General features: G+C 44.7%; 1 protein-coding gene across 1 annotated transcript; it reads right to left on the reverse strand.

Annotated features, from left to right (window-relative positions):
* Positions 1-11,658: 11,658 nt before the first annotated feature.
* Positions 11,659-52,925, reverse strand: TRIM36 (tripartite motif containing 36; the record flags this gene model as incomplete). Its single annotated transcript, XM_084252001.1, has 12 exons — positions 11,659-11,838; positions 16,155-16,500; positions 17,781-18,078; positions 22,033-22,323; positions 23,236-23,360; positions 24,038-24,291; positions 25,596-25,691; positions 26,613-26,759; positions 29,029-29,354; positions 30,126-30,146; positions 37,719-37,953; positions 52,863-52,925. 12 exons carry the CDS (start codon positions 52,923-52,925, stop codon positions 11,659-11,661), a joined length of 2,382 nt encoding a protein of 793 aa, XP_084108127.1.
* Between the last annotated feature and the right edge of the window lie 8,023 nt (positions 52,926-60,948).

The raw sequence follows: 60,948 nt of genomic DNA on the forward strand, positions 1-60,948 counted from the left end.
GAGAGGGGTGGATCTCCACCTAAGTCTTACACTGACAAGGCAAGGAGAAGCATCATGTTGGGCCAAACACACATATTCAAACTCTAGAACAATGCATAACCCTGCTGTCCAGGGCTCCCTGCAGGCCAACGGAGGCCTAGCACACCACGGAGAGAACCAGTAACAGGGGAGCCTTTCAATAAAAGCTCTGCCTTTCATCAGCAAATGTTCCACCAATCCTATGGGTGTGTGTGTCTCTTATTTGACAAGGTTGGAAAGAATCACAAAATAAAATATTGGCAAGGTTGTAAATAATCGCAAAATAAAAGATCAGATCATTATTCTGATAAACATAAAAAAACACAAGATAAAGAACAGAACTCAATTCAATATTGCAGATTCCCAAGGGACTGGTAACCCCAGGGAGTAGCACCAGGACTAAAATTCCAGGGGGCTTTGGGGGAAGTTCCAGGTCCCAACTTTCCTCCACCGATATTCAATTTTAAAATTTATTTCACTGAGATTGCAAAAGCTTTGTTTCTTTCTTGCTTGTTTTCTTCATGGTAACCAAAGGGGCAGGTTTATCACGAGAAAGAAAGGACTGTACAATGCAAGCAGGCAGAAAGCACTGCCTCTGAAAGGGACAGGTTTGTTAAAGGAGACGCCTGCACAGACGCAGGCGGCAGTCTTGGGAGGAGAGCTGCCTCTGCTGCTTTGCAAAGAGAAAAGTTTGGTGCAAAGAATCACCTGCATAGTTACAGGAGGGCAGGAGAGCTGCCTCATGCCAGTGCAGAAATCATACTGATGCAGCTTCTCCTCTTTGGGAGGGGTTCATTCCTTTGTGGAATTGTTATCTATTGCCTAGACTCTAAAAGCTTTCAGTTTCTTATGCAAATAGCTACGAGAATGTGAATCTAAAGCCATGTGCAACTATGGCCTTTAGGGGAGGCTCTCTTGCAACTTAGAGCCAGGCCCCAAGGGAAGAGAATGGAGAATGTACACATGTCAGGTGAGCACGCTGGGCGGGGCAAGTGCACATTAGCCACTCAGGGCACTCCTGGCTACACCTGCCCACCCCGCAGGGGCACATCAGCAAGCAGACACACTAAGTCCTCACTTCACAAGTCTACAGGTTCTTGAAAACTGCAATGTTAAAGAAAACTCTGTATAACAAGAGCAGTTATCAAATAACAAAGAATGGCATCCAACCTCACCCTGCAACTTTTGCTTGTCAACGTCATGATGAAATGACACTGGACGTGTTGACTGAAACAAGTCTCCAAGATAGTTTGACCAAAAGTTTATGACATAATCCAAGCAAGGACTCAAGCCTGGGAAGCAGTGCTGCTTATTTTACTCTGAGAGCTGTTCCAACAATCTCAAATGTGAGATCGGTTTATACAGGGAGGCACAGCGAGTCACTGATATGAAATATGCAGTTATCCTTGACAGGGATTTCTGGCTTTTGTCTATAGTTTTTGATTTCCTAAGTCATCTTGACCTAAAGAAATGTTAACCTATCTGTGTGCAGAGGACAGGTGCTGGGGTTTAATCCCTTTTCTGATTTCTAAAGAAAACACTGTGGAGACACAAAACCTAGTCCATCACTTAAATCTTCTTTATCTGGTTCCTTTGGCATTAGTGGAGGGGGGGTGATGAAAGAGTGATTTGTCACAGAATCTCTGTGAACAGAGGAGGAGCAGTGCAGCACGGTGCATGGGCACAATTTTCCCTGCCTCCACTTACAGGCAGCCACCTTGGATTACAATGCCAGTGGGCTATAAACTGGACTTCCCAAATGGGGGGTGGCAAGGAGGAGCGGCTGGGAAGGAAGAGGAAGGAGCAAAGGGAATATATAAATTGAGGTGGAACGAAGAAGGGGAGACAAAACTTGCAGAGGACACACCTGCGAGAGAGATGTGGGGAGGCTCCTTCTGGCTCTTGGCAGAGACAATGGCCGCCGTCATCCTGGTGGCTTATATGGGATGTCTTACATTTCAGATTCCTTTTTTGGTTCCAGCTCTCTGGACCTGCCGAACCCATTTCCTGTGGTTCCCCACCAGAAGGTGCCTTGACTTGTGGCAAGTTTTCAGGCCTCAGTTGCTCCACTGGGCCAAAACTGTTTAACTGACCATTTGCCCAAGAAGTGGGATTGGGAATCTTTTACTTGAAAATTTCTAGACAGATAGAGATCTATGTGGATATCTATGTGTATATATATATATGTGTGTGTGCATCTCTATATATATGCACACCAATTAAAACTCTTTCACACTAAGAGTCTGCTTTCTTTGCCTATGTGCAGATGGCTTAACCCTCAGAACATGAAAAATGGGTTTTTCCCCTAAGTTTGGGGTCCCTGGGTACCACCGACAGCAGATCCCCACATGGCTGTATGACAGAACAGGACAGTCTGTTCTGACTCAGCCTATGCAGATGGTTTTGCTCTCTTGTCTGCTAGACTAGGGGGAGAGGGACGGTTCCAGAACATTCACAATAATCACAATATGTTCACAGATGCTAAGTGAGGACCTGCTGTCGCTGGGGAGAAAACTCATCTAGATTCTAGAGGAAGTTGATTACTAGAGCATGACGTGCTGGCCTGGATGTAGGCCCCCTGGGGAGTCCTAGCTAAGACAGACCCGAGACAGACACAGACTGTCCAGACAGAACTCCTCCCGCTCAGCCTCTGGGGGCGCTCCAGGATTTCATGAGTTGTTCTTTTATTACCTTTTTAAGGTTTTATTTATTTATTTTTGCGTAGAAGAACTGGGGTATAGGCCACAGGTGGCGATGCCGTGACAAATGACTGGTCTCTCAGATATGCATTAACAAGTTTGTCTTTCCCATATTTCTTGCAATTTCCCACATGTTTGACAGGTTTGTCTTCTGGTGCCCACCTGTCTCTGCGCTCACCCTGTCCCCACCCTTTGCAGACCATCTCCCCTTCTTTTGCCTTTGTATAAACACCCCTGTACTCCTCCAAAGGGCACGACGGTGGTCTTTCAGACCTGAGTCTGCCGCCCTCCTCATCTGTCGACAAATTAAACCACTTCCTTTTCCTCAAACTCTGTTTCCTTTCATTGGCTGAGGGAAACTGAGGCCGGCGCTCGGTATCAAATGCGCAGAGCGTCTCCCTCTGAGAAGTGGGCCGGGGACGGGTATCCATGAAGCAGGAGATTGTGGCATCTTATTAGGAATCTCCCTCGGGCCTTTGCATTTTTAAATTCAGGGAATTTATGGCTTTGGTATAATTAAGAGGAGAAAAACGAAACGGGTGAGTGTCGAAGCAGGTTTGTATGCACCATTATCGCTAATCAGCAAGGCCCGCACACTGACGAAGGAACGCGTGTTAGAGGGGAAACGCGAGCTGGTTCTAATATTGGGAAATGTAGGAAATGTGCCTGGTAATGATGCACGGACTCTCAGACCCGTGTGCGCCCTTCTGTGCCCACTCCAGAAAAACAAGAGCAAGAACCTGCATTTGTCCTTCGCAGCTGGCGCAGTGTTAAGGTTTGTCAGGAGGGGCACCACAGGAGGAGGGGGCTCCCCTCAGCAACCTCCAGGCTGACTCCTGGTGCACGCAGCAGGCGTGGTGGGCCGTTGACAGCTCCTGGGCCTCCCGTCTCCTTCTTCACCCCATGCCCAGAGGCTCCAGGCAAGGCACCTCCTCTGAACAGCTTTCCTTTACCACCCAGAAGACCTGTTTCTAGCAGGCACCTCGGTGATTTCTCCACAACGGAGCGGGTCACAGTTCCACACTCTACAGAGAACCCTGAATCTCTGCCCAGATCCAGGTGGCTGCTGGTCCTGTGTGCTTCAATGTCCTCTTTACTCCTTACTGGCCAATTCCCTGCTACTGCAAGGCCCAGGAATACTTATTCATTATGCTTAATTTGTCTTCCTCAAATTACTGTGTGGTTTTTGTCTCCTGGTGGGATCATTTTAACAGACTTGCAATCTGATGACAAAAGCCCTAGAACCTGTTGCCTGGCTTGCCTGCCAGATGACAAACCTGAATCCAGGGTCCTGCCACTGTACACCGAATTTAACGCCAGTGAAATGTAAGACAGGGCACATAAAAGGGGTAAGATTATCTCCCTTCAAGGACAACAGGGACCGTAGCGCAGTGGTAAGGTTCCTACAGCAAAGCAGCCATTACCACGCACGTGAAAGAATAACTCTAATAAAGAAAAAAATCAAAATCAACAAGCAACTATAAACCAGAGACACACTATGGGGGAGAGGGGTGTGGAGAGGAGGGATTGGGGTCAAAATAACGGGGATGTAATTGTATGGGGAATATAAAAATAAATAAATCTTAAAAAAAGGAAAAAAGAAAAAGAAAAACCTTGTTGAGTCCAAACTCGCCACTGGAATGAGCTGCCTCTTCGGAAGGTGCCACCCGCCCTGCCCTGAAAATGTCGTTTCTTTTCCAACCAGAACCCAAAGGGGCACAGGTTACTGCAAAGTGCAGATTTCCCTTCCATTGTGTCCTTACCATCAATGCTTTGGAGCACCCCCAAGTAAATGAGAACCTGGCCAGTAGTGTTGAGGGTTCCCAGCACGATGGAGAGCAAGCTCGGCGCCCACCTGCCAGGGTGCTGGCAGAGGGCGAGGAGGCCTCGTGGAGGAGCTGCAGTTGGGCACTAGGGGGAGCTCTCTCCACTTAGAATCCACTTGCCTCTTGCACAGACCTCACACGTTTTTATTGCTGCTTTATTCCTCCCAACTAGGGGGTTCATCCCCTGAACCCCGTTCAAGAATCCAACGAGGTCAGAAGAGAAATTAAAGGCCACCCAGAATTTACTGTGGAGCGCTGACAGGCTTTCCCACCATCACGAAAACCCCCAAAAGTACCTCCTTGATTCTGATTTTTAGGTAAGCAGCTAGGATTTGCCGCTGCCAGTGAGAACAGCTCTGTAAGCAAAACCCAGAACCTGCTGTCATTTGTCCGTCAACCAGTCATCAAACCAGAAATCTCTTTTTCAAAACACTGAATTTGAAAGGGCAGATAAAGTTGAAGTTTCTCCGTGATACATGTGACTTGGTTAAACAAAATGGTGCTGCTGCAGGGAAGCAGGGAGGAAAGGAACTTGATAAATTAAGCTGCGTTAGAGGAACCAAGCAGTCTCTCCCCACTTCCCTAAATGCTTGGGGAACATATTCCCCTTTTTCCAGGGGAGCAGCCCCCCCTCCATGTCAGAAAACACAAGTCACCCACATTGACACAAGGGCCTCAGCAGCGCTGTGAGAAGAGGGTGCCCTTTCAAATCCACACAAAGCACCCCAGAGCCAGATGGTCTGTCTTGTTTATCCTCATTTAATCACTACAACCTGCGAGGTGGCTCCTGTTACCCACATTTCACAGCTTTCCCAGGTCACAACGGTAAAGGAGGACATGAAGCCAGGTGTCTAGCACCTGAGCCACTGCCGAGATGCCCCAGTGAGAAATGAAGAAAAAGAAAGTCCACAGTTGCCAACGTCATCCTGAGCCCCGCACATTAAGACCATGCCAGCAAAAATAGTTTCCATGTGACCTTTCCACCGACCCACATGCCCATGCTCTAGAACAATTGTAGAAATGAAGCCAGATAAACTAGAAGGTTGTTCATTGGCTAATTCTTTGTGAAATACTGCATATAAAACACCACAAAAAGAATAACAAATAATGTGAACACTCCCATCAACAGCACTGGTGAAGATTTACCAGCCCTCAGGACACCCCCTCATTGGTTCTTTCTCAGTCACCACTCTGCCCCTTGGCCCTAGAGGAGACCCTCTCTGACTGTGACCGTAAGGTTTGTTATGTTTGGAAACCTACATGGGCCTAAGAAACATGGCTAAGGTCAGTCCACAAGTATTCACTGAGCTTCTGCGCCAGGCTCTGGGCCAACCACTGGAAATAATAACTTGTGTTGCCAAACCAAGCCCTCAGAGAAGCAGAAAACAAAGAGTTAAGGCCTCTCATTACTGACTCCAGCAGGGCTAATAAAATTCTTCACAGATTTATTCTAAAGCAATACTATCTAATTTAAGTCATATATTTGGGTCTGTGCAGATAAGTAGAATCCAAACTCCCCATCTGACTTAAACAGTCCATCAGCCTATTAAAAAATCCACAGCGCACGCAGACCCTTCCTTCCTGACCCAAAATCCACATCGTCTTCATTACCATATCGAAATCCCTGCAAGGAGCTGAGCCAGCATTTCCTGAATATGCCTCCTATGTAGAAGGCTGAACCCCACCTGAGCAAGCAGATGTCCAGCAACACCCAGCACTTCCAATATCCAGTCACCAAAGACTCCTGTGTCTCCTGTTTACCCTCCTTCTCCTGAAACACCATTCCCAGCCCTTACTCAAGGAGACTATGCGAAAATTCCCTCTTTTTCTCCATTATCTGTAGAAAATCAATGTCTCTTTCCCTGATAAACCTTGGGTCTAATCTGCTTAGGCTCTACAAGAGAAACATTGAGTTTGGTAACAATAGCAATGCTCTTTCCCTCCTGGGGTTTGCCCGCTAGGAAACGTGTGTCTGCTTTTGAACTTGATTTATCGTTCAGTCACAAAGCACCTTATTTTTCTACACAGTATGGCGAGATTCAGTCTCCTGTTCATTTCCATTGTTCTCTGTAATATCTCATTGCACAGATGTTTCACACTTTCCTTCATCCTATCCTGATACACAACTGAGTCGTTTCCAGGTTGGGACTATGCATTTTCTTGGATGTGCATCCAAATGGACATGAGTCTAAAATCCCTAGGACAGACACCTACGAGCAGAATTGCTAGATCATTGGGTATGCAAACCTTCATATTTACTAAATAATAAAATATTATCCAAAAATGGCTGTACCACCTACCCTCCCACCAGCTACATGAGCTCCTGTTGATCCATACTTAGCCTTCCGAATACTGGGTACTGTCAGATTTCAAAATTTTTGCCAATCTATTATTAGTGGTATCTCAAAATGATCTTACATAGTTCCAAATGTACACTGATCTTTTGTATTTCCTCTGTGTCGATAAGCTGCTAAAGGCAGAGAGAGTTAGAGATAATAGTGGAAGCCAGTGAGCAAACCTAACTCTGAGTATATGCCTGATACTTCTGGTTAAGAGTGACAGATTCAGAATTAATGTGGGCATGACAGCTGTACGGCAGACAAGTGGAGCTGCTGAGCAACTGCTATAAGGGTAGGCTTACACCAAGCAAGCTACAGCGTGAACCACCCTTTAAAGTCAATTCCCAGGGCCTCCCCAGTGGCGCAGTGTTTGACTGCTGGGTTGCGAGGCTGCCTGCAGCCTCTGCAGCGCCAGGTCGATCCCCGGCCACCGGCAAGGGTCCCACATGGCACGCAGACCTCTCCTGCAGCCCGCTGCTCCCCTCAGCAGTGCACTTCGGTCCTTCTGCCTGTTCTGCTCCCCGTTCTGGCTCTGGCGAATTCTCTCACCCTCCTGCGCTTCTGACTGTACCCAGTGCTTGCATAAATAAATAAATAAATCTTAAAAAAAAAAGTTTTACTTGTATTAAGTAAAACATTTTTCAATAATTCTTTTAAGATAAAATATTTAATTGGGGAGAGCAAGCGTCAAGAGCCCTGGTAATGACCCCTTGAGACATTCAACAACTTGCGCCTTGTAGGTGGTGCAGACACAGTGTGCGGCTCAGAGAAACTATGGCAACACTGCAAACAGATGGCTACTAAAGTCAAGGACAAAGGGGTCAGGCTGCTGTGAGAGCTGTGGCTCCACTGTGCTGGTACAGTCAGTCAAGCACTAGAAGGGAATTACAAATCCTAAAAATCCAAAAGCTAACACAGATGGTCTAAAATGACTCACCATCCTCTCAGAATGTCCATATGTACAAAATACAGTGATCTAGATTCTCTAATCTGCCTTTAAAGATTTCCCTTGTCTGTGAATAGGAAATCTAGAATGCATCGCCTCATATTTGCAATCCAGTCTCTCGGGAAAGGAGAGAGGACAGCCAGACTAGATTCAATTAATATTTCAATAGCCTAAGTCAGAATCTAATCTCTCCGAGCTCCCCCACAGCACTGAACCCAGTGCTCCTATTAATGCAAGTGTAGACTTCTCGAGAGCCCAGGTCCATATCAATCATTACCCAAAAGTCACAGATGTGCTGTGCTTATTCACAGGGAGTCTGGATTTGGAAACACTAAGAAATATTCACCACAAAACAATCAATGGGGGGAAAGAGTAAAACTCATAGCTTACCGATCTACGAATATTAAAGTCCATAAATCAAGTGTAGGTCAGTACGTTACAATCCTAGATTAATTTAGGAACTATTGCAATTTAATGATTAAACTTTATTGCATTTCCTTCATCATCATTCACTCCATCCACCATGTTCAATTGTGATTATTTCTTTTACTCCAATGTTTCCTTCATTTCTCTTGCCCCTAAGTCGAACTTTGCAAAAATAAAAGGCTGAGATAAGATAAGAGGGAAGGTAATACAGACTGGAAACCTTTCTATCAACAGATTGATAAGTAATCTTTTAAAGTATCAGGAAATGTTAGTTCTCAAACTACATAAAAATGAAGTGTGGACAGGGTGAAAGCCTTGCTGGCAGTCATAGTTAAGGATTCCAGGGAGAGATGACTGTGTGGCTTCTGGTTGAGTTAAAACTGATAGAAGAAAACAAATCTTTGGGGGAGCTAGGGAAAGTAAAGTAGATCTCAAAAGACTATTCACTCATCAAATTAAAATCTCTCCTGAAGCAACTTATATTTTAGGGTAAAGAAAAAGGGGGTGGGAGGCCCCCCTAGTGGTGCAAGGGGTTAAGCACTGCACTATGAAGCAATCTGCAGCCTCTGCAGCACGAGTTCCATCCCAGTCCAGGGAGCTGAACCACATGGCGAGCAGACCTCTCCTGCCGTGCCCGCTGCTCCCCTCAGCAGTGTATTTCAGTCAGTCTGCCTGTTCTGCTCCCCATTCTGTCTCTGGTGAACCCTTTTACCCCTCCGCATCTCTGGCCTGTACCCCAGCTCGTGTATGCATGGATAACCAGGACTCTCCTTAACCCATCTGCCCATATCATAGAAAACCTGTCCATGCCTTGCTGGCACTACAGTCTGGTCCTTTTTGTCCTCTGTGATGCCTCCAGGCTCAGGTGTGTCCATTACGCATGCCCACTCCATATTCCAGGTGCCACCATCAGGCATGCGCACCAGACCACAGGTGTCACTCACTGATGCTAATGGCCGGAGGGTGGAAAACCTGGTAACTTCCATTTACCCTACAGTACTACAGGGACTAAGTCAATAATGAAAACAGACAAATTTAGAGACACCATCCACAATGTATATACATCCCTACTAATTACTGTACAAAGAGCTACCTAAGAAAACTCTCTACTTCCTAAAGGGTCCAGATCACATTAAGTGCTTAACAATTCTATCCATTTCAGAATCGGACATCTAAATCTGAAAAATCCCCCTGCACGTGATTTCTTACCACCAAAAATTATCAAATCACTACACTGTTAACTGTATAGTTTCTATTGAAACAACTTTTACTAAAACCTTACTCTTTGTCAGTCACTTTTTATACATTATTGAATTCTCACAGCTCTATTTGGAAGCTATTATAATTCTTGTATATGAAGGTAAAACAAATTAGATAGAGAGTATATGACAAATTGGATTTAATCCCACACATCCTGTTTTTCATATTGGACACACCACATGTCCTTATTAAAAGAATAGTTTTTGGAGAAGAGAATTGAGTCCTTAAAACTGGAGAATGTTTTCAAATAAATGAATAATAACTCTACTAAGATGGAAGGTAGAGTTAAAGGGATGAAAGCTTATAGGAAATAGAAGTCTTCCTCATATCAAGGTCAATTTATCTCAAGAAAGGAACTGTATGTCCTTTTCCCAAATTTATAATTAAGCAAATACCAAAATGTATATGCAAATAGAATTGAGGATGGTCTAGCACAGCAGACTGGTTTATTCAGAATATTCTGATGACTGTAAAACATACTCTTTCCAAATAATATCATCAACAAATAAAATCCCTGTAGGTAGTTGGATGAACAAAAAAAAAAAAAAAAAGACAATGAAAAGGGCCTCCCCTGGTGGCTATGCGAGGCTTGAAAACCTTTCAGAGCCAGGGCAAGTGAGAAACTGTGCAGCGACCCCAAAATGGTAGCCCCAAAGCAGAAAGGGACTGCAGTTCAAACTCTTTGAGAAAATGGGTGTTTTCCCCACTTACAGGTGAGGAAACAAGACAAATCTACAATCTTCCTCCTGAGGCGGCTGCCTTGAGGCCCCTGGGCCTGGAAACACTCTTTGAAGCACTATGTATAGGAGCAAACACTGACCTTCCAACGATGAAATTTCATGCAGTCCTAAGAACTTGTTTTCTAAGAATTAATGATAGAAACGACTTTTTTTCAATTGCATCAATGTATTTGACAAACAGTCCTAAGTATTTATATAGATTTAATACACAGATGGAAAATGGCTCAAAGGTAGATGTCAGGTTGGTTCGGGGTTCAGGTGTGAGCTCTGCCACGGATACACTGTGACCCCCTCGGCAGGTCACCCTCTGTTCCTGTTTTCCTTCTGAGTACAGTGAAATGACAGCATCCTCTCCGAGCTATGGGAATTCAAGAAGGGGGGTGGGAATTGTATGGGGACTATAACCAAGATGAAAATGCATACATTGTGAGAAAATGAAAAATGATGTAAAAAATAATAAAATAAAATAAAAAATAAGATCCAGCCAAACAATCCATTTAGTTGCTGAAATACAACAGTGAACAATCAACTTTTGAGCTAAATCCCATGTAATTAACCTTTCGGTAAATTGTGAAAATACCCTAATGAACCTAATGAACCCATTCTATTTTCACCAAGAACCAGCGTGCAGGGCCAAGCACATCTCCAGAGACATGTTCCCGAAGGTTCATGCTAGCCCTGGTGAGGGCACACTGCGGGCTAAGTGCTGGAGCTCACGAAGCCCAAACTCTCCAGTGTGAGGCCCACAGGTAGTGCGTTTCAATTCCCTGTTCCCCCAAGTGCCCCAGGTGTTTCAAATCTTCTTTAAAATATGTTTTAGGGCCTCCCCTGGAGGCGCAGGCGGTTGAGCACAGCGCTGCGAAGCTATCCACAGCCTCTGCAGCGCAGGTTCGATCCAGCCAGCCAGGGAGCAACCCACATGGTGCAGCAGACCGCTTCTGACATGCCCGCTGCTCCCCTCAGTAGTGTATTTCAGTCAGTCTGCCTGTTCTGTTCCCTGCTCTGTCTCTGGTGAATCCTCTCACCCTCCCTGCACCTGGCCTGTACCCCGGTTCTTGTATACATGAATAAATCAATCTTTAAAAAAAAAAAAGACGTTTTAGGCATTACCTGGGAAGCTGGGGGGCTGGGTCGGACGGTAGTGCTGCATCATTTGAGCCCCAAAAATGGCCTCAGGTTTCCTCTCCTGAGCAGGCCCCAGGGGCCACGAGGCATTGTCACTAGCAAGCCCATCCCAGGCTCCAGGGGCCACAGGGAACCGTGTCCTGGACGGTGTCTACCCGGGATGCTGCATGGCCTAGCCAGGCCCGCTCCGCCCGAGTCCCGGGAAACAGAAACACCTGCCGGACCCTGGTATCTTGCTCTCCCAGGAAACTGGATCCGGTTTTCATCTGACTGGCTGAACTATCCCCCAGCTGCATGGTGCCTACACCTCTCTGACTCGGCTTGGGCCTTTAAGTCGATGACGCAATTGACGAGGCCGTCAGTGAAAGGGTCCGGGTGAAAAATCACCAGCTGGGGGTACTTTTGCACAGGTGCTGTTCGCACAGGTGGCTGATGCAAGAGCTGGGCCGCTGCACGGACCTGGGGCGGATAAGGGTTAGATCAGGACGAAAGGTTCCCAGGTGGGCCAGGCCCAGAGCCCTCATTCATGGTTGGTGTGTGACCGGTCTGCACTTGCCCGGGTGCAGCCCAGCCTAGGTGTAGCCCAGCCTAGGTGTAGCCTAGCCGAGGTGTAGCCCAGCCCAGGACAAGCCTGGAAGGTGCTAGATCTCCTCCTGCCCGCTATTTAAAGGCCTACCCTTTAAATAGCCCCATGGCACACCCTTCTGAGACTTACGTTATATCCTGCCTTTCTAAACTGGCTCCCTCATGCTTGAATCTCTAATAAAGCCTTGCCTAGTTCAGCTACCACTAGGGCACTCTGGTGAATTCATTCCCTAGTGGCTAAGGACCCACTTTTTGGGGTAGAGTACAATTGTGTGTTAAAATAACATCTCATCACCTGTAAAAGGTATATGGGGTTAATTTTTCCCCCCTGCAGAAACACTATTGAAAAAGAGAATGGAGGGCCTCCCTGGTGGTCTAAGGGTTAAGTCTCAGTGCTATCACCTAGATGACCTGAGTTCGATCCCCTGCCCGGGAGCTAACCCACATGGTGCAGCTTATTTCACTATATCCGCCTGTTCTGCTCCCCACTCTGTCTCTGGTGAATCCTCTTAACCCCATTCTCCCCACCTCTGGCCTACATCCAGGTCTTCTATGCAAAATAAGTATCTTACAATAAAGGAATAATTCTTTAAAAAAAAGAAAAACACAATGTGTATGTGAGGCCAACATACAGACAACACTTAACAATATATCAGACACACTGTTTCTGTGCATTATCTAATTTTCCCGAAGTGCAGAGTACTAGAACCATTTTACAAAAAGCAAAATATGAAGGTCACAGTTAATAACTTGTCTAAGACTACACAGCTATTAGATAACAAACAGATGCAAATCTAAACCAAAAGCCCGTACTGACCGTGCTGACTAGTCAGCAGAAACAAGGAACTTTTTCAGATCTAAAACCACGACATAGTGACACTTACAAAACCAAGCATGAAATGCAGATACATTAAGCAAAGGAATCAGGAAAAAAAGGGAAGAACTGCATTAAAGAGTTACTGTCTACAGCTCATCAGACCACATAATTCACAGTGCATTTCCATTTCTGTTAACAGCATTCTACAATCTTACTGCTAGTGCAGCTATCAGGCTACCCAGAACTTTAATAGACACTTTTCTTCTTAAAGCACTTAATTATTCTCTTTTTTTTTAAGTTTTTTTTTTAACATTTATTTATTTATTTATACAAGCACTGGGTACAGTCAGAAGCGCGGGAGGGTGAGAGAATTCACCAGAGCCAGAGCGGGGAGCAGAACAGGCAGACTGACGAAGTACACTGCTGAGGGGAGTAGCGGGTGCGACAGGAGAGGTCTGCGCGCCATGTGGGACCCTCACCGGTGGCCGGGGATCGACCTGGCGCTGCAGAGGCTGGGGAGGCCCTTAATTATTCTTTTCTTAGTCAGATTTCACACAAGACTTCAAACTCAGGAAAGCAGCAATGCCATCTGCCTCACAGACAATCTCAGTGTGGAAAGGCCCACAAGAAAGAGAAATACCAGTAAGCTGAAAGGGGCAAGCTACATAGATTTCTAAGTCTTCGGGGCAGTTGGTTTATTTCTGTGTTTTCTCCCTTTTCAGTACATTATACCCTTATAAAAGCCATCAACATAATGGCCAACTGCTTCCCTTCTTCTCCCTTCAAAGACACCAAACTCCTTCCCACTTGTGCCAGCCATTCTGCAAGGACACCAGCCTACACCCACCACCAGGCCACACTGTCCCTTCTCCGACCCCTGCTGTCAGAATAGCCGAGAGCCCAGCAGGCTGGCTTCCAGCTGGGTCTGGTCATGAGGCAGCATCAGCAGATTGGGGTGGACATTTCTGGCTGCCTCCCCGTCTTGGCATCACAGCTCAGGCAATAGCTGCCTCCAGGGCACTTTGAGTTCCATCAGGCATACCTTTCTTCATCTTTACTCTCCTGACATCTAGAAACACCTGTCCCTTTTCCTTCTTGCTCTCGAGGCAGCAATGGCTGCAGGCTCTCAACTGTTCTCAGTAGCAATGGGGTGAGTGATTATATCCCCACAAGGGACACACTCTTTGGAGCCTAATCAGATGACAGGATGACCAGGCCCAGACTGTGTCCAACCCAGGAGGCAGCTGACTCCTGCTACTTTGTGCCCTGGCACAAAGGTGACTCTGGGAATTCAGTTATTATACAGCCTCACAGGGATAGCCTGCAATCAACTACCCTTTTTTTCTGTAATTAAGACCCATATCAAGCATTAATAACAACTTATCGTGACCCACAACTGCCTGCAGCTACCAGAGTCCCATCTACTGAGTAAGAATGTGAACTAAAGGAACACTCATGGGATCAAACTGGAATCTGTTATGGACCAGAAAGTATTAGCGAAATCAATCAATTGAAGTATTCATTGCACATTAAGCTCTTCCAATAATCCATTGACAAGAATTAACACCGATCAATGTCCCAACTAATGACATATAAAACTTAGCTCTAAGTTCATATATTCAGCTAAACATCTTTTCACAAACAATTTTCCATTTTCCATATGGTCATATTGAGAATTCCTGGAATGCAGATTTCAAAAATTACACTTGACTTACTTTTAATCTTTATTAAAAATAAAAGAAATCCAGCAGCACAACGTATACACAACTATACAGTGTTTTCAATGGCTTTCCTATTCCTACTAAAGCTTCATGTTGGAAATGTCTACATATGCCTTACACACTGAAGACTGTCACACTCGACCACAAGCTCAATGACAGCAGCTTTATTGCACAAACATCCACGTAACACTGCATATATTTCCTTAACTCATACTGTGTCATAAAGTGCTATTCTTAGGTGGGAGAGCAACAAAGGCTACCAAACTCAGGAATTCTCCATGATATTTTCCACATGGGTTAGGGTAGAAAGTTAACTTAGCAGACGACCAGCCTGAATAACACATTTCCAGTGGAAGAAATTATATACCAAAACAAAATACTGGCCCAAGAGTTTTGGTGAATCTATTAAAAGGATATCAAAAACATATCAAAATGATTAGTGCTGAAATGCGTAACAGTCTAGTTCCTGCACATTTTAACTTTAAAAATATAAGCAGCTTCAATAAAACATCTTTCACAAATACAAAATTTAGATAAAATGCTGTTTTTCTGATTAAAAGAACTTTTCACTTTTAAAGGGGAACACAGTCATTAAGATTTGTTATTATTCCTAGACAATTTAATTTGTATTTTTACTTGCTTATATTACAAATGCTTATTACCAAATCATGACCCATTGAAAATTCCAGACAGCTGACTAATTGCTCCACATTTTATAATATATTTAATGACATTAAAAATATATCATGAACTTTTCAATCACGTAAACATAAACCAGGACAGTTGACGGGCAGTATTTGTGCCAAGCAACAAAAACCACAAGACACAAAAATAGGGCAGAAGAACAAAAATGGCAAATACCAGAGTACCTTCATTAATATTTATGTAAAATAATTATTTGATGAAGACAGATTTCCCTGAAAAAATTTACATGAAGTGAAGAGCTTCATGTGTTAACTGAGTATTTTGTGGTTCCTGCCAGAAACCACTTTGCTACACATGCAGGGGGGGGGCATCACAATTAGGGGACCTTACAAGTATCCTTCACAATACAATTTGTGACTTTAAAAAACAAACAGCAGTATTCATTTTCCAGGCAATAGACTCTTAATATTAGTTATACACCTCAAAATACATAATTCTCCATTAAATATACTACCATTCTATTGTCCGTTTCTTTTTATCTATCTAGACCAATGCAAGACACAGCACTTAATTACTTATTTCTATCCATAAGGCAGTTTTAAAAATATCCTCTTAGGACATAAACATGATAGAAAAATGAAAACCCAAACACGAAAGAAGCATAATAAATATTTTTGTACTCCTCTTCCTCCTCCAAAAGAAAGAAGTGTGTGCATCAGCAACACCAACTGACATAAATAAATTAGATGTGCTGTTCATAAGAGGAGAAAGGCAATCTCGACGCACACTTAACCAGTTGGGAGTTAACCAGGAAAGAGCGTCTTTGCACCTGCCGCTTGGGAAAAGCCGGGCTGTTCAGGTTTTCTGTGTTTTAAGAAGAAATACACACAACAAACCAACCTGGGGACAGATACGTAGATGATATGTATTTAGTTACAAAGGTGAACACCGAGGCATTTCTCTGCCATCGTCCAGCCCCAGTCACATCAGACGCTCGCCCTACACACGGCCTCTTGGTACTCAAGGTATTTTGCAGTGATGGGCTCCTCGAGCTGCACCGCGCCACTGCCCATCAGCGCGAAGGCCGGGTACATCATGTGCGAGCAGTCCACCTGGCGCTCGTACAGGCACCTCATGTGGTCCATGTCGTAGAAAGCCACCTTGCCTTTCTCACAGTCGAGGAGGACCCCGATGCTGGTGGGCATGGGGAGGACTCGATTTTCGGGTTCGTTAGAAGTCGGTGACTTGGGTATGAAAAACTTCTTCATGCCGATGGTGACTAACGTGAAGGGCTGTGAAGAGTCAAAGCAAGCGTCTTCGCTTCCGCTGTCGTGGCCGCTGTCTTGCTCGTACCTGAGACACAACACACAGAGGCTCACCTGCACCGCCGCCCGCAGGCTGCAGGGCCTTCAAAGCACTTTCGCCACAGACAGACTGGAAACTAAAACGAGTTATACATCAAAAGCTTCCCACTAAAACAAACACCAGGATTCCACAAGAGCCACTTAGGATGGCATCTCCGATTCAGCCTCAAGTTCTCTATCCTCAAGCATCATCCACTTTTACCTGGGCACATACACAGGTGGGGAGCTAAACATAATCACTTTGGCTTAGCAAACCTCAAGTGGTCAGGGGGTGAAGAGAACTGGACACCCTAACCCATGGACTTAGCAGCTGAAGTAAAACCAGTGAGAACTGCAAAATAATGCTGTTCTCTTAACTCTCTTTACGGGTTGGGGTTTCTCTCTGGAGCTCTGAGGTAAGCAAGTATTATGGAGATGTTTTTTTCTTTCTGCTCTAAAATAGTAGCATCTTACAGAAAAATTTGTTTGCTTTTTACACATTTGAGATGATACTCCATCAACCAGGTTAAAGAGGTTTTTTCACTTCTAATATTTCTCATGCTAAAATATGTCTCACACTTTTCAGCATTTACTAAGACTAATAATCTACCCATTATGCCTGCTATTTCTCTACTATAAAACAGTCAGTGAGATTTCAATTTCTTACATCTGTGACAAAGTTTTTGCTATCACTTAGACTGTTCACCTGGCATTTCTGCTCACATAAGTGGACGAAGATGACTTAGGTGAGCTAATTCACCCTGCACCATACCCAATGAATGAAACTGCAAGATCTGCAAAATCTCCAATAAATAAATGGTCAATCTCTTAAGGAATTCAATTTCTTTGCTGTGGAAACATGTTTACCTTGACCCAAATTAGTATAGTGTTTATGGGAGAATTTAAAGAAACTGTGTTCCATGAGAAAAGAGCAGCTCATTAACAGCGGCAGCATGCCCATTCAATATACAGGCATTTTTGCCACATAATTAAAGTAATTGATGTAAAAAGATATTCACGCTTCCAACTATGAAGCCACATCATAATCGAGAGGTATCTGAAACAGACACATTTCCTCCTGGCATCAGAACTGAACTGCCCAGAATTGTCACTCACTGTGTAAATTCTCAGGCCGCCTCATTCGCATTGACACCGCCCTTTAATCTAAGAAATGCCTATTCTGAATGTCAACACTACCTCCACGTCTATCTTGCAGTCCTCTTACCTTGAAAAACAAGGGCACTTACTTTGAGAAGAATCATCAAGTTCTAGGCCAGGAAAGGGACCTACCGTGGGCTGGCGGCATCCCGGGGAGAACGCAGCCATTCTTGGAGCTTATCGCTGGAAGCCACTCCTGCTTTCACCAGGTAGGAATACGGCTCCACACGGAAGGCCCAGAAGTGCTTCCCCTTGGTGATGCCCACGTCGCCGATGATGTAGTCCAAGCTCGTGTAGTAGCCCACCTGGATGCGGTCCGCAGCCAGGAGAAGATTGAACCCGGCTCTACTCTCAACACGATCTCGCTTCAAGTTCAGTAAGAGATGCTCATTATTATACCCACATTTTTCATCAAAGAGGAAACTGAAAACTATAAATAGAGCTTAAGATTAGTCTGAAGATTGTTCACTAGCATGTCTATAATTTACAGTTCAATGATAGCATCTTCATATAGAAATGACTGACTAGAGAGGAAGAAGAATGTGTCAGTCTACCTAGACGAATTATGAGAAACCAAATTAGTCTACAGACTAATTATGAGAAACCAAAACCGTACCCAAAAAATAATGTCCAGGGCCTCCCTGGTGGTGCAAGGGGTTAAGACACAACCTATGAAGCTCTCCGCAGCCACTGCAGCACAAGTTTGATCCCCAGCCAGGGAGCTATCCACATGGCGCGGCAGACCTCTCCTGATTCGCCCACTGCTCTCCTCAGCAGTGTACTTTGTTCAGTCTGCCTGTTCTGTTCCCCACTCTGGCTCTGGTGAACCCTCTCACCCCCCTTTACCTCTGGTCTGTACCCCAGTTCTTGTATGCATAAATAAATAAATCTTTAAAAAAAGAAAAGAAAAAACATGTAATATATTCCTGATACTTAAAATTCCTCAGAGATATAAAAGCAGAAAAAAATATCTTAAGTGTATGAAAAAATTGATGAAAACAGTTCCTTGGAATAGATACAGAAAATCTCCACTAAGTATTTTTCACTACTGACTCTGTTCTCCAGCCCTAAAATAAGGGGATCTACATTTCTCTAAATAGCTATATACTTTCTTAAATATTTTTCCCATATTTTTATTTTTATTTTTTTTTAAGATTTATGTTTTATACAAGAGCTGGGGTACAGGTCAGAGGCATGGGAGGGTGAGAGGATTCACCAGAGACTGAGCGGGGAGCAGAACAGGCAGACAAACCAAAGGCACTGCTGAGGGGAGCAGCGGGCGAGACAGGAGAGGTCTGCCACGCCATGTGGGTATCTCCCTGGCCAGTAGGGAATCGAACCCGCACTGCAGAGGCTGTGGACAGCTTCACAGCGCTGCGATCAACCCGCTGCGCCACCAGGGAGGCCCAGTCTTTTCCTTTTTAGTCAATATAATAAGAGATAAGAAACAGTGTAAAGTGTTTTTGCTTTTTTTAAAAGGCAAGATTTTAGGTTGAGAGAGACCTGGAATTGAGACCTTGCGCAGAGCCCCTGCTCAAGTCGCTAAGCAGTGGTTAACCTAAACTTTAATTTCCTCAACTGCAGAATAGAGGTAATACCACTCTTCTCTTACTGGGATGCAAAGGAAACCACCCCAGACCCCTCTGGATTCTTGAAGGTTGGTGACTAACAAAACAAGCATCAGACAAACTGCTGAGAAAAAGTCAAAGAAGTTTAAAATAACGTGTAGCTCTATAAAGCTAAGTGACTCACCCATTAGGCTTCAGAGCCAACTTAAATAACTAAGAACTATTTCTGGATTGAGAAAGGGTGAGGGTCAGTTAAGGAGGTTACAGGGGAAGGCACAGTAAACAAAGGTTTGCAGATTTAAGTTCTGCCCTCTCCCAGGAAAAGAAGTTAAAGTTTTGCCAGTACCTGCCCTTTCAGTGATTACATGTAAATATTTTCCAGAAGTACCCTCCACACAATCTTCAGAGCCCCTCCTGTGTAACCCATCTTTTGCCCAAATGGCATATTGGAGGTAGGGGGGAGAGAAGAAAAAAACTGCTTCCCTATAGACTCTGTCAACTCAAATTCATTAAGCCCAACACTGGATGCTGGCCCCAAAGCTCAAACAATGCCAACGTTCTTTCAGCAACAGGTGAATGGATAAAAGGGATTATCAGTGCAGCCTTAAAAAGGAAACTTTGCTATATGCTACATGGATGAACCTGAATACCAGCAAGTCACAAAAGGATTCCATGGACCCATTCATACGAGGTACCTGGAACAGGCAGAGGAGAAGGTAGAAGAGGGCCTTCCAGGCTCTGGTGAGGGCAATGAGGAACTGTTTCATGGGCACACAATTTTCATTTGGAAGAATGGAAAACTGCTAGAGACTTGCGAGGTGACAGTAGCACAAGACTGAATGTACTTGATGCCATGGGTGTGCATGTGCAGAAATGGTCCAAGTGAGAAACAGCACACCACAGTAAAAAGCTGTAACCATGCCCCTTGCCAGCTGCCGTTCTTCCTGGTATGACAATCATCCTTTCAATCACCTCGAGTCTGCCAACATGCAACATAAATCTAAACGATCACCCTATTCCTGTGGCTTTTCTTAGAGAAAAGGAAGACAGCCCTTTGCATTTCCTTCCCTCCCTGCCCCCATGCTGTTACTGAAAACAGCAAAGACTGTGAGGTTGCTTTTCTCTTCCACTTTCAGTCAGGCTAGAAAAGAAAGCAGAAGCTGCACAAGCTAGAAAATATGCATTTAATATTTGGGACTCTACCTAGGTGACTCCACAGCATCTTCTTAAAAGTTGTACAGGAAATAATTTTAGCTGACCTTATTCAGTTGCATATGTTCATCTTTTTAAGTAGCCACAAAAGTGCATGGTAAACTAACAGTGGATAATACAGTTTGCACAAAAAGGGAAGGAAGTGCAGAGAGCAGAGACTATGGGAAGATAAATCTCTCCAAGAAGGCAGGGCAACAGGATCTGAACACCAAATGGAGGACTCTCCAAGGCAAAATCATTTCCTGCTACCAGAGTGAGCACAATCTCGGGTCTGAGTGTCCCTGGCCCCTGGGCTCTGGTGTGGGATCATGGGCTGTGGTGGGGCAACTAGGGACCATGCCCCAGGGGGGAAACCCAATACTGTACAAAAATGAACAGAGATATAAGAAAATAAATAAATGTAATTAAAAAAAAGAATAAAATAAAGGTCCTTGTCCCTGGAGACAATGGAGTGAACATCAACTCCCTAGAGGTCATTCCCATTCTACAACATGCACAGCACTCTCTAAGAAGTGTCAGTGGTTGGTAAGTTGGAAGGTGGGTAAGGGATGCTGGGAAGGAGCTGCTAGTATGGGGGGGGCGGGCAGCTACCTGTGTGGTTCTGATACACCACCCATCCCCACATGCTGGGAATCAACATTCCAATATTACTGAAATTTCTATGAGTTGCTTTAAAAATTACAGAATTATGCTAGTTCAGAGTTGCTGTTTTAATCTCAAACTTAATAGTCCTGCTCACTGAAATGTCCTCCTTTTCATATTGTTCTATATTTGACATCAGTGAAAAATAGAATCCTGTTCTCAGTCTACAAGGTGAAATTCCAGGACCCAATCTCTATTTCTAAACCCTAGCTGGGCATGCAATCCAGCTTTTAAAACCTATTGTCACAGTGTGGTCCCCAGGGACAGGGGAGGGTGCAGGGTCTCTGCCATACCCAAGGGAGAGTGGAGCTGAGCAGGGAGGAGAAGCTGGAGAGGCGCCTGGGGAAGGAAGGAAGCAGGATGGAGAGCACGGAGGAGGCCTGGAGGAGACACGTGGAGCAGAGAGACACATGAAGAAGCTGTGCTTGCTTTTTGGCCCTGGACTAGTTGAAACAGATGTGGGTGAGAGACCCATGGGAAGGTGAACAATGGCAGCGTTTATCTTGATTTGGATTTTGCTCTTCTCCTCCCAGGCTTGTCAGGCTGTTTTTGACCCTTTCCTATGAGTCCCTGCTGGAAGGAGCTTTAGACTTGCGGCAGCTTTCAGGCCTCAGAGGCCCTGCTTTGGGCCAACCCTGTTTGGCTGGACACTTACCCACGAGGGGATGGGTAACTGGGTGCTTGATTTGGAAATTATATTCTTCCCATTTCTGTATTACACACTAATTATATTAAAGTTCCTTCCCATAGAAGTTCTTATACACTAGTTTTGTCTTGATGTGGTGGATGACATAACATACTTAGAGTGGGCAGGTTTGGGGGTTCTGGGGTACCCCCACTCCCCTACCCCATAACACTCTTACAAATGAGAGCCTGTGTCCAGGTAGGTCTACATGAGACACCAACTAGTTTCCCAGGTTCTCATTTAGGTCTGTAATTTTCCTTTGCACTATGCACAATACCTGGAGCTGGAGGAGTGCGAAGAATCAGTTCTCTGCTGTTCGGACTACAGATCGAACCCTTGTAGGCTCTTACTCTGAAAGCATAGTTAGAATTGCTTTCTAGGTCTGAAATCACTTTACTTGTGCCAAACACTTCTATCTCATTCCAAGACAACATTTCTTCATCTCTATTAATCTTCCGATATTCGAGGACATAGCTATCCGCTTTATCCTTTTCTGGATGATGCCAGTTTATTAAAGCATTGTTATACACTTTGCTCTGCTCCTCATTGATCTCTGGCACATCTATGCCTGAAAAACATATGGGAAAAAATTAAAATATTGTTATTTCAGAAGTCGTGTGTTTCTGCAATAAAAACAGTTTGTTGACAATACTCATTGATGCCTGTCTGTCCAAGAATTTTCTAAATTTATAATACCCTGTACAAGAACAAGAATAAATCCTGAATATGTAACACGGCTGGATAGTGAGGACATTACATGAAGTATAATCAATCAGACACAGACAGACAAGTACTAACCACATGATTCCATTTAGATGAGGAATCTAAAATAGATTCCTAACATCAGAGAGTGGAATGGCGGTCCCCAGGAGGTAGGGGGAGGGGAGCAGGGTAGTTCACCAGGCAAAAAGCTTCAGCTAAGGCAGACAAGGTCTAGAGAGAGCAATGACCTACAGTCGACATTAACATACTTAAAATCTGTCAACACCGGGCCTCCCTGGTGGCACAGGGGCTAAAGTCTCAGCACTATCAAGCTATCACCAGCCACTGTGGCAGCTAACACATATATTGCACAGCAGACCTCTCCTGTCTCGCTGGCTACTACCCTTAGCAGTGTATTTCAGTCAGTCTGCCTGTTCTGCTCCCCATTCTGCTTCTGGTGAATTATCTCACCCCCCACAGCACTGGCCTGTACCCCAGTTCTTGTATGCATAAAGAAATCTTTAAAAAAAAAAACTAAGAAAAATACAAAGCAATGTCACTTATACAGTTTTTAAAAACAAAGGAACCAATGGAATAGTTTTTGCACATATGGACACAGTTAACAGAAACATTCATAGGATAAGACTGTAAGCTATGATGATTCTAATCACTGAGATACTGCTTTGTAATGTCGACCAAAAAACAGAAAGAGATTTATTTTTCTACAGAATATGATTTCCGACTGAAAGAGTGAGGTTTTGTCATTATGAAAACTTACCACTAGAGAAAAAGGACAGTTCTTCGAGAAGTTCTGTTTGTTTAGATGTATTAACGACATAGTCTTCAAAAGAAGTCTGAGCTGCAGGTCGAAAGCTCTTCAAAGACTCTGTAGCTTTCTGTATTCTGCAGACAATTACATTTTATATGAAAACAATTCTTTAAAAAGGAAAATCTACATATCCACAAAATGATTAACAACAACAAAAAATCTTCATCAGGGAAGGGGGAGGGGCTGTGGGTATGGGTACAAAAGGGCCTTGGTGGGGGAAGTCTAGAGCTGGACTTAAGTGGTGATCATCACCCTCCGGCCCCTGCATAGGTGGAGGTTTTGAAAGCAGCAGCCCGAGTAGTAAGCCCAGCTGCCCTTCAGAAGGTCTCGGCCTAGCACGCACAGTAGTGCAATATGTGCTCTCCACAAAGGTGCCTGGACACAGAGAGTCCTGGGAGCTGGAAGAGAGTGGGAGGGAGAAATACAGGCCAGGCTTTCATGCCAAGCCCCGTGCCCTATTGGAAGTCTGGGTCTTTCTTCATCTTTGTCAGTTTGCTAATAACACCACACTGGGAAATCCTTTCTTCCCCAGGTCTCAGTGGTGACCTCCATGAAGGGTGGACTCGGCTCATGCCCACCAAGCACAGCCGAGGCTCACACACCGCAATGCAGCATTACTTCAAGAAAAAAGAAAACATTCAAGCCGGATGGAGTCTGGTGTGAAGAGGGAAGTGCTCCCAGTGCTGCACGATGAGCCCCTCAGAGCTGAAGGGGCCACACCACCGCTCTTAGGGGTCAGGAGGAAGAGTACCTGAGGTGGAGCTGTTTTGCTGTCTGTACAAAGCAAGACTGGTCCGTCTCCTTGAGCACTTCTTGCGCATACCCTACAAGCCCATTGTTCTCAAGGAGTCCCTGATATTCTTCCATTTGCGTCTGAAATTTGTCTAATCTTAGTTTCTTAGAAGCATCAATTGCTTTTAAAACAGATGATTTCCTCTCTTCTAGAATCTCAAAGAGCTTTTCAAAATGTGTAATGGCTTCTTCTTTCGCTCTCTCACCGTTGCACTAGCATAGAACAAACAAAGCATTACCTCATCTGCTAGATCCACGCCTTGTGCCCAAGTCTACAGGGCATCTACATGATGACGTAATAACCAAAAGTTAACAAAACAATTGCAGATGTTGTACAGAAAAAAATCTCGTTTGACTCTGATATTTTCAGTAATTTCGCATCAAACACGCTTAGCGAAGAATGACTGGCACCTTGATTGAGGCTTATTTTGTAATTTTATAACTACCATTTTCTCCAAGCTCCTATTGAAGCACAATAAATAGAAAAATGTAACATTTAGGTGTACAGATTGAGGAATCTTTTGCAAACACAGCCACTAACGAGCATCCAAAGTGAGTAGAACATCACCACATCCCAGAATCCACTCATCAACTTTCCAGAAACCAATTCTTTCCCTCTCCATCCTGAAGTGTAGGGCCTAGTTTCAACTTCTTTGCTACTTTCTGGACAGCATCACATGAATAACATAGTACCTCTCTCAACATTACTGCAAGCTTTAGTAGCACTGCTGGAAATACTTGTAGCTATTTCTTCTTTCTGCAATTTATGTTTCACTATAGTTTCTACTTTGTGGCCACCACAAACAATGCAAGCAGGAAGGCTGGAATGGCTGTCTTTTTTTTTTTTTAAGATTTATTTGTTTGTTTGTCTATTTATTTATACAAGCACTGGGTACAGTCATTAGCATGGGAGGGTGAGAGAATTCACCAGAGCCAGAATGGGGAACAGAACAGGCAGACTGATGAAATACACTGCTGAGGGGAGCAGCGGGCACGGCAGGAGAGGTCTGCGCGCCATGTGGAACCCTCGCCGGCAGCCGGAGATCGAACCGGCAATGCAGAGGCTGTGAGCAGCTTCACAGCCCAGCGCTCAACTGCTGCGCCACCAGGGGAGGCCCGAATGGCTGTCTTCTGCAGAGCATATACTCAGGAATATCTGGAACCTTCAATAAACCTGTTCTTACCCACATCATACATTCTCCAGAATCTTCCTCATAAATTCTACAAGACAGATAATTGCAAAGGCTACCGTTTCCCTGTCACTGTCAATTTTGAGTCCTTTCTAATTGCCACATTTAAAAAGAGTTGGCCATTATTCATGCTCCAATATTAGCCAGTTGCTGCCTCAACCCCAGCAATGACCACAGAGCAGAATATTCTTTACAAAGGTTAAGTGACTTCAGGAAAGCATGGTAACATCTACACAACCAGGGACTCCCCGCTCACATGATATCCCAGGACATTAGGACTGAGAAAACAAATGTCTAGGTGAGTAGATGAAAAACGGACACCCTTACCTCAGTTTCTTTCATGAGCAAGTTAAGTTCTGAAATCTGACTCTTCACCTGACTTTCCTTACCAATAAGGTAGTCAATATCCTTTGAAAGCTTTTCCTGTTGGAACACAGTAAAAACACAGATAGGCAGAAAGAAGAGTTTACCAAAGATGTCTCAGAAATTGTTTTTCAATCACACAGTACGTGTCCTCTCATATAGCCCATGATGAACAGTGAAGACGGACATTATGAGGTTAATTCATGCAAGTTCTGAATACACACTAACACATTTTTCGTATTTCATCGTCATTCTAAGAATGCTTCCTCCTAAGATTTCTAAGCAAATCAAAGGGAGGCAATTGAAATGATAATATCCTCCAACAAATTTTATAATTATTTCTGTCAAATACATGGATAGGATAACAAAGATAAGATAATAAAGATAACAAAGATTATTCCAAAATAATCTACATATCCCATCCAACCCTAAATGTTCATTCAACAGTACCAAAAATATACACTTAGAAAAACAGGTTATATCCAGAGCTTGCTGAAAAAAAAATTTTTAATAATTTTGAAATTAGCCAAATTTACCAGAAACAAACTCATAGATTTTGATGCAAGCCCTAGTCTAGTCCAGAGCACATATGTAAATGTGCCTGGAGTATATTAAAACACAAAGGCCTCTCAAGCCACAGTGCTGACAGGAGGAGCTGAGATTTCTCAGGCACTGCAGATGACCTGAATAAAAAGGGTGAGTAAGAAAAGGTGGGCAGAGAGCCAGCTTTTAGGAATTTAAGCAACGAGTCTCCTACTTCATCATCTTGTATTTCTCACAGAGCCTGGAGGACAGGATCACTGTAAGGAACAGGAGGCAGGTCTCTGGCTGGGTGGCTGACTAGGGGGATAGAGAAAGCCTTGCTAGGCAGGGGGATTAGACTTCTGGGGACTATAGGGGGGACCCAGAAAGAACTTGGAGACATAAGTCAAATACAGTTATAAAGAACTGAAATGAGCTCCCCAAACCAACAGGTCCTACCTTTAAGGTTTTGTAGGCACTGCTCATGGTGGTGACGCGGTGCGTAGAATGAGTGCCACCCAGCTTACACAGGTGGCACACGGGCCGCCTACACAGCTCGCAGTACAGGTTGATTCGCTCTGTTTCATGTTCCGGGCACATTAGAATCTGTCGACAAGGGAAAAAAAAAAGTGCTCTGAAGGATCTTCATAGCTAACCTGGCACCCAAAAAAGGTTTCCAGTGATCAGAGAAAGTGCCCAAACACAAAGATTTGCTTTACAAAGTCACTAAATAGTCATTTAAAGGACAAAAAGTGCTAGCCAAAATAAAAGCACCTGTACAGCACATGTAAATCCCCTGTATTAGAATTACTTGCTTTTAAATTTGAGAGTTCAAGGGTTAGTTAGATGTGTGGATGTTATTTCCATTAAATTTGGTGATAGGAAGGTGAAATGTTCATTTCTATCAGACTCGAGTGGAATGCTGAGCCAGCGAGACAGGTCCTCGGACCCCAGTGACAAGGTAGGTAGGTAGTCATGATGGTCGGTGACTTTAATATGGCATCATAACATACATGCTATGAGAAGCCATGGCCTCCCTATCCTCAACAGAACTCTGTTCCTGTCTCTAGAAACTCCTGAAACACTTTATAAGCTTCCAAATGTGTCTGCTTTTACAAATTAATGGCACACACACTGTTCAAATTTAGAACTGCATTTTTCTGAATTTACTTTTGACCTTGTTATTTCCTCTGTAAACCACCACCATTGGTACATTTGATGTTACATAAAATCAAATGGAAGGATTTATTTTTAAAGAATACTCTAATTTTTTTTTTCCTAAATAAGGCTAAATGTGTCTGGACTAGAAAATAATGTGTTGCCACGATCGGAGCAGAAGTAACAAGACAGACCTCTGTGGTGGTGCAGGGGTTAAAGTCTCAGCACTATCAAGCTATGGCCAGCCCCTGCAGCATGAATTCTATCCCCCTCAAGATTGCTGACCCACATGGTGCAGCAGACCTCTCCTGTCTCGCCTGCTGCTCCCCTCAGCAGTGTGTTTCAGTAAATCCGCCTGCTCTGCTCCCCATTGTCTCTGGTGCATCCTTTCACACACACACACCCCCTGTACCACTGGCCTGCACCCCAGTTCTTGTGTGCATAAGTAAATAAAAATAAATCTTTAAAATAAATTAAATACAATATGAAATTTTACTTTCTGCAAGGGATGATCACAAGAACTCAAAGTTATTGGCAAATATTCTGTCAGAAGGAACATCTTTTAGATTTCTACAATATTGTCTAAAGCTGGTGACTTGGAAGAAAACACTGTTATCAGTAATTCCTGTTCCTCTGTTTTAAGCAGAAACAATCTTTTATTATATTTGTGAATAGAACAACACTGCTATTTATATTCAAAATCATTCTTAACTCATAAAATCTCAAGCCCAACTCATTTAATAAGCACAAGTCCTTTCATTATGGAAGCATGTTCATTTTAAAACCTGAAAACATGAGGTTGAGTCATAAATTGTTAAAAATCTATGACCCTGAGCATTTAAATCAGATAAGGAACATAATGGATAACTAAAAACTCCTTGTTAAGAGTTTGAGAGAACAGTCATTCAAAATATGGTAACAGAAATTGCTTTTAGTTTAGTCTACTAGTCCTGAGCTAAATCTGCTGTAAGAAAACACTTGGCTCAGAGTTTTAAGAAACTGAGGATTTTTCCCATTTTTTTAATTACAAATGAAGTCTTTTAAGCTCAAAAAAACAGATTTTCATACTCAATAATTACTGGATTATCATGAATATGAGCCTTAATTAAGAGAGTCAATTAAAGTGCTTTTTAAGTCTGCACAAATCAGAAAGCAATGTAGCTGAAGATACCTAGAAATCATCGTTCTTCAGTCATGTAACAGGGCAAACAACAGTGCATAACATTTTTGAGTATAAATAGAGAAATTATAATCTTTAAGAAACGTGCATCCACTTCAAATATAATATAGTCATCATATCACAAGCTTCAAAATACTACTAATCTGAGATTACTTTTACATAATATAATTGTGCCTAACTACAGATGCCAGAAAAATGCTTCCCAATTCCATCACATTATCACACTATGACCCAGAAGCATTTCAGCTTTAAACAACTCAATCTCTGTGCACGATGAGGATAACCATCTTGCTCTGTGAGTCAGTTATCAGCACAACTGTCCATGCATCGTGCTGACTACATGGCATCCTAACAGGGTGAGCCAGGATGCTCCCTACCAAGCAGTGGAGATGTTTAATAGCATCCTTAAAACAACCATTAAACTTTAATTTCTTGTATCTGCTTTCAAAGCTATGTCTTTCCCTCTATGGAGAATTTAATAATTTTTTTAATATAATCTGAAGTGTAATATGCTAACTGAATAAACACTTCACTTACCTTGGGTCTAAAATTAGTAGTTGGACCCACATACTCATGCTGAGCCTTCACGGTACCCCAGGGGTGATAGATTTTGAAGCACTCGTTGCAATAGCTTGCACTACAGTCCATGCAGCTTTTTGTGGACTCCTGAGGCGGTGGCTTGCAGAGGTCACACATGATGGCGGTGGCTGCCCTGGCTGCCTGCCGATACCTTTCCACAATAGTTTCCAAAGTGAAATTTCGGAACAGACCACTGATGCCGCGTTCTCCAAGATCCACATCATGCTCACACCCAGGACAAGGAAAAGTGGTTGTCCTGGGAGTCAATGAGTTTCGCTTCCAGCCTGCGTATTAGTGAGCCTTTGTTTAGTTACATCAGCAGGAAAATGAATAGAACGAAGGAAAAAGGAGTCATGTTTTGGGGAGACGCATATAGGAAAATAGATTCCCAAAACATAATACTCAAAGAGGCTTAATTTGAATTAATTAGTATTTTGGAAATGCTTTCTTGAAAACGTTTTTCCCTTGGTGTACAAAAGGAAAGCCCCTATGACTAAGCAGTTTTTAAATCAAAGAGGAAAGGATTCATTCTACAGTAAATTCCATACCAAAATCAGCGTAAGTCAAACAGATAAAACAACAAAACATTTAATACAATACTACACAGGGTCAGAATCCACTGACTTTAAAAAATCAACAGCTACAGTTTTTTTCTGTATTTCAGAGCCAAAGGAATTTGGTGTCCATTTCAACGGACAAGGTCTTGGCTGGCTCACAGGAAGGGAGCTCATGGATTAAAAAGCAGGAGTCTTTCACCTGCAGTCCATGGGCAGACAGATCCAAATCGTCATGCAGACTATTTGAAATTGGATGAAAATGTCTGCATCTGAATACCTATGTATGCCTTCTGGTTAAACACTTCATTGCTTTTAGCACAGGAATAAATGAGTAGAAATTGTTAAGAACCGTTGCAATAGGGGGTTTCCCACTGTAGTATTGTTTTATTTCTGAAAGCTCAGTAGGCAAAATCATGAGTAAGTAGAGTGTAATCTATAAATAAAGAGTGAAAAGCTCATTCACAGATCCAGAATCTGGGAACTTTAAGAGGGACCAACCATTTAATATCTTCTTATAACCTGAAAAAAACAATCACTAAGATTACTGACTTCAGTAAGCCAAAATGTACCTCCCCCAAAATTACAAGTAATTTTACAACATCTAATCATACAGAAAATAACCTCAAACCTCACACTTTTGTTCATTATTATCCTGATTGGAAGAAATGGCAGTCAAACGTGACAGTTCTTACCCAGCAGTTGACAAGAATCCAGGTTTGTCCACTGAGCATCACATTCCGGCCTTTTATTTATGGATCTATTCTTAGATAGGTTGTGCTGCTGGCCCACAAGATAACTCCCAAAATATAAGCACAAACTTCTTAACCTACAGCCTTCCACACCATTATCTGGTACCCAGAATGAATGGATAGACTTACTGCACCACACATTTCGAAAAGGTCTATGACCAGCTGTGTGACAGTCGCTACATCACATTACTATCGTTGCTAAGAGATGGTCTTGAAAGATGTTTGAGGTGAAATCCCACAGGGAACACCCCGCAGGCAGCCCACAAGAGTATTAATGAAGGGGCTCTACAGCATGCTAGGTGGCGCTGAGCTAGGAAGGCAACAAGCATGCAGCATGTTTGTAACACCTTTTAATTTAAATGTATGTTTAATCTTGATCATTTTAAACATAGAGAAAAAATTACAGAAAGGCTGCCCCATAAAAATTCAATAATTCTACATAAAATATATTCTTGCAACCATTCTAAAACATGCAGTGACAGTCAAGATGTTTCACACCACAGCAGGCACATAATGAAATAAGCTGCAGAGCTACTTTTAAAACACATGCCAATGAAAACTTCATTTAGTGACAAGACAAGCCAAATAATTCTAGAAATGGCAAGTGCAGTGGTCAAGTTTAAACAAATGGAAATTCATGTTCAGTTGCATGCTTCCATGCATGAACTGGATGACAGAAACAGAATGGATAAGTAAACTCGACAGTGCTCTTTAACATGGGCTATTATACTGCTTTTAGGAATTGAAGGTTGTGATCCATTAAGTAATGGGGTAAAATAAAATTACATCATGACAACAAAATGGTGCTTTAACATGTACACAGGTGACACCTCGATTCTGGCCTTCCTGGGGAGAATTTTCAAAAAAGTTCTTTCATCCCTTTTCTGTCAACCTCTTTAAACATAAAGCATCACACGAACTTCTTCAATCAGAAAATCAATAGATCTTGGTTATTTTTCTAAACAGAGCTCCAGCTTTTTTAAATTAATGCTAAAGAACTTTAGGTGAAAGTTCTTTCACCTTTCTCATATGTCCACCATGTTTTCTTAAAAACAACAGAATATTCCAGGCCAATAAAATGGACAAATCTGAGGATATTTTGGGATATAAACCTAATGGGAAAAATATGTCCAGACAGTGGAACTCAGGATAAAATGGACATTAAAAAATCGGCTCCTGGTTTGCATATTTCAAATTCTCAATAGTCAGAGATGACTGATGCCATCCTGTAGGGTGCAGGGTCATGCACCCCCCTGACCCTGGACACTGTGGGATAGTAGTGTTCTACAACACAAAGAAAAGTAATGACAACTTAGAAAGGTAAGGGAGCTAAGCAAGCTGAACAATGCAGCTTTATAACTTAAACTGCATGGGTGGGGGATCAGGGAGTAGTAACACTGGCAAATTATTTCAGTACTGTTACCTTGCAGAATCAGTTCTTTTCCCCATATGCTTTACTTCAAAGACAAGCAAGTATGAAAGAAGACTGCCCCAAATTTCTCCTCAGTTTGTGGCAAATCTCATCAATTTGTCAACTCTCAGTCATATATGTTTTACCATTAAAATGATAAAAGAGAATCGAGTGTTTTAAAACAAAGGTGGTCAGTTCGTAACAGGTTCCCAGCCTGTGCCAGTTGCATCCTGTGCCTGCTGCATCCTCGGCCACACTCTGGCTGCAAAAGGCTTCGCCACTGCTCTGCCTGGCAGGTGAGTGCCCCCCTTCCCAGGGGCTGCTAGGTGTCTGACCACCTGCGGAGGGCTTATGCTGCCTCCTTCCTGCTTTCTCCTGACACATGCTGGCTGGCTGATGCCTGTGAGTTCCAATGCCTTCTGGTATCAGCATTTCCAAACTGCACAAACTTTTTGTCAACTACCCTTGAATCAAACATAAGCATCGTTGTTTTAAGCAAACTGCTCTTATCTTTCCTTGTAATTCTAAATTTCAACCCTTAAAAGCCTCAGGGACTCACTGAAGAGTATGAGAGGATTATATGAGGCTTCTAGGTGTGAGTTTTAGATGAAGCGGTGCAGAGGAAGACAGAAAAGGGATAACATTTCCGGTGCTTATTCTCTCCAGTTAAAATATAAGGTATCACCAGCATTCCAAAAAGAGTAGCCAATTTTATTTTAAAGGTCAACTGGAATAAACAAAAATCCTTTGAATAACAGGTTGGTCCATCTTTCACACAGGATTAAATACTTCAGAAAGTCTAAAACAAGCAGTATACAGTATTTACCCACCAATGGGTAAGACCTCAAAGATAAAACTCTGATTGCAAAGACTTTTTCATATTAGCAGACACCATATGCATAAAAATAAGATTGTTATGAACGACAAAAATGATCAGTATCTTTAAGCAAACATTAAACATACAAGAAACTAAGGGTTTATTTAACTTTCCCAAGGCAGCAATATAGCTGTTCATGTAAGCTTTGTTCCACTAAGACAATGTAAAGGATTTTTAAGGCAACATTAAAAAAAATAACAACAAATGGTATGCCATTTTCTTCAAAAATATATGGCTTTGGCAAAATGCTAGCACTGATAAGCAGTGCTCCCTTTAAAAACACCAGAACATCCTTGGAAATTTAGTCCTGTTGACCTTTAAGTCATTTCAGTCCAATTTGTTAACTTTCTAAACAATTTTGAAGACTTGACCACTGATGTTTAAAAGCCTTATCTATACAAGGTTATTAAATTTACATCTAAATCTAAACTGCCTGCGGCCACACAAGCGATAAAGCATTTTCTACCTCTCCACCCCAAAGATCTCCGTTGTGATGCTGCAAACAATGAACAGAAAGCTGGATTTAGGATTCAGTTTCAAAGAGAAGATTCACAACTTGTTAACAAAAGATAAAGCAGTAACTGTGTCCTACACAAAATACAATTACTGAATTAACAGTGTTTTAAAAAAAAAAAAGTATTTTTCCTGGTACATGCGGTGTTTAGAGAGCCACCAACATAAAATGTTCAAGCTTATCTTATGAGAGTTCAGAATTCATTCCTGTTGCCACAGCACTTAAGAAAGACACTTTATTCGACAGACTTTTATTTTACACAATCCTACTACCTCTGGTGATTGTTGGAAATACTAAGTAATATCAAGTATCTTTCGTTTGATATTTTACTGATCTAAGTGAACACTACAAGTAAACCCTACTAAAATGAACTATCTGACAAGAAGAAATACGAAATGAGGAGAGAGCTTGCCTAAATACCAAAAATACACATCAATACAGCCCTTTATTTTCATATAACTGAATATGCAATTAGGTTATATGAACAAAAGTTACTACTCTCTTTTCAAAGCAACCTTTTATTTTAAAAAATGTCAAAGGACCAATACCCAAAAGGAATGTGAGTCAAAAGTATAAACCAAGTATGTCATTTTAAATTTTCCAGTAGCCACATCAAAAAAAGAAAAAAATCAAGTGAGATTAATTTTAATGCATGTTATTTAATCCAATGTATTGAGAATATATCTATTCAAAGTGTGATCAATACAAAAATTATTAAAGACAGTTAGATTTTTTTTCATCCCAAGCGTGTATTTTATAATGAGAAAATGTCAATTTAGACTTGCACATTTCAAGGACTCAACAGCCTGTGAAGGCTAGTGGCTACTAGAAAGGTCCGCACAGGTCCAGTTAATCCCTTTATTAGAGCAAGGGCAAAACCAGTTTTTAGCACTCTATTCCTCCACATCACCTGCTTATAATAGGGTTTCTGGTTTCCTTCTAATTGATGAAAAAAAAATTTTTTTCAATGATGGGGGAAAAGGAATATTACTTACCCCTGAAATTACCTTTGAACTACCCAAAGAAAAATTATAGGTAAATTCCCATTAAATGGAAGATAATTAACAACCTATTGTTAATACAATGACTTCCAGTTAGTTTAAAACTGGACCTAAGGAGAAGGAAGGAGATCCTAAAATGTGCATTCATTTGCTAAGAATTCCAAGGAATTGCAGGAATGAGGGGGATACTGGCAGCTTTCTCCCCCTAAGCACCCCACCTGCGTCTGTTAACGAATTCTGTACTTCACTCATGGTGAAGGCTTGTGTTCTAATTAGTGCATCTCTTATGCAGCTCTGCATAATGTTAGGCTGGATGCTTCTTTTAAAAAGGAAGGACAGGGCCTCCCCGGTGGTGCAGCGGTTGAGCGCTGGGTTGCAAAGCTGCCCGCAGCCTCTGCAGCACCGGTTCGATCCCCGGCTGCTCCCCGGCCACTGGAGGAGGGTCCCACATGGCGCACAGACCTCTCCTGCCGCCCGCTGCTCCCCTCAGCAGTGTACTTCGTCAGTCTGCCTGTTCTGCTCCCCGCTCTGGCTCTGGTGAATTCTCTCACCCTCCCGCGCTTCTGACTGTACCCAGTGCTTGTATAAATAAAAATAAAAAAAAATCTTTAAAAAAATAAAAATAAATAAAATAAATAAAAAGGAAGGACACATCTATGTCATTCATTACTCTTCAGCATTGTCTGGTAACCAGCAGGTACAGCCTACAATGTACCTAGCATGCAATAAGGCATAGAACTTCAGGGCTGGAGAATATAAGGTGGTTAACAGAACACTGGCTCCAACTGTAACCCAAAGCAGAAATCCCCTCCACAATAATTGTAGATGGTAGAGACCCACCACTGTGTAAAACAAAGACTCCAAATCCTGATGGCCCAACAGTTGGCTGGGTCACAAAGATGTGTTCTGACTTCCCTCCCCTAAGTTGAGCTGGCACAGCAATTTTAAAGAATGTGACCAACCAGCACCCCAGTTCCACATAATTCACTAGCGCCAACTGGCTACAGCCCGTTCATGCAAGACATCCTGTTCATCTCCACAGTCCTGAAACAGGCACCCAGCCTCCAACAGGGGAGGTGGGGTGGGACATCAGGGAGGTGACTGCTGGTTTTCTTAGAGCAGTGAATGGGAAACAAAGTGGTGGCTGTTCTACATCAAAGAATCATGGAGCAGTATTATGCCTCGGACCTGCTTCATGTACCTCTTTGGCCCCTGCATCTCAGCTTGACTCCTTAACTTAGACACTGGCAGTGACAGGGGTCTGCTCAAATCAGGTCCACTGCTTGTCTGGACAGCCTTAGGGTTCACTGTCTCTAGTACGAGGTTGAACGTGGCATTCCTATTCCCTCTGCTTGCTGCTCTGGAATCTCCGCTCGGAAGACACCTGCGTCATCCACAAGACAGCCATCATATTCTGCGGTCATACCTTCCCCAAGTCAAATGTTCTTATTCCTAGAATTGATCTCCACACAGAAGTTTTCTAATATCCTCCCTCAGGATATAATCACACTTAATAGCGTTCTTCCTGAAGAAGAGAGGAACACAGCTCAGTAATTCGATTTCAGAGCTAGATATTGTAAAGCGTGGTGAAGGGCATCTCTTGTTCCAGGAAAAAAAGTCATTATTATTGAATAAAAGCCATTATAGGCATAAATCTCATAGCACAGACATTATTTAATATCCACCCAACACATATTTACTAAACATCTACGGAGTAGTGCAGAAAGTTCCTGAAAACAGAAAGTTAACCAGACATCACCTAGTTAACTATACTACATCTTTCCTATCAATCCCACATAAAAACTAATCAAAGTTTAAGACTGAAAGCCTCTAAAAATACAGGATTTCAAGAAATACACTATGTGAGTTCAACCGGATTATAAATAGAAATATTGGTACATATCTAAAATTCCTTTTAATGGCCTGTGCTGAATATAAATATATAAAATGTGAATTTCCCTGGGTTGGTGAGGCAGGCGTCCCTAGAGAATAAAAATCTACCAGAATGTAAAGTTTATCGATCACAGCTATTCCTTTCTGGGGCCCAGGTCCCTCGCAGGCAGGGAAAGACACTAAGGAGATGACTTCACAATGAACAGAGCACCCTCTCTGACTTCATCCTCTCTGCACCCCATTGGGACCTGATACTCGTGTTTTGCATATACGTATGATTTTTATATGTGTAAAATAGCTCCCAAGCAATGGGTGATCACCATTTCAGGAAAAATACAAGTTTTTAAATTAGACTCCACTGTTAGAACCAGTCTGCCCTCATCCACACTGATGGGTACACAGACATACTAGGACCCCAGGAGACACTATCTTGATAAGACCAATAGATGGCATTTGTAGTTAAAGAGAGAAACTCTTGTTTAAAAAGCTTTTACAAGGGCCTCCCTGGTGGCACAAGGGGTTATGCACCACACTTTGAAGCAATCTGCAGCCTCTGCAACATGAGTTCGATCCCCAAACACCAGGGAGCAACCCACATGGCACAGCAGACCTCTCCCGACTTGCCTGCTGCTCCCCTCAGCAGTGTATTTCAGTCAATCCACCTTTTCTGCTCCCCAGTCTGTCTCTGATGAATCCTCTCACCCCCTGCATCTCTGGCCTGTACACCAGCTCTTGTATGCATAAATAAATAAATAAATCTTAAAAAAAAATAAAATAAAAAGCTTTACAAGATCAAAAAGTTAGAGTCTTATCCTGTAAGAGGGAGCCATGGACAGAGTGGACTAGAAGGATAAGCTTAAAACCTGAAAAGCTCATTTCCCAGGGTGCCCAAGTCCTTGTCCTCACAGAAAGGGGTGCCTAACGTGATGCTGGGGTGCTTCCACCCCAGCTTCCACCCGCCGTGGTCCTCACTGCAGATCCTTTATTTCTCAATGGTCTGTTCCCAGTGATTTCAAACTAATTCTGATATACATTAACCCTGCCGTGGATGTCAAGAAAGAAACATTATCCCAATAGGAAACAAGCAAAACACTGGATCTATAAATCTAATCACATCTCCTTCCAGTACTTTGCTACAGAATTCCACCACTATTTAGCTTACGTTGCAAATCCTTGTTTTAAAATATGGATTACAAATGGCTGAAAAAAATAAAACTGAAATGCTAAATTAGTCCTCTAAAAAAGTCCTATAGAATTAGTCATTCGGTTGCCTCCCCCCTTAACCCAGTATATTTATTTACATGCGTTGTGCGTAGAGATTTCCCTGGTAAGTACTTCAGTAGCCCATCATTTTACCCATCTAGAGAATGTCACAGGGTCAAAGCAGCCCCAAAATACAGACACACTAATAAGGGGTTTAGAACAAAAGTGGTATTCGGTATCCAATATCTAAGCCCATACCAAATGTCAGTAAGAATTCATTTCAACATCTTAAAAGAGGGGAAGCTGCCTTTATAAGCACACTATTATTTTATTCAACTGGAATGATTAACCCTCACAACAGAAAATAGCAAAACTAATTTCCCTCCCTGAGTTATCACTGAATGTCTATCTAAGCTCCCCCACCCCGCGGTTCTAGCACATACCTGGTCTGTTAATTCTGTCAAGTTTGTCCATGCTTGGGGAGGGGAGCCGGATCCTGGGACTGCTCTGATTGGAGTTGTCTGATCCCATGTCACAAAGCGAGTCATCAGCCGCGAGTAAGAGCTCTTTCACACATTTGTGACAAATACTGTGTTGACAGGGGAGAATCAACGGGTGGGTGAATAGCTCCTTGCAGGCGGGGCAAACAAGCTCTCTCTCGATATTCTTAATGGTAACCTTCAATTGAGAAAAAGAAATCAGGTCAAAAGGTTCTTAGTGAATAAATATATTAACACCTTTTGTGTAGGTACAATTCTATACCATCAGCATCCCTCAAAGTACAGTCTAGAACTGAAGGGACATGAAGTGGGAGATTTCTGGACCTACTAAACATAGAGCTTCCACAGGATCCAGCAATTCCACTCCTAGGTATTTACCCAGAGGACACAGAAACATCAAGTCCAAAGAGCACCTGCACCCCTATGTTTATAGCAGCACTGTTTACAATAGCTAAGCTTTGGAAACAACCCAAATGCCCAAAAATAGATGACTGGATCAAGAAGATGTGGTACATATATACCATGGAATATTACTCAGCATTCAAAAAAGATAAACACATGCAATTTGCAGCAACATGGATGGCGCTGGAAGGGATCATGCTCAGTGAAATAAGCCAAAAAGGAAAAGAAAAATACCGGATGGTCTCACTCATAGCAGGAATCTAGAAAACTTAAATAAGGGACCAGGAAAATGAATAACTATAAGAAAGTGAAAATCAAAATCAACAAAAACTATGAACCAGAGACACTTTTTGGGGGGTGGGGGGCGGGAGGGGAGGGATTGGGGTCAGAATGGGGGGATTGCAATTGTATGGGGAATATAAAAATAAAATTTATTAATTAAAAATAAATAAATAAATAAATAAATAAATAAATAAATTTAAATATGAGAAAAATTAAAATATTAGGGGACCATGACAGTCGATCAACAATTATGCAGTCATTACAACTTACTAACTCAGTGAAATCCTAAATGCATAGTGTTTCAATAAAAATTAAGAATGTAGCACAAAAAGGAAACCGTACTTGCATTTAATGCATTATGTGACTGGCAAATATCACAAACTAGTAAAAATGGAGTTGACCAGTGTGCTCCAAAGTCCCACTGAAATCTTTAGAAACTAAATTATCAACAGTTTTCTACATTCAGCATGCTGCTTTTTCATATGCTGCAAAAGTAAACCAGGAAAAAATGCTTGACATTCTCAAACTGCACATCCAAGCAGTTACTTAAAAGCACGTATAAATATTAAAAGGGTGTCGGGGCTTCCAAGGCATGATCATAAGTGCCCTCAACACCACAGGCTTGCATTATCTTTACTGAGAAACATTTTAGACTAAGTGCAACTAACAAGATTTGTGGCCCCCTACCACCCCCATTTAGCTTCTCTACCCATGTAGCCCAAACTGGGGAGGCTATGAGTCTATATTTATTATCCCTGGAATTCTAAAGACAGTAGTCTAAGGTTCTCATAAACTTTACACAGTCATTTCAACTACTGAAAATATTCAGAAATTGCAAACCGACCTAATTCACTTATTTTAATTAAATACAAATGTATGCAGGTTTATTCTAAAATGCCACAGAGGGCTTCATAGCTTTATTAGCTCATCCTTGTCAATGGGCGTTGTACTGCAGCATGGCTTCATGCATCACCCAACCTATACTTAGTAAGAGCCCTCTTGTCACAATTTTAATAAATCTGGAAGCAAGATAGCCCCCACCTCAATAAGGCACATAAAAAAAATGCAGAATAGTCACATCTGCCCCATTTCAAGAAGGCAGGTTAACACCTAACTCAAAAGCTTCTCCCCCATGGGAGATCTAAAACCACTTCCATTCCACCGGTACTTAAAGCAATATAGAACCTTTCTAATCGCCATAGATAGAAAATATTCTTACTCACGGGCCTGCTGGTGGCGCAAGGGGTTAAGCACCGCACTATGAGGCAATTTGCAGCCTCTGCAGCACGAGTTCCATCCGGTGGACCAGGGAGCAGCCCACATGGCGCACAGCCCTCTCCTGCCTCGCCCGCTGCTCCCCCCAGCAGTGGATTTCATCTGTCTGCCTGTTCTGCTCCCCGCTCTGTCTCTGGTGAATCCTCTCACCCCCCTCCCATACCTCTGGCCTGTACCCCAGCTCTTTTTTAAATAAATCCTTAAAAAAAAAATTACAAATAAATCATAGTATCACCTCACCAATAAGAAAAAGAAAAAAAGAAAAGAAAACATTCTCACTCCAAAGAAAAATGGGTGTTCCTTCCACATTCATCGAGGGGAAACAATCTGATTAAGAGAAATGCAACGTGGTGGGTCCCACGACCAAGCTGTCTGAAAACAGATGAGGCTGAAGAGGAAACAAGTTGGGAAACTGTGGGTCCGACGCCTTCAGGCAAAAACAGCAGCACCCCGACAGCTGGCTGCGCGAGCCGGCCTCCCCTCATCGTGGGGTTTGGGGGGCGCCTTGGGCAGCGGGCGCCGGCCAGCGCCGCCCGCGGGGTCCGGGGGGCCTCGAGCGCCGGCCCCACGGCGCTGCAGACAAAGGGCAGCCCTTGCGGGGCGCGCGCCCCGAGCCGCGCGCGGCCCCCGACCCGACTCGCGGAAGCCAGTTCCCTCTGCAGCCTGCGCCCCACTTACGAGCCCCGCCCCGACTCCCCGCGGTGCTCAGGTGGGCGAGGACCGCACCCCAGCGGCGCCTCTTCCGGGCGCGAGCGGGCACCCCGAGAGGAAGCGGAGCCACCGCACGCGCGCCCCGGCAGCTCGGAGAGGAGGCTCCCGCCGCGCCCCACCCCGCCGCAGCGCCGGCGCAGCGCCGAGGAAGGGGCGCGCGGGGCCCCCCGGCGTGGCGCCCCACTCACCAGCGAGTCCGAGCCGTCCCCCTCCATGGCGGCCCCCCTCCAGGTGTCATCAACGGCGGGGGGCGCGCGGGGGTCCCGGGCAGGGCCGGTGGGCGGGCCCCTGCGCCGGCCGCGGAGCGCGGGTTCCCAGGCGAGGGCGCGCTGGGCGGCCGGACCCGGCCAGCGGACCGACGCGGCGAGGAGCAGCCGGGGCAGGCGACGGCACGGGCCGGAGAGGCGCGCTCTGCTCCCGCGACGGCCCGAATCCCGCCCGCGGCCGGCTGCGCCGGCGGCTCCTGCGGTCTGCGGCGGGGCGGGCGGGCGGCCGCGGGGGCTGGGCGCGGCGGGGCGGGGCGGGGCCGGGGCGGCGCCGTCGCCCGGGCAACAGCGACCACCGCACAAAGCGGGCGGGGCAGCCGGGCTGGGGGTGCGGCGCCCTGGGGGCTCCGGAGGCCGCCGCCTCTCCCGCGTGTCGCCCCGGCCCCGGGGTTAGCCGGCCTGGCGGGGGCAGAAGCGAGGGGCGGGTCAGGGGTGGGGCCGCCCCGCGGAGATGCAGCTGGCTGCGCCCCAACCCCTGCTCGGCGCGCATTCTCCCCTCTTTATTTTGCTTAACCTGAGCTCTGGCACGCGGCGGCGCCCAGCATCACCCGCAAACCCCACTTTCAGAGTCTGGACGGGCTGATGCGGGCGCGGGTCTCCCCCGGCACCGCAGCCAGCGCCGGCGAGCCCAGGGCGAGAGCGCGCGCACCCCGCCCGGGCCCGGGCTTCCCCGAGACGTCTCGCCCGCTCGTCTTGCAGCGCGACCCCCCGACTGCCCACACGCCCCTCAATGCGCTTCCCGCTGCTGCCTCTGCACACCCCGCCGCGGGGCCGCCACGCGCGATGCGCTCCGGCACGAGAGGCGCGGGCCAAGGCCGAGGGCTCCGAGGTCCCTCGCCTGGGTGCTGGCCAGGACTTGAAATCGAGAGACCGCGGCTGCAGCCCCCCCTCCCCCCCTCCCCCCCCCCCGCACCCCTGTCCCCACAACCGCGCTGGGGACAGCGGGCCAGGGCTGCCCAGTACCCAGCGCTGGGCGCCCGCCTAGTGCCACGGTCCACGCTGCCCACCCAGCTTGGGGACCGGCGGCGCAACGTTCACCTGCCAAGTGGCAAGCGTGTTTCTTCTGGCTTGTTCTCCAGCAAACAGAAAACAAGTCAACCTGGGATGGGCGGAAGCATTATTATTAGATCACACCACTGCATTCCCTGTGTAAATAATTCCATCCCTACTTAGACATGGAGAGAACCGGCTCTCCAAACAGCAGGGGAGAGGGGCCATGGAGCAGTACCTGGGCATCCCGTTTAAGTTTGGAAATGCTCCCCACTTTTATTTCCTATTTGGGAGAAGTCGCTGCCTGTAGCAAGTTCCCACAGCACTGCTGCCAGGGGTACCCTCTGCAACCCGACATTTAAACAACGGTGCAGTGGTGTGGCCTTAAGAACAGTCAGGGACCTAGGGACCGGAGCGATTGTCTTCAGTGGAATAACGTCAATTTACAGCAAGGTGCAGAGAGGTTAACACCTTGTCAAGTGATGACCACACCATGATCCGGGTTAATGCCGCTTCTGTGGCCCCACGAGGTGGAGTTGAGGCCACTTCCACCCCACGGGTGCTGAAGTGTCTTAACCAGGAGGGATAGAAGGAAAATAATAAATGCTGGCAAAATTTAGATGTCTAAATCATGTCTTGACACCATGTTCCCACATAGATTTTGAAAGGCAAGACCATTAAAAAGTTATCAGGTGTCAGTTTGTGTTTTTAATACTGCAGTTGGGATTAAGCAATTAACTGCAAACTCACATGAGCATATTTGAATAGTGGTTTGGCCCAAAACTAGTTCACAGAATAGAACATTGGAAGGCTTCATGAATAAAAACTAAAGATAGGCAGCTCTCCGGCCCACCTGTGCCTATGCAGGTGCCTCGCTTAATCTCCTATTCCTCATAAACCTGTCCTCTTATTTTTTTTAAAGATTTATTTATTTATGCATACAAGAACTGGGGTACAGGTCATGGAAGGGGGGTGAAAGGATTCACCAGAGACAGAGTGGAGAACAGAACAGACAGACTGACAAAATACACTGCTGAGGGGAGCAGCAGGCGAGACAGGAGAGGTCTGCTGCACCAAGTGGCTGGCCAGAGATAGAACTCTTGCTGCAGAGGCTATGACTGCTTCAATGTGCGATGCTTAACCCCTTGCGCCACCAGGGAGGCCCTAAACATGTCCTTTTAAAACGTAAAAACAAACCAACCAAGAACTGGAGATAAAACTGGTACTGATAATACTCAACTGAACATAAATTTGTGCAAATCAAACTTCAAAGAGATTATTTTCCACCTAATTCTCAAAGTTAAAAAAAAATATGGCAGGGCCTCCCTGGTGGCACAAGGGGTTAAGCACCGCACTATGAGGCAATCTGCAGCCTCTGCAGCATGAGTTAGATCCGGGCCAGCCAGGGAGCAACCCACATGGCGCAGCAGACCTCTCCTGTCTCACTCCCTGCTCCCCTCAGCAGTGTATTTCAGTCCATCTGCCTGTTCTGTTCCCCACTCTCTCTCTCTGGAGAATCCTCTCACCACCACCCCCCACATCTACGGCCTGTACCCCAGCTCTTGTATGCATAAATAAATAAATATTTTTTTTAACTATGGCAAAAATACACTTGGCAAGAAGGTGAGGAACTAATAAGCACTTTCACATTGTTGGGTGAGAATAGAGATGACACAGCTTATTGAAAGAAAATTCTGCAGATCTCATCAAAAATTTACAATGTTTATACCCTTAACTAAGTAATTCCACGTCTAAGATTTTTTTTTCCTACTGAAATATGTGCACGTACACACAAAATCCCACACAGAAATCTTATTGAGACCTTATTTGTAGCAACTAAATACCTATCATCCATATTGTACATCCACACTATGGAAATAGTATGCATCCCAATGACTGGAATGATGAGAAATGCATCTACAATATAATGTTAAACTACAAAACCACATGGATTCTATATGTGACCATGTTGGCAATGAAGATGAGACAGGTATATGTACTAACATAGGCAAATATGGAAATAAAATAAGTCTCTGAAATAGAAACCAAAAAGTAGTAACAGTATTTCAGAGAAGTAACAAGATGGAGGTGTGAGGGACTAATTTCTCACATGGTATAGCAGGCATTTTACAATATGGGCATGTTTAACTTATAGAAACTTTCTAGTGTAATTAAATCCAGAAACTTTTTAATCCACATTTATTTAAATTCTTTAATCCATAAGCTTTTTAAAAAAAGATTTATTTATTTATGCATACAAGAACTGGGGTACAGACCAGAGGTGCCGGGGAGTGAGAGGATTCACCAGAGCCAGAGTGGGGAACAGAACAGGCAGACCGATGAAATACACTGCTGAGGGGAGCAGCGGGCAAGTCAGGAAAGGTCTGCTGTGCCAGGTGGGTAGTTCCCTGGGCGGGGATCGAACTCATGCTGCAGTGGCTGCAGATAGTTTCATAGTGCTGAGGATTAACTGCCTGTGCCACCAGGGAGGCCCTCCATAAGCTTTTTTTTTTTTTTTCCTTTTGGTGGGACCCTCACCGGCGGCCAGCCTCATAGCCCAGCGCTCAACCACTATGCCACCAGGGGAGGCCCCCTCCATAAGATTTTAAAAGCAAACGGGGGGGGGGGGCCTCCCTGGTGGCACAGCGGTTGAGCGCTGTGTTGCGAAGCTGCCCGTAGCCTCTGTGGCGCTGGTTCCATTCCCGGCTGCTCCCCGGCCACCGGGCGAGGGTCCCACATGGCGCGCAGACCTCTCCTGCCGCCCGCTGCTGCCCTCAGCAGTGTACTTCGTCAGTCTGCCTGTTCTGCTGCCCGCTCTGGCTCTGGTGAATTTTCTCACCCTCCCGAGCATCTGACTGTACCCAGTGCTTATATAAATAAATAAATAAATCTTTTTAAAAAATAAAAAATAAAAGCAAACCGGGAAGGGGCATATTGGTACATATGAAACCGACCCTTGTAAACCACCACACTCCACTCTTACGTCACTCCTACTTTCCCTCCCTTGGCTGCCAGGTTTTGGCTCATCAAATTTGTCTCTTTCAACATTAACACACCCCAGCCTCTTATCAAAAAATACCAAGACCCTTCCCAGTTGCTCCAGTTAAAATCTTGTGAATACTTTTTTAACCCCCTCTCCTCTGCCCCCTATGCTTCTGGTCAGTCTTAAATCCTGTTGTTTATTATGAAAGCCCTTTCTGATCCTCACATATTGCTGTGCACTCCCTCGGCGCAGGGGCGGGATAAGCTGTGGTCCTGACACAGCAGCTTAGCCTGGGGATCTACCCGGGAGGTGATGATGTCTGTGTCGGGTGAGGGTTATAGCAGAGCAAGGGAAGACTTCGGTGATGGCAGTCTGGTGTGGAGGGCCTGGACTACCGTGCTGCTCTTCTGGAGTTGCTGGGAAGCTTTTGAAGGCTTTTAGGTGAGAATGACATGAAAGTTCTTAGTGTGCATGTTTTAAAAATCACTGCCCAATTTGAATTGCATGTGCTGTCCTAGCCCTGCCTGAAATATCCTAACTCCCTTTCCAATTGTTTTTTTTTTTTAATATGGGTCAAAATGGAGTGCAGGCAGTAATTTTATACCCCCCCTTCACACACACACACACACACACACGCACACACACACACACATTCCACAGGACTTCAGTACACTCCTGTCAACACTGTGATATGGTACCAGGTGCTTGTGGGTTTGTTTCTCTGCTTTTCTTTCTGTCACAAGGTTGTGGCTGTCTCCAATCTAGTGCACGAAGTCCAAAAGGGCAGGGAAGTATGTCCTCAATTTTCTCCTACTTCACTTGCTAACAACTGCCACTACACACACACACACACACACACACACACACACATGCCATTCAGATTTGGTAAAACAGAGGTTCAGTAGATGTTCATTTCCTGCCATTTAAAATATAACCCTGTTACCTTTTAGGCGACATGCTACTCAGTGAACTGACCTGGTCTCCCTCCATTCCCACTCTGGATACCCAGCAAGAGATCAAGTTCCTGCTGAGTCAGGCCCTAATGACCAAGCTCACATTTCAGTCAGTGCTGGGAGGCATCAGGGACCTTAATCTGCTTAGTCTGAGAGTGCAGCCAGGGTACCACTCTCTTGCTATGTCCCGGAATAAGAAGTAGCAACAAGATGACAAGGTCACATACCCGTGACCTTGCCCTCTGTTGCAAACCGCCAGCCATTGGGATCAAACCAAGAGAGCCCCTAGACAGAGGGAAAGAAGGAAGATGGAGATGCAGTAAATCACAGGGCTGCAGGCAAATGGCTGAGCAATGCGCTGTCCCCATGCTGGGAACACAGAAGTTTATGCAGGGAAAGGGACGGCGGTGTCAATGATTGACCCAAGTCTCTCACAGGCCACGTTTACCTGTCATAAAGCGTTTCTATGGGAACCATCTCAGGGAAGAAGAGTCAGGAAGCCAGGAAGTTCAGATTTCCAAGGCCCAGCCCAGTGCTACTCATCTGGCAAGCTGCAGGTCCAGGGCCTGCTTCCTATTCCTTCACTGACTTATCATTGATCACCTCCCCTGACTCTGACCTCCTGCAGCACTTAGTGTTACTCACGTTAACAAGATTACAGCTGCTCATTTCATATGATAATGCTCCCTGCTTTGTAAGTCATCTCTTCCTAACCACTTCAGCTTTTGTTTGTCTGCTTTAAGACAAAATGCAGTAGCCATTTTTCTACCAAATGGAAACTGGATGAGAGAAGCACCATGCAGCTCACCACAGTTCCCCATACCCTGCAGGGCGGTACTGCTGTCTAACGAGGCGGGGGTGCAGAGGGGTGGCCAACACAAGGTGAACAACACCAGTATATTTAGAGCTGATAGCAGGTCCCCTCTGACCACACCTTTTGAGTTCTATACTTAGGGCTGCTAGGCTTAGAAAATAATACAGGGCACGCTGTTAAACTTGCATTTCAGAGACACACTACAATGTTTATTATGTTTTTATTACTATATAGTAAATATACATTGTGTTTAAAATGTTATATATTGGTCACTGTTTTTTTTTTTTGTTTGTTTGTTTTTTGTTTTTAGTGTAAGAATGTCCCAAATATTGATGGGGGAGACTTTACTTTAAAAATTTTGTTTTTGGGGCCTCCCCGGTGGCGCAGCGGTTGAGCGCTGGGTTGCTAAGCTGCCCGCGGCCTCTGCGACGCAGGTTCGATCCCCGGCTGCTCCCCGGCCACCAGAGGAGGGTCCCACATGGTGCGCAGACCTCTCCTGCCGCCCGCTGCTCCCCTCAGCAGTGTACTTCGGTCCTTCTGCCTGCTCTGCTCCCCACTCTGCCTCTGGTGAATTCTCTCACCCTCCCACGCTTCTGACTGTACCCAGTGCATGTATAAACAAACAAACAAACAAATAAATAAATAAAACATGCCTCTATTTAAAAAAAAAATCTTTAAAAAAAAATAAATAAATAAAAATTTTGTTTTTGAAAAGAGCATAAAAACTCCAATGGCAGAAATCACTGTGTGCTTTAAATATTAATGTGATCATCACAATAAAGTAAAATAAGTTTTATCTGAAATTCAAATTTAACTCTATGTCCTGTATTTTATCTGGCAACTCTATTTCTACTTTTTTTTTAAAGATTTATTTATTTATTCATACAAGAATCAGGGTACAGGCCAGAGGTATGGGGGGGTGAGAGGATTCACCAGAGTCAGAGAGGGTAACAGAACAGGCAGACTGACCGAAAAACACTGCTGAGGGGAGCAGTAGGCGAGTCAGGAGAGGTCTGCTGTGCCATGTGGGTAGCTCGCTGGCTGGGGATTGAACTCACGCTTCAGTGGCTATAGATAGCTTCATAGGTTGCATCTTAACCCAGGGAGGGCCCTACTTCTACTTGTTAATGACCACAGTTGGGATCGAAGGGGTCCGAAGGCCTAACTCTATTGTTTAAGTTGCTAGATGTAACAGCTTCCATTTACTCAGGGCCTATGAGGTGCCAGTAAGAGCATTAGCATTATGCATAAAGCATTCATTTAATTCTTACAAAAATTCTGTGGAACAGATGTAATCCCCTTCAATGGGACCTGTTAACAATCACCAAGCCCCTCCACCTACACTTCCACCCAGAGATTAAGTGAACGCCTGAAGGTGACACACACCCAGAAACAAAAAGCCAGGGGTCAGACCTGGTTCTCCCACACCACTACCCACAGATAAGTATAAAACATGCAATTTACAATTTCATAGAAAACACTATTAAAAACATAAAAAAAATTTCTGACAAAGCAGTTAAAGCAGTAAAGTAATAAATGCTTCTTTCTGATTATCTCTTGAACAATGTGGTAACATCAGAAGAATAGTACAATGATGTTTATGAATTGGCTATTTTCAATTGCTAATGTCTGTATTTTTAGTTTGCCTTCCCTGTCCCACCCTCAACACACCCATCTTACCCACTCCCAAGGTATAAAAAATAGGTATTTTGAAGAGCACTCTCAGTGGACACAACCTTAGTATTATCACCCAGATTAGAGTCCAGTTGTGTGAGCAACTATCAATTGAGGCTCCCGAAACAGATCATTTGGTAGTATTTTTGTATTGGTTGCAGGAGATAGTTAAGACTTTACATTACTCAGATTTGAGGACTTTCTAAACTTAATTCTTTTAGAGCATAAGTATCTTGGTGTTGCAAAATAATTTTTGTGTTTATAAAAGATCTTGAAGGTTTTCGTGTCTTGAAGATTCAGTTAAAAGTAACAAAATCGTTATCAATTTTTTAGTGTTACCATTTTAATGTATTTGAAGTGGTACCACAATGTGATACATTTCTCTGATGACTGATGAGGTTATCATGTGTTTGAATCATTTGGAAATCTTATTTTGTGAAAACCTATTTAAGTCTCTTGTCCATTTAAAAAAAAAAAAAAAAAGTAACAAAATCGGGCCTCCCCTGGTGGCGCAGGCAGTTGAGCACAGCGCTGTGAAGCTGTTCGCAGCCTCTGCAGCGCCAGTTCAATCCCGGCCAGTTGCAGCAGACCTCTCCTGTCTCTACCGCTGCTCCCCTCGGCAGTGTATTTCATCAGTCTGCCTGTTCTGTTCCCCGCTCTGTCTCTGGTGGATCCTCTCACCCTACCACATATCTGGCCTGTATCCTGGTTCTTGTGTAAATGAATAAATAAATCTTAAAAAAAAGTAATAGAATGGTTATCAAATGGTTATTTGCCTGGTTATCAAAATTCAATGTAAGTTTTCCAAAGCTATTTTTATTTTGCTCAAACTATTGTACTTTCTGGCTATTCATACATAAATATAAAAATGTGAATATAGTCTAAATATAATGAAGTCTAATAAATTTAAACTTTTTTATGTCCCATGTCATCAAACCTTCATTATATGATTCCAGAAGAGTGTGTGATAGTGTGAAGGGAAGATGTATATGAAAATTAAAAAAAAACAACTAGGGCCTCCCTGGTGGCGCAGCGGTTGAGCGCTGGGTTGCGAAGCTGCCCGCAGCCTCTGCAGGGCCGGTTCAATCCCCAGCTGCTCCCCGGCCACCGGAGGAGGGTCCCACATGGCGCGCAGACCTCTCCTGCCGCCCGCTGCTCCCCTCAGCAGTGTACTTCAGTCCTTCTGCCTGCTCTGCTCCCCGCTCTGGCTCTGGTGAATTCTCTCACCCTCCCGCGCTTCTGACTGTACCCAGTGCTTGTATGTATGTATGTATAAATCAATCAATCAATAAATAAATAAATCTTTTAAAAAAAAAAAAACAAAAAAACAACTAAACAGCCAAATCTTTCTAGAAATCAACAGTTCGAAGACACTGCTTTGAATAATCCTTGATAGTAACCACAGATTTGGAAGCTCTCTTTTAGTACAAAAGGTGAGTTACAGGGCCTCCCTGGTGGCGCAGGAGGTTGACAAGTGCAGCGCTATGAGGCTGTCCACAGCCTTTGCAGTGCCCATTTGGTCCCTGCCGCCCGGGGAGATGCCCACATGGTGCAGCAGACCTCTTGTCTCGCCCGCTGCTCCCCTCAGCAGTGTATTTCAGTAGATCTGCCTGTTCTGTTTCCCCACTCTGTTTCTGGTGAATCCTCTCACCCTTCTGTACATCTGGCCTATACCCCAGTTCTTGTATAAATAAAATAAATCTTTTAAAAAAAAAAAAGGTGAGTTGCAAAATAAATAAAAAAACAAAAAACAGCTTCCCAAAATATCTCTGATAGTGAAATATAAGAAGTCTACTGACATTGATTTCTAAGCCTCTCAAGAATTATCATAAGTACTAACTACACTATGGGGTGTTGCTGTTGAAGATAAAGACCTCAATGGCAGAGATCACTGTGTCCTTTAAATATTAACAACATCATCACAATAAAGTAAAATAAGCTGATCCAGCTTGCCAGGTGGGTTTTAGGTTACCCTGAGAGGGAAGGCTCACCTCCCACTTGAGAGAACATTCAGTAAGCTAATTCAATTTAAAACAGACATACAAGCTGCTGCCACTGGCAAAAGCACTGGATTGGGGGTGGCAGTGAAGTTCCACTCTTTACTCTGTAAAACTTTCTGTAAAGGGGGAATACTCTGCCACAAGCATGTATTAATTTTGTGAAATTTCAAGTCTTCAGAGAAAATATATTATGGGCCTCAGTTGCCCCTTTAAATTCAGAGAACTGGGCCTCCCCAGTGGTGCAGTGGTTGAGCGCTGGGTTGAGAAGCTGCCCGCAGCCTCTGCAACGCCGGTTCGATCCCCGGCCGCTGGGCAAGGGTCCCACATGGCGCGCAGACCTCTCCTGCCTCCCGCTGCTCCCCTCAGCAGTGTACTTTGTCAGTCTGCCTGCTCTGCTCTCCGCTCTGCCTCTGGTGAATTCTCTCACCCTCCCACACTTCTGACTATACCCAGTGCTTGTATAAATAAATAAAATAAAACCTTTTAAAAAATTAATAAATAAATAAATACAAATAAATAAATAAATAAACAGAGAACTTGGCACAATTAGACCAGTCTCACATTAACCTGTACATTACGAACCTGAACTACATAATGGAACCTAACTCCTCAAAGGTCTACTGTTCCAGGGCTAACACCCAAACAGATCGTCCATGTCCAGATCCTGTAAGGTCACACATATAAAAGGGCTTTAAACGGAGTTGAGTATGGGGAGTGAGCAAGGAATAAAGCTGAGTTAGGAGGCTATTCATTCCTAAGCAAACTCGGCTCTGCATGCCCCAGCCCTCCCCAAAAAAGGCAGAGAAAGGACAGTCCTCAGTCCTCACTGTGGAAGCCTGCTTTCCAACCTCACAGATTTCCACAGGGGTACCTGGCCTCCCTAACTTTGGAAATCACCTGAAAATGTGCAGGTGTTTCCTGCAGACCCACTGCCAAATTCAGAGGAGAGTGAGGCAGAGGTATTCAGAGGATGGAGTCAGAAGGTGGTTTTGTTTTTGTTTTTCCATTACAGGCAATGTATTTGGTTAACACGTTACTTGGTCTTGGAGGTTTGTTTTTGTTTGTGTTTCCCTGACTTGATGACAAGCAGTTCATAGGTTCACTACTGGTTCTGCCTTCCACCCGCATATAGCATGCAGGGGAAACCCACCTGTGTGCTTCATAATAACGTGGGGTGTCAATATGCATCTTAGATTTCCTGGTTTTGCCTGCTAGTGCAGGAAAGTATTCACCAGCGAGTACAATTCTGCATGACTCTGAAAATGAACTGCAGGCCTTAACTCATCCCGGTCCATCAAGTATGGGTGGTTTATTTTGCAGTCAACAAAAAGCATCCTCTCACCCTCACCCAGCCCCAGTGCCAGGGTAGCCAGTGTCCCGCTGTGCGCTTTAGAGGCCAGGTTGTCCTGGAACAGCAGCTCTGCCTTCAGGACTGTCTCCCCAGGGTCAGTGCTGCGGGGGGAGGGGACTTGGGGGGTGCGGGCTGTGGTGCACACCCTGGGCCCTAGAGGTGGCTAAGGAGAACCTATTGCCAACGGGGAGACTCGGATCTTGGATGTGCGCGGGAGGCGTGACCCGGGTCTTCCAAGTGTACTTCTCATCCCCTGGTCGTTAAGCAGTAGGGGTGGCCCTAAGCACAGGCCCCACCTTTGAAAAGTTAAAACATATCCCGAGTCGCCTTCACTGGCTCCCCAGTCCTGGGAGCAGCTGGACTACCTGGCCAGAAGCTAAAATCCCTCCAAACTCTGTATGCTCGGGTTGGAGTTAGTGGGGGTACTAGTGTGGAGTTGAGGTGCTCACCCCACTTTCCTCTCAGTGTTTCATCTTTCTCTTTCTGATGGCCGCGCGCTGGCAGGCCTTCCCTTCTCTGTGCTGCACCCCTTTTCCACCCTCCGGGACCCGAGGGCAAAAACTCACGCCGTTTCTCGAATTCCCCTGCGATTCCAGGCCCAGCGCGCACCGGGCACCTTTAGCATTTCCGACACCTCCCGCCCGCAAACCACTTAGGAGCCCCCCTGGGGCGCGTTCTCGGATGCTACGCGCAGGCAGCCTCCCCGCAAAGCTTTCTGCCGGGGCGCGGCGCCACCCGGGCCGGGCCGAGGGCGTGGTCGCCAGGCGTCGCCGAGTGAGCCAGCCTGCATTTCCAAAGGCTGCCTCCGGGACAGGTGCCGGAGTAGCTTCTGGCTCCTCAGCATCCTGCTCCCGACCCAAAGAGGCTGCTAGAAATACTCCTGGCCTGGGGCAGCGACTAAAAATCTGCAAAGAGGGCTGAAAACACCAGGGAGAACGGGCGTCCCGTCCCTATGCAGGGTCCTGAGTGCGGGCCCCCGGATCCCGCCCCCGGGCTCTCCCCCAATGGATGGACCTTCTCTTCGCGCCCCGCGCCTGGTCAGAACACCCACTCGAAGTCACCACGCTCGGGCAGTCCCGGGTGCGTCGCGCAGCGCCCCTCGATCCATGCCCGGCCCCCTCCCCATGCTGGCAGGCGGAGCCCCGCAGCCGCCCAGCTGGCCCCAAACACGGCCGAAGGCGCCCTTGGCTGGTTGCAGAGACGCCGCGCAATAAAGAAACGGCGGCTACTTTGCATTCGGTGACAGCTGGGACCGCCGGCGGAGCGCGCACCCGGATCCTGCCCCCGCGCGCCCGGGGCGCGGGAAGGGACCGGGGCGCCCGCAGGCACCAGGCAGGCAGCGCCCGGAGTGGGACCCGCGCCGCCCCCGTGCGCCTCGGCACCTACCTTGCCTCTGGCCAGCAATTCCATGATGTAGCCAAATTCACTCATCTCCCCCGACTCCGACATGGTTGCGACCCTTCACCAACGGGAGGACCAGGGCGGGCGCATCGAATTTGCTGGTTTCCCTCTCTCTGTGTTAGTCTGAGTTGCGCCAGGCGCCACGCCAGTGGGCTGTTAACGAGGAAAAGGGAGAAAGCGGAGTGAAAAGCAAAGCGCAGGGGTGGCTGGGACGAAGGCCATGGGGGGCTCCCGTGCAGCGGGGCGCGGCGCGCTCGGCTCTGGGGAGCGGGAGGTATCCGAACAAACCAGGGCGGTGGCGCGCGCGGAGCGTGAAATCTCTCCAGGCGGAGCCCAAGCCCAGGCCCCGCCTCCTGGGGGTCGCGGCCCGCGCCTCCCGCCCGGGGTCGCCCAGCTGCAGAGACAAACAGCAGCACAAAAGCGGGGCGCTCCCGGCGTGGCGCCCACCGGCCCGGCGCCCGCTGGGTGGTTGCAGCGGTGCTTTATGGAGGCGCGGAGAAGGTGGCCGGGCGCACTCGCAGCGCGAGGACCAGGGACGATCCCCAGCGCACAGCCTGGAGGTGCGAGGGCAGAGGATGAATACAGAAGAGGCACAACAAAGGAGCTGGCTGCCAGCGCCCAAGGGGGCGAGTAAGTGAAGGCCCAGGAAATGGCACGGCGGCCTCTCAAGTCAGCCTTCCTGAAATCGAATAGGTAACAAAGACCCAGCCCAGCGCTGCTGAGATGAGAACAATGCCAAGGATTGTGTTTTCAGCACTCTCAGAGTGTAAGATCGGATGGTATCTGTGCGTCCTCTGGATCCTCAACTTTCCCTTAATTAAAAAAGAAAATAAAATTCCTGCCAGCAAGGTTCCTAGGCAAACTGCTCACCCTCCGTGAGGACCAGCTCACTTTGGCAATGACTCTCGTTTCTCTGATTGCGTTAAACATTCAGTGCATGCTTCCCGCATTTTATACTTCTTTTTAAAACAGCGGCTCCCCTAGGAGGCTGCATTTGGAAGGGTCTCTGGGTCTCTCCCTGCTTCATTCATACCTGACAATCTGCTGCTCTTGAAAAGAAAACTTGGCTGCACTGAGCAGTCCTCGTCTGTTACTCCACTGTAGGCAGTCTCTTATCTTTCTTGAAAAGAAGGAAAGTGATAAGGCTTGAGTTTTTTCTCAAAAAAGAAATCTGCCGGCGATAATTAGATTAGACACCAATGGAAGATCCGCTACACTGGAGAAGCCACTCTCCTTAAGCAGGCTGGCAGTTTGTGCTGGGCTCAGCATTGGTGGGCTGGCAGGCAGCTGGAAATGACCTATTTTGCAGGCAAGTGTAAGTTTTGCAGGCTGGGTAGTAGTGTTAGGGGGAAAAGGCTGTCCTAAAGTTAATTTCATGCAGGCTTTGTGGACTCCACCCCCATCCCAGGCCAAAGCCAAAGACACTGGGAACTCCAAACCCCATCACCACCAAAGGGAAGGTGGCTGGGACCTGAGGGTGGGGTTCAGCAGCCAGGTTGGTATAAGGCAGACACCGGGGCTTTGGAGGGGATCCCCCATTTTGGCTCCCCACTAGCTCGTGTCAGGCCAGCTCTGAGAGTGCCTTTGGGTTTCCAGGTCGGCGGATCGGGTAGGACGCATTAAAGACTTTATTTCCCTATTTTCTCCCTGAGTTGTACATTTCCTCAATTCCTTTCCCCTTGTAAATAAACCTTTTATTAACCTTTTGTGTGTGCCTGTAGTGGAGTATTCATAAGTCCCTTGTAAGCACGCGGGTGAGGACCCACAGCCAGGAACCCGTTCAATATCGGGGCTGCCCTATATCAATAGGAATTTTGCTCCTTTGATCAATTTCTAACATCGCTTCTCTGGTCCAGAAATCCAAAAGTATAGCACAATTTCCTTTTCCCCCCTGCACACCACTCCTTAAGGCACCACTAATGTTGCTCCTTCTTCAGTGTCTGAGCTGGTGCTGCCAGCCTCTTAGAGCGAGGAGCAAAAGTCAAATGTGCTGGGGGTTCACAGTTGGGGCTCAGTAGGAGGTGAGACCCACTCATAATGTTTCCTGCTTAGGAGCTTCTTGTTCTCATGTTCTTTATAACCTACATATGTTTTTTGCCTCCATAGGGAAAGCTAGTGGAATTCAGATAAGGTTTGTAACATCCATGAGTGGGTTCCTCTCTAATACTAGCAATACCTGACTAGCTATCAAAAGGTATTGCTCTAAGAGTGGACATTTTTCACACAGAGAATGGATTCGTGTGTATGATACAAGTCACAGTGTTAGGGCCTCCCTGGTGGAGCAAGGGGTTAAGACGCAACCTATGAAACTTTCTGCAGCCACTGCAGCACAAGTTCGATCCCCAGCCAGGGAGCAGGCTGGCGGCAGACCTCTCCTGACTTGCCCGCTGCTCTCCTCAGCAGTGTATTTCAGTGGATCTGCCTGTTCTGTTCCCTGCTCTGTCCTTGGCGAATCCTCTCACCACACCCCCCGCCCCCCATGGCTCTGGCCTATACCCCAGTTCTTGTATGCATAAATAAATAAATCTTTAAAAAAAATCACAGTATTAGAAGTGAACACCTAATCTTCTGCCTTACAAGCAGGAAGGAAAGGACAGACGGGGGCATTACGGGTCCGATGAGTCCCCTTCAAACATTTCACCAAAACCCTGCCAAGGAAGCCTGGAAAGGTGATTAATTTACCCTGGGAACATTGCCACACTAAACGAAATCCAAGATTTGTTAGTAAGAAAGAAGAAGAAACAGATTTTAGATATGAAACTCTTAGTCTCTACACCCTCTGGGGTAGGCCCATTCAATTTCCTAAGTGTCAGTTTTCTCCTCCGTAAAATGACCGGTTGTGAGCTACATGGTCTCTAACCCCTTCCTGTTCTTGATGCTAATAAGATCTGTGATCTGTGGCTCCCTCTGCCACCTGGCAGCACTAGCTGGCCCTTTTATTTCCTGAATAAGTTGCCTTTATGGAAGGTCTGTGCTAATCTCTGCTACTAGGAAGTACTTCAGGAAAAATACCCTTATCAATGTCCTTGATTCCTACCCAAGACCATCATGACATAGGGACAAGGATGCTAGAATCAGCTGCTAGAGTGACAGGGAGAGGAATCACCCATGAGGGTCCACATCAGGGTTCGGAAGTCAGAACCTGGGCTGAGGCCTCACATCCGATGCCTGGTGGTGTGGGCCACTTTGCATTGCTGTCAGCCTGAGAAGAGAACTCGGGAGCATTGAAGACTCAGAAATGACAGGCGTATGAAATGAAAACCATGGCCCCTGAAATTTTGTGCATGGACATCGAAAACACAGGGTTAGATAGTCAAAGAAAAAATTGCAGCAAAGAAAAATTGTTCTATTATTTCTCTTCTAAGAACAAAATAAGATTAATACCATTCCCCAAAGGAAAAATTAAGGAAAGGAAAAAGTTCATTCGCATCTCTCAAAATTAACAAGACAGATGCTGCTTCCCAGGAAACTTCCCCCACCTAGAGGTGGGTATTTAATAAAGGGATTATGTGATGAGGGGATTTGTCACACTGAGAAGACCAATGATATTAAAGGGTCTCATGCTGGGTAAGCCTGCTAATTGCCAACTTCCATCTAATGGAGGAAAACTTTGTGGGTAAAAGCTCTACTGCCACACTAATTCTTCAAATAATTATGACCTACAGATCCCCAGTGGAATTAGTCTTTATCCATATCATACTATTTTCTTTCTGATGGTCAACAACGTAATATATGATAGTTGTAACAAATAACACTGACAAAATACACATTCTAAGCTTTTTTTTTTAAATTGTGGACACCATTATTGTATTTGTAAAGGTTGAGAAACTAAAAGAGTTGATGTTTACCAGTTTATTTGCCAAGTAATAAAATTATGACATTCCAAATCAATGGTGAAAGTATGAACCAATCAAATAGTGACAAGAAAAACTGTATCAAAACAAGCCAAAGTAAATGAGACTAGGAGAAATATTTGAACTATGTACAACATATAAAGGACGTGCTGAAGAACAAATACATAGACTCCTATAGATCAATAAGAAAGTACCAAACAGCCCAAAAGAAAAATGAGTAATGGATATGAACAAACTAGTTGTAAAGGAAGAAAAAACAAGCAATAAACACGAAAAGATGCACTAGGACAATAATAAAAAGGAAACAAAAGTTAAAATAATGAGGTGCAGCGGTTGAGCACTGGGCTATGAAGCTGCCTGCAGCCTCTGCAGTGCCAATTCGATCCCCGGCTACCAGTGAGGGTCCCTCATGGCACGCAGACCTCTCCTGCCGCGCCCACTGCTCCCCTCAGCAGTGTACTTCGTCAGTCTGCCTGCTCTGTTCCCCGCTCTGGCTCTGGTGAATCCTCTCACCCTCCCACGCTTCTGACTGTACCCAGTGCTTGTATAAATAAATCTTTTAAAAAAAAAGTTAAAATAATGAGACACCACCATTCATCAGATTATCAGAAAATAATTGATAATTTTTTGAGAATATAAGGAAATGTACCTCTTTCAAAACTTTTGGGTTTGAATATTGAAATAGCTAGTTTGGAGGGCAATTTGTCACAGTGATTAATATGGTAAATGACCCAACAATTTTTCTTTCCCAGTATCTATTAATTATATCACATATACACACACACACATATATAAACATTACGTGTACTTATATATCTTTTCATTACTTTGTAAGTCCAAAATATTATATATGTATCTATATATGCACATAGGTTAATTACAGCATTATTTATAATGCTAAAAATCTGCAAGCAATTTAATTTTCACCTATAAAGGAAGGCTTGAATAACTTCACAATATCCACACTTTGGACTCAGTACAGCATACAAACACATAAATACATACACACACAGAGAGAGAGGAGAAACAGAAGAAGGCAAAAAAAATTTTCAACAAATAATGGCTAAAAACTTCTCAAATGGATGGAAAGCTATCTACAGATCCAAAAACTCAGCAAGCCCCAAGAAAGGGGAACACCCCCACACAAGTAGACTGCAGTGCCTTCTGGCTGTGCCCTCAGGGGTCTCATTATATAGGGTCACTAATGTCATTCTCCATTACCTGATCACCTCCCAAAGGTCCTACCTCCAAATACTGTCACACTGGGGGGTTCTGAGAGGACACAAACCTTCAATTTATATCAATGCCCTTAAGGTGGCTATGCCAGCACATTGGACAGCTGTGGACTTTATGTTGTTTCTGCTCATGGTGTTGGGCTCTCTTATTTCTAATAGTTTGTTAACTGATTCTCCTGGGATTTTAAAAAATTGTATTTAGGTAATTTTCCCCGTTCTTTGTGTCAATATTTAGAGATGATTTTTCTTGTCTTATTTTATTTTTAGACAATTTATTTTGTTCAATCACAAAAGTCTCACAGCCGTTCTTATTGCTCACTTTATTAGAAGCCATCCTAATAGTTTACCTGTGTAGCTGGGGACTTTTGGGGTTAAGGATTTTGAGTTAATAAGTTTTAATGTGTTAACAAGGTTCTTTCTGTTCCTAATATCCCTAAAATTTCTTAGATATGTTGAATTCCATTAAAATTCCTTTCTGAACATCTATTTACATGCCTATGGTTTCCTCTTTTTTCGGTTTTAATATGGTAATAGAATGGATTACATTAATTTTTCTTTCTCAATGTTGAATCTATCCTGGCATAAATTCTGCTTGGTTGTTATGTTAATACCTTCAATTCGCGTATATTAATATATTCTTATAAATACATTTGGAATCAAATGCACCAACTTTCTTTTCAGCACTTTTGAGGAATGTCCATATTTTCCCCATCTGATCCCTTTCTGGTGGCTGAGGGCTCTTGTATCTGCTTTTCCTGAGTCAGCAGCACATTTGAAGTCATTCCCATTTGTAGGTAGTAGTTTTTCTCTTTTAATATTATTCCATCTGCCTTGCATACTTCTTATAATAATTTCTGGCCCACCAAATGTATCCATTTGTGTTCTAAAATTGTTATGGGGCCTCCCTGGTGGCGCAAGGGATTAAGCACCGCATTCTGAAGCAATCTGCAGCCTCTGCAGCACGAGTTCAATACCCGGCCAGCCAGAGAAAAACCCACATGGCACAGCAGACCTCTCATGTCTTGCACTGCTCCCCTCAGCAGTCTATTTCAGTCAGTCTGCCTGTTCTGTTCCCCACTCTGTCTCTGGTGAACCCTCTCATCGCCCCCCTGCTTCTCTGGCCTGTACCCCAGCTCTTGTATGCATAAATAAATAAATCTTTAAAAAAAAAAACACATTAAAAAAATAGAATTGTTATGGGGGGTGGAAAAAACAGCTTGTTATTTATAGGAACCAGGGATGGAAGGTCAGAGGCCTTAGCATGAACTCTGCCCTCTACCTTGTCTGAAACCTAAGATTTATGGCATTTTTAGGTTTTTGCTGGTCCCTGCTTATTTACAGTTTTCTCCAATAGACCTAAATATCTTCACAAGATTAGGAACACCTCCCTATCATTTCCTTTTCTTCCAATAATGTAGTTTTTAGTTTAACTGCATAAAGTACTTTTAGGAAGAAAGAACATTAACCTAAGTTGTCTAGAACATCAAGACACATCTTCCCTAAGTGAGTTTTCAATGTTGATTCTGGACAAAACCTTACAATTTTTTCGATGAATGAGCCAAACTGGTCAGCTACCAATATTTTTTTCTCTTCTACATCAAAGTAGGAACTTTTTTTTTTTCCAGATGGAGTGTTGGTTATCTTAGTAGCATTGAAAATAGAATTTTCTTTGGGCCTCCCCAGTGGCGCAGCGGTTGAGCACTGGGCTGCGAAGCTGCCCGCAGCCTCTGCAGCACTGGTTTGATCCTCGGCTGCCAGGCGAGTGTCCCACATGGCGCACAGACCTCTCCTGCCGCCCGCTGCTCCCCTCAGCAGTGTACTTCGGTCCTTCTGCCTGTTCTGCTCCCTGCTCTGGCTCTGGTGAATTCTCTCACCCTCCCTCTCGCGCTTCTGACTGTACCCAGTGTTTGTATAAATAAATTAAAAAAAAAATAGAATTTTCTTTTCAAGTCCCTTTTCCCTTGAGGTTAAAAGGACATTGTACCTTTCAATCATTTTTTTCCCCCTCAGAAGTTTACCATAATCTTTACCCCAAAGTGGTTGGCAAACTGCCTTGGGATTGTTTGTGTAAGGACAAAGGATCAATCCTTTGATTTGTAGTGTCCCAAATGGCAAAGTTGGAACTGTGGGCACATATCCTAAATTGATCATCAGCCTTAGAGGTCAGAGATAAGTCATATCTCTTGCAAGTAAGACTATCCCCAGGAGGGCACCCAGGAAGGCCCAGCCAGGCTTGCACAGGAGGGTGGGTGGGGTTCCCCGAGACCCCCCGTTGAGAACACAGGCTTCAGCACCCAATTCTAAGTCCATTCACTGAATGTCAACACACCACATGACTCACTAATTCAAGATGACTGACCACCTACTATGTGCCTGGCATCTCCTCGTGGTGCAGATTCAGCAACAAGCAAGAACTTTAAACAAGTTCTTAAAACAGAAATGCCCTTTGAACACCTGTACTGTGTTTTCAAAGCTTCAATTTTGAATTAGGCTTTTTGATGCCGCAGTAACATGATCTTGGTAGGCAGGGCACAACCTTTTTTTCCTGCAGGGTACACTGTGAAATGATATACCATTTCTTTCCTAGGAAATGAGATAGGCAAAGAGATCATCAGTTTGTTTGTCATTAGATAGGGCAGACTCTATTGGCTAAGAGTCTTGTCTTAAGTAAGGCCCTGAACGGTAACCCCTTCACAGCCCCTCTGCGCCCACTTTCACAGTGTAGCCCAAGTCTTTGTGGGATGGCAGCTTCAATAAGTATTGAAGGGGTAGGGAAGGTTAAGAAAGAGACCTGCCTTTGATCAATACAGCTGCGGTATCATCATAAATAATTTACTCACATACTCTGTTTTTAGTTTCTTTGATCTGCTTCTCTCATCATGCCTGCTTGTATTACTGCCACAAAAGTTTGCTATTTGCAAGTCTAAAGCTCCTCTTCCCAGTACCTCCATTATCTTCCTGAGTCAAAAGCGCACTTTGTAT

The sequence above is a fragment of the Talpa europaea genome (assembly GCF_964194135.1).
Source record: "Talpa europaea genome assembly, chromosome: 13".
Classification (NCBI taxonomy): domain Eukaryota; kingdom Metazoa; phylum Chordata; class Mammalia; order Eulipotyphla; family Talpidae; genus Talpa; species Talpa europaea.